This window comes from Panthera leo, chromosome B4, assembly GCF_018350215.1.
Source record: "Panthera leo isolate Ple1 chromosome B4, P.leo_Ple1_pat1.1, whole genome shotgun sequence".
Lineage (NCBI taxonomy): Eukaryota > Metazoa > Chordata > Mammalia > Carnivora > Felidae > Panthera > Panthera leo.
In genome coordinates, this window is record NC_056685.1 from 99,965,652 (window position 1) to 100,037,740 (window position 72,089).

Genomic DNA, 72,089 nt, shown 5'->3' on the forward strand with positions numbered 1-72,089 from the left:
AGGGCACCGCATGTGGGCTAACAGTAGATAGAAGCAGCCCTGGACTGTTCTAAATCCCGCCCACGAGCGCCTGTGGAACGGACTGCAGGAAAACCAGAGACTGCGGGAGAATAGCAGCTGCAGGAAAACGTACTGCCTGCTTTGCAGGAAGTTCAGGCAAATGTTCGCACGCTTTGACCTTGCCAGGGTTAGTAATCTAGGTAAGCACGTTGAGCAAGGGGAAATGCTCAGTAGAAACAAAGATCCACGCCTTCCTTGCTCATCTTGAGCCCCAGGTGCAGAAGTTTTAAATGTTCACCTGCATAAATTGAGACTGTCTTTGTAACTTAAAATGGCTGTAGAACTTCTGTTATTGACGGTAACCAGAGAAGTCACAGCACCTGACCTGATGTTCATAACAGGGGCAGATGGGTTACCCTGGTTGACCAGGCTTCAAAGGAGTGCGGGGAGACAAAACAAAATCGGCTTCAGGACTACCTCATGAGTCCTGATTGTTCACTGCACTTACCCCGTGAAAGACAAAAAGGGGAGGCTTGTAGGGAGAAGATATTGGTAGGTGCCTACAATACAGCACGATCCCATTATAACGTAATATACCGCTAAATATATGCTAGTAAAATCCTAACCAATCCTGGTGTATGTGAAGAAACATGTTTAATCCTGTGTTATACAGCTATGAATAACATGGGTTTGAACTGTGCAGGTCCATTTAAATGGATTTTCTTCTTTTCTCTAGCTTTATTGTAAGAATACAATGCACAGTACCTATACAAAATATGTGTTATGTTATTGGTAAAGCTTCTGGGCAACAATAGGCCGTTAATAGTTAAGTTTTTGGGGAGTCAAAAGTTATGCTGGTTTTTTTACTGCACGGGGGCAGGCACCCCTTAAACCTCGTGTTGTTCAAGAGTCAACTGTATGTATGTGCCTTGCGAGAAGGAAGGCTAGAGACTGGGACAGGAAGTGGTGTGTTGGAAGGAAGAGGCCACAGTAAAATAAGAGAGGCAGGAGCTGACTCTAACAGTGCTGGCAAAGGGGCCAGCTCTGTTGGGCGGGGTCCTGTGGTTCCTCCCTTCACCATTTCGGGCCTTCTGAGTACCAAGACTGGGCTTGATACTGGGGTTTCAATGCCGCTTTCCCCAGGACCCTACAATTTAGCAGGGGTGGGGGGACTGACAATAACATGACATAAATGACTGGAGAGCTAACAAAGTAGAGAAAATCAGATTAGGTCTGTTTGGAGGTTAATCTGAAAGTGAGGGTTAACAATGGAATTTGGCTTTGAACTCAAGGTAGGCATTTGCTGGAATGAGAGGCATTTAACCTTACAGATTTCATGAGAAGTTGGGGAAGTGGTCTGCTGTGCATTCACCTGAGCTTCTTTTAAGTGGATAGGCATCAGGATCATCTGGAAGCTCCAAACCTATGGAGATTCTGACTCTGTAGAAATCAGAGGCTCAAGGGCATAGTCCTATCCTCTCAAGCTCCTGTGTAATTCTGACATACTAAGATTTGGTGTTTGGGAACTACCGGGAAGTCTCAATCAAAAGATCCGATTTAGGGGTGCCTGGGTGGCCCAGTCGGTTAAGCATCCGACTTCGACTCAGGTCACGATCTCACGGTCTGTGAGTTCGAGCCCCGCGTCGGGCTCCGGGCTGATGGCTCGGAGCCTGGAGCCTGCTTCTGATTCTGTGTCTCCCTCTCTCTCTGCCCCTTCCCCATTCATGCTCTGTCTCTGTCTCAAAAATAAATAAACGTTAAAAAAAAATTTAAAAAAAAAAAAGATCCGATTTGGGTTTTATGAGGGCTTGGTTAGCTGAGCTGCGACAATGAACAGTTTTACTGAAATTGGTACACACAGCCCACGAGCAAATACAACCAACATCTCATTAAATGAATTGATTTTTATTGCTATTTTATCAAGTTTAATATTTTTCTAAAAGAAAAACAAATCAGTTTACATGTAGGAAAGTTCCAAGCAGACAGCTATAGATAATATAGCCGTTAGAAAAAAGAGCAGAGCTAAATAGGATGAAAACAAAAGCAGTAAGCAGCAATAAAATTAATACCTACACAAAACTAGCAGTGCAATAAGATTAGCTGAAAGCAGCTTTACGTTGAAAAAAAAAAAAAGTTACTTAAATACAGAAATAGCACCTTACCAAAAAGAATTGAGCAATGTAAACTTGGTAGGTAGATTCAAGTATAAAAGTTCTCCCAACTCTTGTACCAGAATGAAAGGGTTTCACAAACCCTGGACAGTGTAGGGCACACACACCTTCCCTCAGTGCCTACTCACAGCTGCGTGTCCTTAGCAGGGTCCCCAACAATTATTTCTTTTACTAAGTAATACAACGATAGACTCAAGATTGCCATTGCTTTTCCGCTTCTCCAAATATCCAAGTCTAGCTTAGCAGTCCATTTTCATCAGTTGCTCTGTAAGGAACATACGTTCTCCTGACAGACACAACCACCGCATCATTTTATTTTTTTATGTATCACGAAGCCACATGAAAAAGTGTGTCCCGGATACAAAAGGGATTAGTTCGTAGTTTTCTATTGCTGAATATGGTCACAGAGTCTTAATATTCTCATTTAGGGGGTTGGTTGCTCCTTAACACCCCTCAAGAACCGTGAACTCTCTGAGGTTTTTATGGTCATCGTGTGAACAGAATAATAATTAAAAAAAAGGGATAGCAAAGAAGTTTAATAAGTGGCGAACATCCAAAAACAGTGAGGGGAAAATCAGATTGGGATGTCTTCCAAATGTAGACCTCTCAAGTGAAAATATTTTTGTGGACGTTCTTAAGTATGGTATATTTAAAAATGCATGTACCCTGTGCAGATATAGATGCTGTGTGTCCTGAAAAGGGCATATTTTTATTTGTTTCAATAAAAGTATAAAACAAATATTAGCTCATATTAGCTCAGGGTAATCATTACCAGGAGATTGTGGATGATTAGAACCATAATTTTATCCATTTAATGCTAGGAAAGATTGTAAAAAAGAAAAAAATGCCATGTTGTAAACTTTATAAGTTTAGTGTTGATAAAAATTTTATATAATAACAAATTTATTTAATCTGGCTATCTACCTCAAGTTTTCAAAAATCTCATGGGGTAATAAGGCTAATATTATCCTGTAGTTAATATAAAGCTACTTTGCTCAGACTCCCAGAGTCTCTTAAATTAATATTTTTATTTCATAGAACATTTTATTGGGTCCAAAAATAATAAAATAGAACCCTACACCAAGATTCTAAATCTAAGACAGAAGCTTAAAAAAGAAAGGGAAAAAGGAAGGAAGGGAGGGAGGAAGCCACTTACTGGAAGAGACAAGAATGAGGTACATGTCAAAAAATCTAGGAATAAAAGAGCTAGTTTGGCTACTTGATGAAATCCTAAAGCAATATGGTTTAACAAACGAGTATTGCATAATTGTTTCCAGAAAAGTATTCATGTTAGCACAATGAAATCCCTGCACTCACCACTTGTATTTTTCAGCAAAACTCTGAAAAATAACTGGTTTGCATACTCTTGGATGCTCAACGTAATGTGTCCATTTTCCCTCTTACCCTTCCAATAATAAAGAAAAAAAGCAAAAGAAAAAATAAAACGATCACCTATCTTCCTATATCAAGTTCCACATCATTAGCTCTTTAGAATTCTACCACCAGGTCCCATCCAGGTTCCAATTTTCCATATAATCACTTGCTACCATCCTGATTTATTCAATAAACAGCTATTCTTTGAAGGCCTCCAAACCTGATACTCTACGGTTAACATTTAAATAAAACACCCACGGGGCACAGAGTGAAGGGAACTGCACATGGTAGGATTTTTACAAATGAACAGTAAACACCTCACGGTTCACACGGGTCAGCTCTCAGGCTGCTGGCGTCCCTCTTGGTTCTCGCGCCCAGACAGGGTTAGCACAGTTCAGTATAGCAAGGCGTGCCATTCACAGTTATTTTGGTCTTGACATTCTGTCATGCATATACATTTATCCACATTATTAGCAGGTTGTGAAGTAAGTGCAGGGCAAATCATAGGAAAAAAGTATAAACATTCAAGTCGTCATACCCTGAAAAAACATGTGTTTTGCTGTAGTTGTAAACTTTTTGCACTAAATCCCATTTCAGGAACAAAATAAATAATACCATAGGATTCACAACTGGAGTTGGCTTCCTGATGAAGCCTAAGGAAGCAGTAGCTTTTTGAAACTGCAGAAAGGAAGTTTCTCTCACCACAGATCTATAGTCAGGGTGAGGGGAAATACATGCCCAGAACGCTCACCCTGGTTAAGTGCTAGACAGCTCCCCCTTCCCCCAGCAGAAAAACCACAAGGCTCCAGTAGCCTGTTCAGATCTACTTCCAGCAATAAGAGGATTCTTGAATCAAAACCACAGAAGTCAGTCGGTGCTTTCACTGTGACACCACGCGCAGAGTCTGGACTCTAACTGGTATTGAATGCACAATTAGTAACAATTACTTTCCGGAAAACAGAGGATCCGTGATGACGGGCAGGTAACCAGAACCAGTGGGTGAAAGACAGAGGAAGGACCTGTGCCGAAGACCGGATGGCTTGCGTTCCGTTTTGCATCCAACGTCAGGGCATCACCTGCGACAGGGAAGTTCAGGTGGTTTGATCCCGCCCCTGCCTGGTGAGGCGTGGGGTTAGTCAGCCCCGCTGCTGGGGATTTCGAGTCTCCTCTGTGCCGAGCTGGTGTTTCGTGACGGATTCCTCTCTCTTCTCCTAAGGACCGGGTCTCCTAGGCTGCCAGGCGTCTTGAAAAATGTCTCACGATGTGTGTGTCGGATGCTCTTGGGGGTCACTGGAACCGGTGACTGAAAGAGCAAATAAAAACAGCGGTGAGGTCCAAATTGTCCTCGATCTCTGAACTAAGTAAGCCCTGTCCTGGCCTGCGTCATTGTGATTTTCGTGTAAGCGTTCTCTCCTTTGCACTTTTCTGTCACACTCATCTGGGTTGACCTTCCCAGCACTTACCCCAACTGAAATTAACTTTGGTATTTCATGTGCAGAAAGGCAGCCTAGCAAACAGGTTAGAAGGGTGCCACTGGCACAACCAGCTGTGTGACCTTGGGCAAATTACTTAACCCATGTGTCCCTTAATGTTTTCATCCATACAATGGGGATGACAAAAGTGACGACTTCACAGAGCTGCACGAATTAAATTTTTTTTTTTTTTTTTAACATTTATTTATTTTTGAGACAGAGAGAGACAGAGCATGAACGGGGGAGGGGCAGAGAGAGGGAGACACAGAATCTGAAACAGGCTCCAGGCTCTGAGCCATCAGCCCAGAGCCCGGCGCGGGGCTCGAACTCACAGACCGCGAGATCATGACCTGAGCTGAAGTCGGATGCTTAACCGACTGAGCCACCCAGGCGCCCCGAGCTGCACGAATTAAACAAGATCATATTTATCAAGCACCTTTTAGACCACACTGGGCAAATAGCAAGTATCTGCATCTGTCTCGCCGCTTTTTATTTACTTGCTAATATGTATCCTCTTGTGTTAAACGTTGATCTCCTTAATGTTCCCTCAAAGGACAGGGGCCTTTATCCTGTTTACTGGCATATCTTTACTGCCTGGATCAGTGCCTGGCACATAACTGGTGATCAGAAAGCATGTTATTACATTATAATCACCTTTAGAAACTGTTTATTCCAATGTCTAGCAAACTTGTCAGCCTCTGACAGACTTGTCTAAAATATTTTTGGCCACAGCATAACTCTTCCTCTGTGAGAGAAAAGTAACCACTCTGAACAATGCCTAAGGCATAAGAGGAAATCAACACATGCTTACTGACTGCTACAAATGGGAGTTTAGGGGGAAATAGGGTATTGATGAATTTATATCGATTATAATAGTCTTATGTGTACATTTGTATACATTATATGTATCTCCTGTCTCCTAAACACTGCATTTTAAGAAATGACAGATGCTAAGAATCTTTGTGTTAGTATCTAGACTTCTGTTTCTCTCGATTATTTCTATAGCTGTACAACGAAAATTCAGGGCGGTCTCCTTTATTGATCTACTGAAATGAAAGCCTGGAGAAATCATCTGACTATTCAGCATTCCTCACAAATCCCCCCTGAACCATCACTCAAATAAGTCCCTCTAATTTTAAGGAACAGATTGACAACTAAAAAATATTTCTGTCTTTAAGGCACAGCATTTCCTGCCTTAATATCTCCATGCCTTATAAAATAAGCAGATAACTCTGGGTCTACAGTGGAAGCTAGGAAGACCCTGACCTAGAGCCTCCGTCCTACAGTCATGTGACTTAAAGCTAATTAAAGGCAGGCAGACCCCATCACAGAGTGATGACCTTCCTGGGCTCACTTTAGGACTCACCTGCTGTAATTTTACTACAGAGACTGGATGCCCCCCATACATGGGGGATTCAGGCTGGATGGTGTTGTGTGATCTTGACATCACAGGGCTCAGGTTGAGTGAGCCTGGACACTGAAGCTGAGGGTCTGCGGAGGAGAGTGTCGATGATTTTGGATTAACCATGTTTGCAGGACCGATGAGAAGATGAGCCGTTGATCCGAGGCCAGGCAAGCCAAAATTCACAGGTCCCACATTTGGGATAGCACCAGGGGCAGAGGAAACTGGCCTGGGCATCGTGGGAGAATAGAGAACAGGAAAAGTGCCCAGCGTCGGGGATGGTAAGACCATGCAAGGAATGCTGAGTGATGGCAGCTGACCTGAAGGTGGCCCCACAGGATGGGGGGTCTGACTGCCAGATAAGAGCACGTTGAAACCATTTAATCCTGAAACAGAAGCAGAACAAGGTAAGTCAACACAACAGGAAGATACCATTCCAGCTCACATCCCGCACGGCGCTTCCAAATGAGAAAGAACCCACGATGAATGGATTCTGCCTGACCAGCCAACCCCCTTCCCGTGTTCTCCCCACCCTGCACTGCGTCTCCTCAGCAATGGCCACGAATGAGATCCCACAACCATCTGTGTGACAATGTGGTAGATGCCCATGGCTACTGAGAGGGTCAGTTAATGTGAGTTCCACGTCGAGGAGGAAAATGAACTTGGATGGAAAAATTGTTATCTTTATTCTTACAAACTTCTAGCAAATTTATATTTTCCTCAACTTGGATCCTAGGCAACAAATCTGACAGTATTAATAGCACCTTGACCTTGTCACTAGTAAAAATTATTTTTCGTTTGGTACAATTGGCTTCCCCTTATAATCGTATGTATTTAATAATTTTAAGCATTTGTAAACATTGTGAGGAGGAATCCACAGGCTTTACCAAAGTGTCAGTGGGTCCTTGGCCTAGAAAAAGCTAATAATCCCTGTGCTGGGCTGTCATTTTCATTCGGCAGGAACCAAGTCTGTTTCTTGTTCATCAATGTATCTGCACCACTGAGTATCATGCTTACGTCAGACCCTCAAAAAATATTTGCTAGTGGAATAAAGAACATTTTCTAGGTAAGAGAACAATAAAAAAACACCTGCCTAACCTGTGAAGTGAATGGAAAGCTGAGGAAAATCAGTTGAAGTCTCTTTGCATTGAGAGCAGCTTTACGTACATGGTGCATACCTTAAAAATTAGGTATCTATTATATTTCAGCTTTGTTTTGAAATACTAACAGCACTTGAGTCTTTCTGTCAGGTCCTATTATTGAAGTGCTTCAGATGTATTATCTTATAAAATTTAGTTCAATTTTGAGAGCACCCCCATGGCATAGCAGTCATGGTTAGTGCTGCTTTACTGGTGAGGATGGCTGAATACTTCATGAAGACTGTAAATGGCTTTGATGTCCAGCCCTCTGTCTCCAGACCTGGCCCTCGACCACAGTGAATGCTCAGTACCTCCAGATATGCGAGACATCGGCAGGCTAGCTGCACATAGTGGCCATGAGGTTCATGTTGTTCAGTAAACTGAACCAATGCCAGATTCAGCCGAATTATAAAAACAGAATGATCTTTTGAATTGTGCTTTTTTAGCAAATGAAGTTCAACGCATTAACAAAAAAACTCACTTGCCCTAATTATTTTCTTAGTATCCTTCCAGTTGGTGAAAACGAAGACAGCCTTCGCCTTCGGTTCACAGAGGGAGGAAACAAGGAGTTTAGAGTAAAATGGCTCAGAGGCTGTACACAGCATCACTAATGGGCTACTTCGGTCAGGTGACATGGACGAAAATTTAAAAATCTAATTCATGATCTGACTACCCCAAGGGGCCCTAAGACAGGGTGACATTCCTTACCGGCTGGCGACTGTACATAAAGATACTGCAGCAAAGAGGGCTCTTTGGTGCTTTCATTTTCTTTTGAAGACTTTTCAACCTCTGCATCTCTTGAAGAATTTCCCCACTCGGAAGAAACGCAGCAGTTTGCTGAAGCCTTTCCCGAAGCCTGTTCTGCAGCAGAGAGTTGACTCTCCATGTGAATGTCTTCGAGGGGCGCAGATCCCCCGGGACCCAGGGTCTTGGGAGAAGCGATGTCTGTGGAATCTGAGGGTTTCTAAGCACAACCAAGCAGGAACCAGAAAGGCACGTAAAAATCCCAGTAGTACATCTCAAGAACAGCCTTCTCAAAATAGCTAAGACATAAGCAGAAAGGTCAGAGATCGCCATGTGCCACACTGCATCGTGTATGTGAGTTGTTTCGGTCACACTTCTAGGAATGGTCTGAAAATCAAGGACATGTCATGTGCTCCTGGAGGTTTAGGATTCTGAAGCACAGAAATGATGGAGTTTTAATAATGAAAAACTGGCCACGGTATTTACACTATGAAATAAATTTCTGAGCTGCTAACGCATCCAGAGTGTGGATGCATCTTTTAGTGGCCCAGTATGAACAGCAGGATGGGCCCAAACCCGGTCTTGGTTACCTAAGACATACCCCGGTCAGTCTTCCCTGCTGTTATGCAACCCCAGGCTATATACACAATTAGAACAATTCACTCTGGCGAGAGGGAGGAATAAAAGAGAAGGGGTCGTAACTAAGGTACTGATCTCTATGAGTCTGGCTGACCCACCACGGACTGCTGTCATGACCGTGCTTCTGCTCTCACAGTGTTTTACTGGTCATATCTCATTAACCTTCGAGGGCTACTTTGTGGGAGATACCAACAGCTCACATTTTTGCTCCCTTCACTTTGTAGCTGGGGATGAACAGGGATGAGAACAGACACAGACACTAAAAGCCAAATAGCACCCGTATTCCTGACTCTGAGACTCTGGTGCCTCCTGGATTACGGTGGCTATTTCAGTGATCTCAACTTGTTTGAAAAAAACAAAAAAAAAAAACCCAAAAACAAACCCAGAAAGTATAGAAAAAGGGAGGAGATCTACAAACATGTTAATGGTGATTGCCTCTATGTGGTGGGATTATGGGTCTTTCTTTTCTATTTTTCATATATCGTTTAGCATTTTATGCAAAGCAGGAGCTTTATAGAAATCACTTTTGTTTTTTTAAATTTTTTGAGTGAGTCTGTGTGCATGCATGCATGCGCTGGGGGGAGGAGCGAGGCAGAGAGAGAGGGAGAGAATTTAAGCAGGATCCATGTTCAGCACAGAGCCTGACGTGGGGCTTGATCCCACGAACACTGAGATCATGACCTGAGCCAAAGTCAAGAGTTGGATGCTTAACTGACTGAGCCACCCAGGCACCCCCAAAATCGCTTTTCTTATGGTACTACTTTATGGCAAGACTATGGGAGAGCCAGTCCCAGGCTTAGTTATACAAGTGATACACAAAATACCTTCCATTCCAGACTCAGTAGCTTATTAGTATCTGTGTGTCTTTACTGGGAAGGAATTCTGGGTTAACGGGATGTCACTAAACATGTCCCTCCCTCCCCAAACTCCCTTACCTTGGGCATGACAAGGGCTAGAGGGCTGTCATCATAGTCCCTGCTCTGTCTTTTAGTGGCTGGTTCCTCCTCTTGAGGCTTCCTCTCCTCACCCAGGCGCTTCTGAACTGAGGGTGTGGGTGACTGCTCTGATGCCGTGACCTCCAAGCTTCCACCGTCCCTCTCCGACCCTGAGCCTGACCCTGGGGACGGTCCCTCCTGTACGTTCCCATACAGCATGAACAGTGAGGTGGAGGGCACGTACACCAAGGGCTGACCGGTCAGCAGGGCTGGCTTTGGCGTTTCCCCATCTGAGGTGGCAGAAGACGGTGAGACACCTGCTTGTGCATTCAGACCATTCTGCATGGAGAAGGACTGCAGGTCCGTTTGGGTCACAGAAAATACTTGGTGCGCTAAAGGATTAACACGATATTCTGAGTCAGCTGACAGGGTAGGGGAAGGAGCAACAGGGTCCAGGCTGCTTGACGGAGGCATCACTCTCTTACCGGCAAAGGCCTTTCCCCTGAAATGAAAAGAAACATAATGGGTCTCAACAAGTTATTGTGTTCCACCAGCTCCTGATTCTTTGCCTTCCTCCAGAGAGATGTACCAAAGCAGAAATGAGATAATGCTGCTCACGCTGCTACTGAAGTGTGCCCCCTGAGCACCTATTAGCTAATCCCAGAGGCAGGGGCCCATGTAACGTGGATAGATGGTTAGGGATTGGGAGGGCCGCCCTTGAGGGATCTCAGGTTAGAGATCAGACTGGCTCCTCCCCTGCCTCTTCTACATCTAATAGTTATCAGTTAGCATAATATTATAATTGTTTTACATAATTATGATAATGATAGCTCTCTGCCACCAGTTTACGAGACTGAAGCTCAGAGGCTCATCAGCCTACTGAGGGTCACCCAGCTCTAATGTGATGAAGCTGGGCCTCACACTAGGCACTGTATGACATTCTGGGTAGATAGCAAAGACTGGACCAGAGTTTATTCATTTATTTATTATTTTTTATTTATTTTCACTTATTTTTTTAAAGTTTGTTTATTTTGAGAGGGGGGGAGAGAGAGAGAGAGAGAAAGAGAGAGAGAGAGAAGGAGAGGGGCAGAGAGAATCCCAAGCAGGCTCTGTACTGACAGAACAGAGCCCAATGCAGGGCTTGATGTCACAAACTGCGAGATGGTGACCTGAGCTGATATCAAAAGTCAGACGCCTGACTTTAGCCACCTAGGTGCCCCCGGATCAGAGTTTCATTTAAAGGATGCATCTGGTTTGTTTCAAATCCACTGTGACATAAATGAAGTGGACAGTGAGGAAATAAAGTTACCTACTAAATTATTTTCTGCCATTCTTGTCCCATTCTGTTCAGTATCACAATTTTTAGTCAGAACACATGAAAAATTAACCCCCATTTAACATATGAGATTATAAACAATGGGTGTTTTCTATGGAAAAAATGTCTAAATATTGAAAAACATTTATATTTCTAATGTATTTTTGGAAACAGATGAAGAAAATCCTTTTAAGACTCCTCTAAGAACTAATCAGTAGGACCTATTTTGCCCAGTCTTGTTGTCCGTGTGCTGAAGTTAAAATGGAGGGCACCGGGCCGCAGAGGTGAGCGTATCTGTCTGACCACAGCCTGAGAGAGTGATCAGTACTACTCGGCTGTGAGAAGCTCAACATGGCCATGCTGAGTCTATCACCCACCGTCCTCCCTCTGGTCGTCCATCCTCAACCTGTCTACCTCCACCAACAACAGCACCACTGTCTGAGATCCAGGTGTCCTTTGTGATGTCTCTCTACTTCGGTGAGTCTTGCTCACTCACCGTCTTACACTGACTTCTACTCTTCCGTCTGCAGCTGACACAGCTCAGATCTGCACCATGACAGAGCAGAAAGGCTGCAGGCGCTGAATCCCACCTGCTTAATAAAAGCGGACAGAGTGCTGTTCTCCACGGAGTCTACATAGTTCATTATTGTCTGTCTCATAAACCCAAACTCTTCCACCTGGCTTTCAAAGCTCTTTGCCAGCCTGACCTATTCGCCTCCAACACCCCAAGTTATTTTTATGAATGATGTTTCCCTTTACTATCCTACTTGGACAAATCATTACAGCTAAACTAATCGGCTTAATGTCCTGGTACTCCCTGGCCCCACATCATAATCTGTTTCTTCCCAAATTTGTCCTTAAAAACCACTCTCGTTCCCTCATTAGCACTTCCTCTGCTTCTTCTGATAATACGTGATTTTCTTCAAAATCAGACCCAAAATTTGAATCAAAGAGCCTGGGTTTGAATCCTGGCTCTGTCACTTATCAGCACTGTGACTTTGGGCAAGTTAATTAACCTCTTTGGGTTTCCATTTCCTTTCTGTAAAATCAAGAAAAAACAGTACCCACCTCAAACGTTTGTTATGGTTAGATGAGTTAATATATATAAAACTTTTGGAACAAGATCTGGTGGTTCATAAACAAAGTTATCTATGGTAATGACAAAAATGACTCCTGGAGCTCCAATCTTCAGTCCTCAGTGCCATGTTAGTAGTGGATTGTCTTTTTTCAGTGTATTTGTTTTTATTTTTTTCCCCATAAGCTTTCGTTAGCATAGGGGATCCATTCTTCCTACTTTTGTGTCCTTGATGCTATATCCAGAACAGCGTTAGGCACAAAGGGGAAACAGAAAATTCTTTTTTTTTTTTAAGTATTTATTTTTCAGAGAGAGAAAGAGAGAGAGACAGAGAGAGAGAGAGAGAGAGAGTGTGTGTGTGTGTGTGAGTAGAGGAGAGGCAGAGTGAGAGGGGACACAGGATTGAAAGTGGGCTCTGTGCTGACAGCAGAGAACATGCTATGGGGCTTGAACTCACAAACTGTGGGATCATGACCTGAGCCAAAGTCAGACGCACAACCAACTGAGCCACCCAGGCACCCCAGAAAATTCTTAATAAACAAATGGCTGACTTCTGAGGAAGACTGCTAAATTTACCTTTTGATGGGTTGCATTTCAATGTGTTCAAAGTTAACACCAGAAAATAGAAAAGAATACACTCAGTTTTTAAAAACTACTTACTGTGAACTGTCTTCTATTTTCTGTCGGTAAACAGCTGCCAGACTTCCAATTTCTAAGGAGTAGCCACCTGATCCTAAAAAGGAAAATAAAACTCTAACAAAATATGGCAAGAGACTTACACACACCAATTATATATAGTAGGATTCATTATTCACAGCTCGGGGATTATAAGATTATCTCAATCCGTTCTGGTTTTGATTCAAACAGAGAAATTTCCAGAAGCTAGCTATTAGTGGGGAGTTCAGGTCTCATCAATAATTAGAAACAAAACAAAGAAAACAAGTGTTGCTTTGTAAACCTGATGAATGTCTGAGATGCATCAAACAGACCCAGTTGGCAAACCAGTGGATCTTCATGGCTGACTAGGATGAATTTCAGGCACGGAGCCATGTTCATTCCCTGTGAAGTCAGCAACTCTTTTGCCCTCAACCATCCTTTTACTTCAGGTAAGTGAAAAAAAGGGCATGGCCTAGAGTCAGCTCATTTTAAAATGCCTGGGTAGGGTGACTGTTACATGACAGCTGACGGAGTCCACGGAATAAGAAAAGGCATATACCTTGTTCTTCTCTATAAGGACTGCTGGGCTCTGAGTTCACTTTCCTCTGGATCCTCTCAGAAGCCTGAACTGTGTTAAAAGAACCATGTCGAGCCAGCCTCTGTTTTGCACAGACTTGAATCTGGCCATATGTTTCTCTTTTCAATTCTGGTAAGACAGATGCAGAAACATCCACTAGTTCTTCATCTAAATAAATGAGAGAATTGGTAGTGTTGTTATATAGCTATAATTCAGGATAATTTTAGCCTTTTTAGAATATAGCTTTGGGAGCCTGTAATTGTAATGGAGCTATCCTATAAATTAAAAACTAAGACAATCAAAGGAATTTTATGAGCCTTGTCTCAAACCCCAATTTCTTTAGATGTACTAATTTTTTTAAGAGTTAGTAAAAGACTATAAAGTGAGACCGAATTCATATATATTCTAAAATTATCCCAACTGCAACAAAAGTAGAGCAAAATGTTCTCCAACCCAAATTAGAATGGACCTGACATTTCAGATGCTTTCTTTGGGCAGAGATATCAAAGGAAAACCCAACCATGCTCAGCCCAACACACATATTTAGAGATTTTAACATTAATTGGGATCAGCCGCTTCTGCCACAGCTCTAGGGCAATGAGTATACGAATCTCTATTTTCTATTATGCTCTATTATGTCTTTCTTAGGCGGTAGGAGGCTCAGTTACTAAGTGACCAAGGGAATAAGGTCAGCAAAAACGTCATGGTTGAAGTGCTGCAGAACAGTGAGAATAGAAGGGCCTTGGAGGCCTATTTTTTTGCTTAAAGAGGCTGTGTAAAATCAGGACAAAATTTCCTGTATAGAGCCAGGCCTATGTTTCTACATAGAAATAGTCCCTGTTGTTTAGTCATTCCTACCCTGTTCATCTGTGTGATTTTTCTTTCCAGGTTCAAAGCATGCACATTTGTTTGTTTATTCATTTATTTTGAAAGAGAGACAGAGGGAATGAGTAGGGGAGGGGCAGACAGAGAATCCCAAGCAGGCTCTGTGCTGTCAGTGCAGAGACCAAAAAACATGCATAATTTTAAGAAATATTTATTTATTTTGAGAGAGTAGGTGCCAGTGGGGGTAGCAAGCAGAGAGAGAGGGAGACAGAGAATCCCAAGCAGGCTCCACACTGTCATTACGGAGCCCGATGTGGGGCTGGAACTCATGAAGCGTGAGATCATGACCTGAGCTGAAATCAAGTCAGACACTTAACTGACTGAGCCACCCAGGCACCCCAAAGCATGCCCATTTTAATGAAAAGATTAATAAACTGAAGGGCCCTGCTAGACTTACATTTTCGAAAACACATAAAAACTGAAAAACAAAATCACCTTTACAAAAACCCCCAAAATGGTCTTTAGAAAGTTAAAAATTACAAAATCAAAAAGAAAATGGGTCCAGACAGTAACAGGGAACAAATTTACCCTCCTTCCTGAAACAAAGTATCAGACAAAGTATATCAAAACAATGGCTCTCAAGACACTGGACAGCAGGGTCCTTAGAGACAGGAATCAATGGAATGAGATTGAGGATTGCCCCCCCACTTACTGTCTGGAGAATGTTTCCAAGTTGGAGTATAGGGAAGGGAACCTGGACAGAAATTGGAAGTCTCTCCACATTGAGGTTGGAGCTGGGAGTCAAGGAAAGCCAGGATGGCTAGAATTTGCAGGGCAAAATACCAGAAAGGAGAACCACACAAAAAGAATGGTGGAGATCTGCAGAAGGTACTCCCACTCTTAAGTATTCCGTGGAATACCCACGCATGTGAGAAACCTACCCAATGTTACGGAAAGAACCACTCAAAAGGAGAAGAAGGAATAGTGTCTTGCATCTCACCCAGGGCTGGGAATAGTGCCTGTTGCCAATAGCTAGCATGGAAAAATCTTATAATTCATGGGTCACTGCTTAGAATGCTGAAAAGGGTATTATTGCCTCAGTAGTGGGGATAATGCACTAAAGACTAACTGCTGATGGTCCTGCCTACCAAAGCTTAAAAACAAGGCCTGAAAGGTTCACTGTTCCCAAGTAACTTCACTGCATCCCAGAACAAAGCTGAAGAACATTTTTAGAAAAACTGAAATATCTAGCACCCCACATCTTAGTGTCTGGCATATAATTAAAAATTACCAGGTACACAAAGTTGAGCGAAATATAACCTGCAGTGAAGAGACAAATCAATGGAAATGGATTCAAAAGTGACACACGATAGAATTAGTAGACGGGCACATGAAAACAGGTATTATAATTCCATGAACTCAGGGAACTAGAGGAAAGACTGAACATGTTGAGTAGAGACATCGAAAATCTAAAGGCTCAAGTCAAACTTCCAGTGATAAAAACTGTAATGCTGCAGAAAAAAAATAGTGAATTTGAAAATATACCAATAGAAACTCTCCCAAATGAAACCCAGAAAAGAGAATGAAAGAAACAAAACATCAGTGAACTGTGGGGCAACTTCAAGCAGCCAAATTTAGGCATAACTGGAGTCCCCAAAGAACAGAAGAGGGGACAGAAAAAAAAATCCAAAAAAATAATGGCTGAAAATTTGTCAAAGTTGATAAACACCTTCAACCCATAGATCTAAGAAGCCCAACAAACCGAAGTACAAGAGACATGAAGAAATACCAAAGCACACATAATCAAATCATTTAAAACAAGGCAGAAAGAAAATCTTAAAAGCAACTAGAGACAAAGGACACATTATATCTGGAAGAACAAGATGATGATAGATTTCTAACAAGAAACAATCCAACCTAGAAGACAGTAGAGCAACTTCTTTAAAGTACTGAGAGGAAAAACCTTCAATCCTGAAACCTTTACCCATCGAAAATACCTTTTTAAAAATTTATTTTATTTTGAGAGAGAGAGAGAGAGCGCACATGGGGGAGAGGGGCAGAGGGAGAGAGAGCGTAAATCTTAAGCAGGTTCCGCACTGCCCAGAGCCCAATGCAGGGATCAATCCCATGACCCTGGGATCATGATCTGAGTCAAAATCAAAGAGTCAGACACTCAATTGACTGAGCCACCCAGGAGTCCCAGCAAAAATATCTTTTAAAAACAATGGAGCAAGGTGGTAAAAAACATACAGATTTCCTGTTACATGATAAGTAGTCAGGATGTAATGTCTGCCATGATGGCTATAGCTAACACTGCTGTATGTTATATACAATAGTTGTTAACAGAGTTAACGGTTGTTAACAGAACTCCTAAGAGTTCTCATCACAAGGAAAAAAATTCATTTCCCTTTTTTTTCCTCTTTTTATTGTATTAATATGATGTATGCTAACCAAACTTACTGCAGTGATGAATTCACAATATATGTAAGTCAAATCATTATGCTCTACACCTTAAACTTATACAGTGATGTACATTGAGTATATCTCAATAAAGCTGGAAAATGGGGAAAATAAAGACATCTTTAGACATAGGAGAGCTGGAAGAATTCATTAGTGGCAAACCTGCACTACAAGAAATGTTAAAGAAAGTCCATCAAGCCAAGAAAAATGATACCAAATGGAAACCCGCACCTACAAAAAAGGGATGACAAGCACCAGAAGTGGTGATTACATGGGTAGATATAAAGTTTTCCCCTTATTAAAGTCTTTTAAAAGACAATAGACTGTTTAAACCAAAAATAATAACAATGCATTGTGGAGTTTATAACACACAGAGCAGTAAAATTTTTGGTAATAATAGTACAAAGGCCAGGCAGGGAGAAGTGAAAGTACGCCATTATAAGATCCTTATATAAGTAGTACATCATTTGAAGGTAGCCTGTGATAAGTTAAAAGTGCATACTATAAATCCTAAGGCAGCCATTAAAATAACACAACAAAGAGTTACCACTAATAAGCCAATAAAGCCAGTAAAAAAAAATTTTTTATGGAAGCATAAAAAATAATAAATCCAAAAGAAGTAAAAAAAAAAAAGTAAAAAGGGAAACAATGAACAGATGGGACAAATTGAAAACAAATAGCAAGACAGACTAAAGTCAAATATCAATAATCACCTTAAATGCAAATGGTCTAAACAACTCAATTAAAAAGCAGAAATTGTCAGATGAGATGAAAAAACTCTCAACCATATACTACCTACTAGAAACTCACTTTATTTTTTTTTTAACGTTTTTATTTATTTTGGAGACAGAGACAGAGCATGAACGGGGGAGGGTCAGAGAGAGGGAGACACAGAATCTGAAACAGGCTCCAGGCTCTGAGCTGTCAGCACAGAGCCTGACGCGGGGCTCGAACCCACGGACCGCGAAATCATGACCTGAGCCGAAGTCAGCCGCTTAACCGACTGAGCCACCCAGGCACCCCTAGAAACTCACTTTAAATATAGGTACCAATAGTTAAAAGAATGAACAATATACACTATGCTAACTAATCGAAAGAAAGCTGAAATGATTATATTACCATTAGATAAAGTAGATTTCAGAACAAAGAATATCATCAGGCATAAAGAAGGGTCATTCATAATGAGAAAAGGGTCAATTCACCAAGAAGACGTAGGGATTGGTCTTAAATGTTTATGTACATAATGACAGCTTCAAATACACATAGCAAAACCTGATAGAGCTGAAAGATGAAATAGACAAATCTGCAACTATAATCAGACATTTCAACATTCCTCTACCAGCAATTGAGAGAAGAAATAAACATAAAGTCAGTAAGGATATAGAAGAATGACAACACAATCAACCAACCTGATTTAGTTGTCATTTGTAAAACATTCCACTCAACAAAGTAGAATATACATTCTTTTTAAATGCATATGGGTAGACCATATCTGTACCATAAAACAAACCTCAATAAATTTGAAAGGATTCAAGTTACATAAAGTATATTCTCTGCCCACATGGAATGAAGTTAGAAATCCATAAGAAAAAGATCTGGAAAAATCTCAGAAAAATTGGAAATGAGCACACATCCAAATAAAAGGAAAACATAAAGGGAAATTGCAAAATATTTTGAATTGAAAGACAGAGAAAACACACATATCAACATTTGTGGGATAGAGCTAAAGCAGCACTTACAGTAAAAATTGACAGCATTAAATACCTACTAGAAAAAAGAACGATCTAGAATCACCTCCACTTCTACCTTAAGAAACTAGAAAAAGAGAAAACTGAACACAAAGTAGAAGGATAGATCTACTAGAGATAAACTGAATAGCCCAATAGCTGAAAAAATTGAATCTGTTATTAAAAACCTCTCATGTAGGAAACTGCTTGCCCACATGCTTCACTGGTGAATTCTACCATATGAACAGATGTACACGACTATTCACTGTAGCTTTATTTGTAAATAAATAAATTTATAAGTAAATTTCTAGCCAAACACTGGAAATAATCCACATGTCCACCAACAAGTAAATGAATAAAGAATGATATATCCATATAATGGGATACTCAGCAATGTAAAGGAATAAACTATTGATACATGATACAATACTATTAATCTGAAAGTAATTATGCTGAGTGAAAGAAGCTTGAGAAAAAGAGTATACACATTACAGTCAATTCTTGTTATTCACGGTAGTTATGTTCTGTGAAGTTACCATGAACACTGAATTAGCAAATACTGAACTACTGCTCTTAGAGGAAATACAGGGTTAGGTTCCTGCCAGCCTCCGGTTACAACATTTTCATCAACTGATCAACACATAACCCTGTTTTATATGTGTGTCTGTTTAAAGACACCTTATTTAATATACATTGTTGATTCATTAGTGTTCAACTCTTAGCCAAAAGCACTAGAACGCATGCCTGAAGGAAGCTTTTCTAACATATGTATTTCCACTGTAAGGCACTTCACAGCCTTCTTGTACTTAGAATCATTAGCACTTCAGTAGGACACTTGTGAGCCATTTTAACGGCACAATCCCCAACACAAAGCACAAAAAATGTGAATACATGGCCTTAAAAAGACCACAGAAAGGACACTTGTTTATAGCATGAGAGCCAAGTAGGAACAAGTACGAGAAACATAGAAGGCTGTGTTGCCTTGTTCGACCTCAGCTGGGAACAAGGGTGTTACCAACCGAAATTTTTTGCCACTCTTTGCATGTCTGTGAATGAATGAGAAAATTCTGCGAGTGTTGATTTTGGAGTTATCAAAAAATTTTAGTGAGCATGTAAATTTGCAAATATGCACTCTGAATAATGAGCATCGACTGTATATAATTTGCTTATAAAAAATTTTAGAAAATATGTACAAAATCTAGAGTGAAAGAAAGCAGATCAGTGGTTGCCCTGGGGACGGGATGGGGGTAAGGAGGGAGGAATTACAAAGACACAGGAGACTTTGGAGGGTGATGGGTTCATTATATTGACTGTGGTCATTCTTTCACAGGTGTACACAATGCAAAACCTACCAAACTGTAATTTTAACCATGTGCCATTTATCCTGTGTCATAATAACTCAAAAAAGCTGTGAAGAGGATGAAAAGGCCACAATGGTGGGAAGGAGAAGAGGAAAGAGACATTTATTAAGTTTACCCATGAGGAATTGCTACACAAGGAGTGAAGGAGAGTGAATTCAAGAAATCAAAGGTAATGTGAAGTTCCAGATTGCTGGGTTGTTGATGACGATGGTGATGTCAGTAATGAAACTAGACATACAGAAAGAAGATCAGGTTTCTGTCAGATAGAGAAAGTGGGTTCACAATGAGGTTCCTGACCTGGTCTCAAGTCCTGGTCCCCTCATCAGATCGGAGCCCTTCTAGCTGGGTACACAAATCCCTTCGTGAGACTTCTCAACACCACCTCAGTTCCCTGACTACCCTATTTTCTGCAATGACACTACTACCCTTGAGTCCCTCTTCTTTTTTAATCTATCTAAAGATCTCTTGTCACTTCTGCCTATTACATCTAGGACAGATTTCTTGGTTTATTTCGAAGGCTTCCAAAACGTCCCAACCAATCACATTTTATGTCTCGTTATCCTCTAGCCCATGCCTTACACCTAAATCAGGGTGGCTGATCTCTAAACATGCACCAGATCTGTTCTTAGGTATCTTCTCCCTGAACTCAACAGCTCTCCTTCCCTCCAAAACCTAACGGTTCCATCCATCAGAACGTCACCCATATCCTCTCTGAGTTCCCCCAGAGCCAGGACCACTGTGTGTAGTGCTTAATCGTTCTCTAATTTTCAAATGCAGGCTAATTACACCTTCGATAGAAGCTCATTAATCAACTAAAGCAAGTAAAGGCACTAATCTGGGTACTATAGGGTAATCATGGATGAATACAGGCTGAGTCTGCTTTTAACTCATCGGGAATCTGCCTCTTTAGAAAACAGTTTGACCATTTCTTAAAATGTTAAGCATAGTGCTACCATATGAGCCATCACGTCCACCCCTAGATATACCCATGAGAAATGCAAACAGACGTTCGTATCAAAACTTCTCTGTGAATGTTCAAAGTGGTATTATTCATAATTGCCAAAAAATGGAAAAAATCCAAATTTCTGTCAACCGATAAAAGAATAAATGAAATGTGGCACATCTATACAATGGGATAGTATTCCACAACAGAAGGCAAGGAAGTACTGATACATGCTATGAGGCTGGAGGACCTAACAACATTGTGCTAAGTGAATGAAGTTGGTCACAAAAGACCAGATATTGTGTGATTCCATTTATAGGGAATCTCCAGAATAGGCAAATCTATAGAGATGGAAATATATTAATTTTCTCCTGGTGCTGGAAGGGAGAGGTTGGGAAGAAGTGGGAAGGAAGTGCTAATGTGGACAGGGTTTCTTTTGGGGATGGACTGTGTTTTCCAAGTAATTGTGGTGATGGTTGCACAACCCTGTACTAAAAGCCACCGAACTGTACAATTTAAATGGATGAGTTATGTGAGTTACATCTTATGTGAGTTATATCTTAATATGGTTGTTAAAAATTAAAACAAAAACGACCACGTCGGGCTTCCAATGAATGCAGAGAGCTGGGGCAATGGCATGGCATCAACATCACCGAGTACAGTAGCACAATACTACATCGCAACAGCTCAGATGTGACAGTCTTTGCTCCGGGTGATCAGGGAAAACTTCACGGGGGAGTTGACATTCAAGCCAGATCTTGAAAGCCGAGTAGAATATATTCGGGTTGAAAAGAAGAGGGCTTCACAAGTGAAAAGGCTAGAAGCTAAAGGCAGAGGTGTGCAAAATGGCAAAGGTGTGTAATTCATGCAGGCAGGGATGGCGTCACACGCGCCTTTCAATCTCTCGTGGCATTTAGTACAGTAACTTCATGTGCACAATGCACATGCAGTAAGTGCCGGCTGGCCTGAATTAGTTATACTTGATTTTAAGTGGTTTCATCTAGATCCTAAGTGAATAATGTGTTGTAAGTGAGGTAGAGAGCTGTATCTTTTATAAGCCTGGGTTAAGTGGCAGGAATTTATGCCACTAATACCAAAATTGGAAGGGTAATTTAAAAATAACTTTAATGGCTTCTTTTTTCCAGGCAGCATAGCTATATGTAAAGTAGCTGGTCTAGTAGGATCCAGTCCCCAATTGCTCAGATATTACCTGTCAAATTAGAAGATAATACCCTTTTTTGCTCTAGTTTAGTAAAATTATAACACTTGTAACCTGTTAAATAAATTACCAAAAAGGTGTTCATGACATCCATACTATATTTAAAAGCCATCTCACCACGTATTAGTTTTGTGATAGTAATCGATATAATTTTAACACTATCTGGGATTTCGAAGAAAAATAATGCTTTATTTTGCTGATGCAGAAACAACCAGAGTTCATAAGAAGTGTTATTTTTAATCCTTAATCCCAAACTTCCAGGAACTTTGGAATAAAATAAAACATGCTAATGAGTTATAATTTAATAGTTACAGAAACTCCCACATTATAAGCTCTCAGGATCTCCCTTCCTACCATACGGGAGCTGGCCCCACACACCATTTAAAGACTAACGTTCCTTGTTCCAAGAGTGATACCTCTAGTCTAATTTTGAATGTGACACAGGTTATGGGAAATGAAGATCAGTCTCATTGAGTAGTAGATGCATGATTTGGAAAAGGAACTGGGGATTGAAAATAAAATAGGTCCCTAGCAAAACCATGCCACCTTACCGCTGGAACTGAAGTCCACAGGCCCGATCCATTTGAAGGCTGGTTTCCGGCCTCGCTCCTCAGTTACATGCACCTTCTTTATTAGAGCCAAGCTGGTCAGAACATTGGCTATGTCATAGAGGCGTCGTACCTTTGCTTGAAGATATAAAACACAATTATGGTCACACCGTCTGTAACACCATTACATTTTAGTTTATGTGACAGGTCACTTTTCTGGGCGGCCATATAAACCTCAAGCAGAAAGCAGTGGGGTGCAGCAGAGGCCAACGGCTCTGTCATGCAATGGCCTGAGATTTATGGATCTGATGTATCTGAAGACACATACTACAGGAAGGTCAGTGTGTCTTTCCTTTTCCACAACTTCACACCCCTTGTGAGAGGCACCTGGTAATGAGCAGGGAGCACCGAGATTTGCAGGGAGCGCCGAGATTTCAAGAACGCCAAGGGAGGGAAAGGGGCTATAATTAAAGGCTTAGTAAATGTAATTCTGATGTGTGGCATGTCAAAAGCTCGCTCTGAGTTTCTCCCAGCAGGAGGTGGTGGCACCAGCTCCAGCAGGCAGCTGGCCTGTGAAAATGACAGGGATTCCCCAGAGCTTCCTGTGAGGCTGCGCTCTTGGGCACACAAGACCGTTGGGGCTCAAGGTCACGAGGTTCAGCTGTGCTGAAGACAGGCATCTGGCCACCTAGTGGGGGAGGGGCGGGGTGGTCCTTCCCTTAGTCTTATGAGGGCTGGGGGAGAGACATTTGAAAATGCAGGTACTAGAGGAGACATTCAGAAGAGGTGGTAAGACATCTGACAGGCAGGGCAATACCCACAAAGTAATGTCCATTCAAGAAATCAATTTACAGGTAGGAAACCCACTTGACTTTGTATCTAAAATCAATCAGAGGAGCTCTGATTATGGTCCAGGAACCTCAAACATTCACCCCAGATGCAATCTTCTTCCCAATTCTGACAGAGCTGCATTTTACCTACTCATTTCTCCCACAGGGTGCCTATACCTCCAATGGAAACAGAAAAAGCAGAAAGCTGAGATCATGGCTTCCCAGGGCTTGAAAGGGCTATTGGCAGCCAAGGGCATTTGGCTCGACCCAGGCTTGACAGAAAAGGAAGATGCACTGGGTACGAATCTCGGAAACTATTCTTGCCCAGCGGCCTCGTCCCACCACCCCTACCCTACCCTGGTCATTCCTCTGTTTCTTACCTGCAGACAACTTTCATCTCCACCCATCAGGAGAGTAGGCAGGGGGTGAGGAAAAAAGGGGAAAGAAAACTCAGACATTCTGTCTTGGAAGCAGCAATACTAAAGAGAAACGCAAAGCATCTTACACCCTCCCTGACCTGCATTTGTGGGATGGATGGCATTCTGCTTCCACCATCCATCCTAACTGCCGAGGAAAAGGCATCGGACAGAACTTTAATGGGAATTATAGTATTTACTAACTTACCTCTCACAGCCCCAAGAATCTTTATGAGTGCAGGAAGGACTGCACTTCTCAAAAACAATTTCTTCTTCAATCTCACAGGCAGAAAATATCAGTATATGATATGACACCCTTTTTGTACTTATAAGTGGATTTAGGTGAAGATGCTTACTTTTAAATTTACTATGGTCTGGGGTATCCTGGCTTTCTTCTATCAGTATTTTGGCAGCCACATCAAGAGTAACAATCTTGGTTTTGGAGACGAGGAATAGCATGACAAACTTCTGGCTCATAATTCTCAGAGACTTGTCTTTTCTACTGTTTGCAGATGCTACAAAGGGAATGAAATGAAAGCATCAAAACATATAATTTACCACATGAAAGACGGTACTTAGAGTTTGCCAGAACTACTAACTCTACCAGCAGATGGAAAGATCAGTCTTGTTACAGGCAGAAGCCTACTGGACACACAGCACAAAAAGATGGCTTGTAAACAAATGAGATGGATTTTTGTCTTTTTTTTTTTTTTTTAAAGTAACCTCTACACCCTCGAACTCATGACCCTGAGATCAAGAGTTGCATGTTCTACTGACTGAGCCAGCCAGGCGCCTCAAGAAATGAGATGGGTTTTCTTATGGCTTGGAAAATGACTCTACAGGAGGCATAAACTCTGAAATGCATATTTGAAACCACTCTGAATGCTTTACACTCCTACTTCATAGAATAAATCCATGAGGTAGTTTTCCTGGTGCAACTTTTTGAAAAGATGAATGCAGAAGGATAAAAGGAAGGGTAGACTTCACAGACTGTTTTCAGAACATCAGCTGTTCCCTCAAAGGCAAGAACTCTGTTTTTCTTTCTCTGTGCCCACAATATCTAGACTATATCTTAAACACAGTAGGCGCTCGCCTCTTCCATTGCTTTTCAGAAATAAGTGAAGAACTAAGCTGTAAATGAATAAGAGACACTGATTAGATGTCTGTTGCTGTATATGGCAGGCAAACCATCCCTGACAGATGGCTGTCTCCTCTGGTTACTAGTATAAGAACTGGCTCATGGGGTGGAGCTAAAAGGCACGGGGCAGTAAATCTAATGAAAACCAGGCCCACATTTCCATCCCTATTATGTATGCAAGGGAAATGTTGAGTGATACTTGTACTTTATCATCTTAGCAATGGGATTTAGGGTAAGAATGATGAAGATCAGTGGTCAAAACAGGAAGAGGCTCAAAAGGAGCTGGGAGGGGAAGAATAATGTAGATATAAATAAAAAAAAAATTCTGTATCAAATGACAGCAGGGGTTATCTATCTTTCTTACCAACGTGTTTTCCTAACGGGGTTTGTTCCTAAGTAATCTACCCTAAATAGAATTTAAAAAACTGAATTCTGTGAAAAGATAACTTCTTTCCAAGTGAAATTTCCTTAAAGGCTCACAAACAGAAATCAGCATGGGGCTGTCAATCAGAAACGGGAGCGCCGTTAGCGATCTGTGGTCCAAACACACGAAGTACCAAGTGAACTGCCACCAGACAGGCTTGAAGTGAGGTCGGGTGGGAAGCCCAGTGGGGGAGCCATCTGTCCCCCTTTCTTCAGTAGGTAGAACAGGAGGACATCTCCCTCCAGGGCTGTCGATCTGGCACTTCCCGCCTTAGCAGTGAATCTCTGTGGAAGGAACCATCACTCGTGTGGTTTTATGGTGCACTCACAAGAGGGGTAGTCGGGTTCAGAGAAATCCAGTAACTGTTGATCTTGAGAATCTGGGCAGCCATCTTTTTTACGTTCTCCAAGTTTATAATCCATCAGCTCTAGCTCTTTCTGTTGGAGATGTGCCATCTGCTCCTCATATTTCTGCTCCTCTCCCAGTCTCTGGAGGCTCCTCAGGGTTTTTGGCAGGCTGTGCCGTCCATGCCAGCCATACTGATTCTTGGCCACCCGGCTGACCAGATGCAGTGATTCCAGCACATTTACAATGTCATAGATACGTCTCCTTTCAACGCCTGTTTGGAAAACAGAAGTCGACAATCATGCAGGCAAACATTTTTGAGTAAAAATTCCTTGAGGGCCTGGACCATGTCTGTAAGCTACTCTACATGCTGCCCAGGGCAATGCGCAGCAAGGGTGGATGCTCCACAAACCGAACCTGTAAGGATGTTCTTGGGATCCAACCCTTAAAAGAGCGAGGGTAAAAAACATCCACCCAGAGATGGAGGATGGTCGCGTCTCTATTACGTCAACACTAGTATGTCTCTTCTTTAGACCTGTTAGGTAAACCACGTGAACACCTCAGCACGTTAAAACAGGTGGGATCGAGCAACACGTGTACCAGTATGTCTAATGGACACCTGATGAATGCTGTTTGGTTGATTTTGACTTCTACTCCTAATTATGCAGACTGTAAAATAAACTGTGTCCAACGCGTGACACCTCATTTGGACAACTGTATCCTTTCCTGGAGTTTGAATGATGTGGAATAATTATCTTTGTTAACTTTCTTAATGGCCCAGGAAGGAAAACAGATGGCAAATATTTTGTTTCCTATTTTGCGTTGGAAACTTAGGAGTCTAGAGCTTGGGCACCCTTCTCAAGCTGCTGGAGGAAGCTACAGCCAGGGCTGAACAACATACGAACGAGGCTCCTTTTGCTCATAGCTTGGCCGCTGGTAACTGTCTCCGTGCTCCCATTCACAGCCGTTTGGGCTAAACAGCCCAGGGGTAAAGCACAGACACTCTTTATGCACAATACCGGCTGACCATGAAGTTCTTCAAGTCTCTACCCACTTTCCCAACACTCTCAAAATAGCTGGAGTTATAGGGCCGTCTACCACATTTACCAAAAATATTTACAGGAGTTAAGTGTGGGGGCTTTGAGGTCAGACTGCCTGGATTTGAATCCCTGCTCAATCCCTTACTACCTGGGTAATCTTTCTATGCCTTAGTATTTATCTCATTAGATGATGAGGATTAAATGTGACCATAAATGTAACGGGTCTCCAATAGGGTATCAATTTTTATCTACTGTTATGTATTATTTTGTAAATACTTTCTGCACAGCATTGGAAATACCTAAAATCCCTGCTAGCATGAGAAGTCACAGTATAAACAGATTTTAAAACTTTCCTGTGACTCATCCTGCTGAGCAACAGGCCCTTAGGCCTTTGGAACCCACTGGTTCCTTTGCTCTCATCCGAGAACCCATAATAAAAGCCTCCGGGCATCTCCCAGAAAACTGGTCCAGCTACAAAGATGTCCTCTTTCTGCTCACTTGCCAGGAGCCGTTATATAATCAGAGCAGGCTTAGTGAATGTAGCTTCTGGCCCTTCAAAGATTTAACACAAGAAATTGATCAAATTCTGATGAAAACTTTGGAGGTGAAACGAAGTTCTATTATCTGCAGGAAGAGGCATTTCACAGTTCATCAGAACATTTCGGCTCATGACCCTGAAAGGCTCTTCATCCTCAGAAGCTCAGACTTCGGTGCCAGATACCTGCTGGAAGGTGCTGGCAGGGGCAGTCAACAAGCCCCTTGTCCAGATCTGCCTGTTTTTTTTATTCCAGTCTGTTTTCATATATTAACACATCTTGTTTAGAGTGTAACATTCCATAAACCTTCCCATTAGAAATGTCATGTGAACGCAACTGAGACACCCCAGGGCCAGCCATATGCTGGGCTGTTTTGTGATTGTGTATTAGATACAAATTGTTAAATCTCCATCTAGTGGGTAGACATCCTAAGAAGGGAAAATAAAGGAAGATTCTGACCACTTGAAGGTAAGATGAGTGTTTAATATGCACAATGGGTGTTTAATAGGCGGTGTTGGTAAAAGCCACTGTGGCAGCTGCCTTTCAATCTGGACTGGGTTTATCTGTCTACTGGCTCGTGCACTAAAAAGTTCCATTTCACAGGTCTCGAGACCTTCAGGTTACTCTGGGGCTTGCTCCATCAGGAAGGTTTTTCCTAGCATCCAGCCTTTTCCTTTTGTATCAGCGTAATCCTGTTAATCCTAGCCATGGCATTACGTACGCCCCCACGGATTTATCAGTTATTACCATGCTTCCCTTAGTCCGCGATGGAGCTTGTCTGATGTTTTTGTCTAATCTTTTGATCTAATCTTTTGTCTTCTGCACTGACATTAGTGCAAGGTCCATGGATGGAAGTTGGGTATATGGAGGAAGCTGGTTTCATGAACCTCAGTAAGGACACTGTGTGCTACTGTTTTACCCTCATCCTCTGTAAGATTAGTTTCTAGGCCTGTGCCTCAAATGGGTGTACCCTAAGTCTTCATCCGCTGGGTCACTTTCCCTTTCTTGTTTCATTGGCACTGACTCCAAATACTGTATTTTACTTCTGGGCTCTCCAATCAGGCACTGTACTTCCTTTCCCAGAGGGTGACAGGATAGCTTGGGGAGGGCAGAGAGAGATCTAGTAAGAGCTGAGTAGAAAGTGTTCCACGTAACAGTAGGAGTTACCCATGCCCAGCCCTGAGTTAGGCATGTTGCTGACATTCTCCCCAAACTTTGCTAAGTTTCTGCAAGGTAGGTGCTATGATCCTTGTGTTTCAGACAGGAATAGGTTAAGTAACTTTTTAAAAACTCTCACAGCCTATAAACTGGAGAGCTCCATCTGATCCAAAGCCCAGCCCATGGTCCTTCCATCACATTCACTGCCTCATTATCTCAGTTTCTAGCAACTTAAACAGTTTTAGCCATCAGTTTGAATAATTCAGATGGCCAATCATCTACTGGGGCACATTTCTCAGGGCTAGGGGAAGAAAGAGCATAAACAAATTAAAAATATAATCTATCATAAAGCCTGTTTAGTTGATTTTTTTTCTTTTCTTCTGTGTGTAAAACCTTATTTTTTAAGGGGACACCCTATACCTTCAAATCACTGTGATTTCTGCTTAGTTAAGACTGTCAACATGTTTATCCTGGGACCAACTGCAACCCATGCCCACTAGGGGTCTCTACTCTGAGGCAGCTGTCTTCATATTTACAGCCCATACCCCACTGCACATTACACACACCCATGCCATGTGAACACATGTACTCCTCTTTGTTAGAAGGTTAGCTGTTTGAGTTATGTCCGGATGTGCTTCCTCCAGCTTGACAGGCTCGCTGTATCACACTGTATGGCTTCAAACATAACACTCTTGCTTTCAAATCCTATTTGATAACAGAAGTAATACCAGGTCTGAAATCTTAGAAGCATTTTTAAAAATAAACAGCAAGCTATTTTAAAATGTGTTTTGTCTGTCTGCAATAATATGAAATTACAAGTGATATGTTTTTAACATGAGTCTTTTATACAAATATTTTACGAGGTTAAAAAAGACACAAATTTTTGTTTGACCCTCAGGCCTAGAAGACTCCCTGAAATCCTCTGCATGAGGATGAGAAATTCAATGACAGAAGGAAGCGCTACCTGCTCCTCTGTCCTCATCCTTCGGGAGCCCACTCTTTACTTAATGAGAAGCTATCTGAAGACTTTGGCCTGCCCGAGGAAACCAGTTTCCCACTGTGACTGGAGACGGGCCCCCAGGTAATCTGACGATACATACCAAGACTGACAGCAACTTCATCCAGGGAGATGGTTGTTTTCTCGGTTGACAAGGGGTAACTTGGATAGCGAGCTAGAAACTTCTGGCACAGGAGTCCTAGACTTTTCTGTTTTCTGCTTGGCCTCTGCTTTTCAAATTCATCCACAGCACTGTCCCCAACAACATCAAGCTGCAAAGGGCAGACAAAAGGGAGAGGAGAGATGTCACCGAAATTGCATGTGGAGAAATTGCATGAAAAATGCAGAAGAAATGCATGGACTAATGAGTTACTGGCAAACCTGGGGGGACATCCCAGTCCACAGCATTCTAGATTCTGGTTAAAATATATTCATTACCTAATCCAATTTTCTTAACATTTTATTGGTTGTTTTCTTTGGACTGATTTTTTCCTCCTTTGAAACTTGAGGGTGAGTCTATTGGTTAAAAGCTTAAAAAATGAAAAATAGTCATTTACAGCTTGCTACACCCTTGCTATGAATGTGCTCACTAGACCTATAGATCGGCATCACCGGGAGCTTGCCCCATCCCAGACCTGATGTATCAGAATTTAGGTCCTAGGGGCGCCTGGGTGGCGCAGTCGGTTAAGCGTCCGACTTCAGCCAGGTCACGATCTCACGGTCCGTGAGTTCGAGCCCCGCGTCAGGCTCTGGGCTGATGGCTCGGAGCCTGGAGCCTGTTTCCGATTCTGTGTCTCCCTCTCTCTCTGTCCCTCCCCCGTTCATGCTCTGTCTCTCTCTGTCCCAAAAATAAATAAACGTTGAAAAAAAAAAAATTTAAAAAAAAAAAAAAAAGAATTTAGGTCCTGGGTAATTCCTATTGACATAAAATTCTGAGATTCATTGGCCTGCATTGTGTCACCAATGTGTTTTATTTTTTACAACTGACCAAGGTTCAAGGAACTGAACAAGGGCAGCTAAGTCTTACTCCTCTTTATTCTTTTTGTAAGGATACTAACGTGGTGTCCTTGTCTCAGCAACCCACATTTGAGAAAGGCTCAGTTCAAGCCGCAAAAGTAAAAGGCTTTTCTTTTTAATTATTTTTTTAATGTTTTTATTTTTTTTTGAGACAGAGAGAGACAGAGCATGAGCAGGGGAGGGGCAGAGAGAGAGGGAGACACAGAATCTGAAACAGGCTTCAGGCCCTGAGCTGTCAGCACAGAGCCCAACAAGGGGCTCGAACTCATGGACCATGAGATCATGACCCTAGCTGAAGTCGGACGCTCAACTGACTGAGCCACCCAGGCGCCCCAGTAAAAAAGGCTTTTCAACGAACTGATTCAAGGAAGAAAGTGGTATGATTATCTCAATGGGCTTCAGAAAAAAGCATTTGATAAATTTAACACCCATTCATTATTTTTAAAAATGCTCTTAGAAAACCAGAAATGGAGAATTTCTTTAATAAAGCGTACCCATAAAAACCCAACTGCAAACACGTCTTAATGGAAAAATCTTGGAAGTATTCCCTTAAAATCTGGAAAATGATAAGGATGCCCATTATTACTGTTCCTCTTTTATATCATATTGAAGATCCTAGCCAGTGCCTGAGGACAAGAAAAAGAAACTGAGGCACAGGGATTAGAAAAGAAGCAGCAAAACTTTCACTTTGCAGAAGATGATTGTTTATATAAAAAAACTCAAAAGTATCTCAAATTATTTAAAATAATAAGTGAATTTAACAAAGTAGCTATAAAGGCAGATTTAAAAAGAGATTTAAAAAATCAGCTGTGGGGCGCCTGGGTGGCTCAGTCGGTTAAGGGTCCGACTTCAGCTCAGGTCATGATCTCATGGTTTGTGAGATCGAGCCCTGCATTGGGCTCCATGCTGAGCATGGAGTCTGCGTAGGATTCTCTCTCTCTCCCTCTCTCTCTGCCTGCCCCTCCTCCACTCGTGTATGTGCACGCACACCCACTCTCTCTTTCAAAAAAAACATTAAAAAAATCCAATCTAAAGTATATATGGAGGAACAAAAGGCAAAGAATAGCCTACACACTCTGAAGCAAAATAAGATGAGAGTCTTGCTTTACCTGATATCAAGGCTTATTACCATATGGTATTGGTGTAGGTATGCATAAATTGGCCAATCGAACAGAAGAGAGTCAAGAAACAGATACATACATGAAAAGAACTTTGACATAGGACAGAGATAGCAATGACCACTTGGGAGAGCAGGAGGGACTGAATAAATAGTGCAGGGACAATTGATTACAATATACAACATGAAAAAAACACAAGCAGTAAATTGAAATGTAACACACAGAACTGATAAAGGTATTTCAAGAATATACAATAAACTCCTACAAATCAATATGGAAAAATGAATAATAAACATCAGCAAAGAACATGCACAAACACTTCACAGAAAAGGGAAAAAACAACATGGTGGCCAGTAAACATGTCGAAAGAGGCTGAGCCTCATGAGTAACCAAGGAAAAGCAAGTGAATATCACAATAATACACAATTGTACACCCATTAGATTGGCAGAAATTAATAAATTTCACAGTGTCAAGTGTCAGAGAAGTGGATCAATAAATGTTCGTACATTATTGGTGGATGAGAATAGCACTTGGGAAAGCAATTACTTTGTGCATATTTGCATATCCAATGACCTAATCATTTCACTACTAGATGTGTACCCTAGAACAGTTGTTCTCAAATTTTTTGGTCATAGAATCCTTTCATATTCCTAAAAATTACTGAGGAATATCTTCTTTAAATTGATTTTTTACTACCTTTTGATAGAATATTTGGTCATATAAAATATACTTACCATGTACATAATATCTTTAATGCCCCAAACCAGAACAATACTATTAATTTACATCTGCCTACCCCACAGAGTAACCTTTCTCCTAAATTTGCATGTATCATTTCATGGCCATTTTCAAATAATCCTATCACATATGGATATATTCCTATATAAAATATTGCTTAGGTTTTGTTTGGTTTGGATTTTCAACGTTTGTAAAATTGAAACTAGTAGATAGTCTTCTGAAACTTGCTCTTTTCAATCAACATACGTCTTTATGATTCATCCACATTCTTGCATGTAGCTATGATTTTCTCTCATTGTCACTGCTGTTTGATATTCCACTGTATGAATATACCACAATTTAGTTATCCATTCTCCTACTCATAGCCATGTGTGTTGTTTCCAGTGTGCACTAACAGGAACTGTGCTATGATATTCTTGTTCGTGTCTCTTGGCGTATACACACAGGAGTTTCTCTGGAGCGGTGGTTCTCAAAGTATGGTCTGATTTGTATTTAGTTACATGGAAAAATCTATTAGTTAGCTCTGTCGCTGCAATGAAGTATACCAGATTCACTTCATTTTGTTCTATTAATTTCATGTGGTAATTCAGGATATCTTTTTCTCTTCTTTTTCAATTTCTTCATTTTGGTAATTTTTATAGCATAAAAAGTCTACCAAAAGGAGGAAAAATAGAAGAGAAATAACATTCAAATCTGTAACTTTTCTTAGCAAGCCTGGGAAAAGGTTTAATGGGAGAGTGAAAATTATTGACCATTGATTTTTTTTTCTTTAAAGTATAGATATGCTGCTTATTCAATAGCCCTGGTTCTCCATGGGACAGATAATTTAAAGATGATTTACCTTTAAGGCCCCAAACCAAAGACTTCAACATATATAAAAATAATGAAATTTCCAAAGTCTAAAATAAACTGCTACCCTCAAAATCAGAGAAAAATTATAATTCACAGCAGCATTAAAAAAAGTCCAAACTTTTTCATTAAATCAAAATTATGAAACAGTTCTGCCTTAAAAATTATCATTTTTAAATGTGTACTGGGAGTAGTCAAGGGAGTAGCATATAGAAGAGAAAAAAAAAACATTCATTATGAAAAAAATAAGACACAGAGTGAGAATTCCATTTCAGCTAGAAGTAAGATATTAAGTTTTGGCATATTTTGATATCTGTAAATAGCAGGGATTTGTGGATGAAAGATACCGCCTGCCTAAAAGTATTTTACCATTACAGACATCTGACATGCCATTAAAAAAAAAAAAAAAAAAAGAGAGGAAGACATTAAGTTTAATACCGCTTTTGGCTCAATGGTAACTGAAAAACTGAGAATCCTATGACTTTTAAGTTGTTAAGTAAAGATTTTAAAATTCTATAAAGCCTGGGGTGCCTGGGTTGCTCCATCGGCTAAGACTCTGACTCTTGGTTTCAGCTCAGGTCATGGTCTTGTGGTTTCACGGGTTTGAGCCCCACATCGGCCCCATGTTGACAGCACAGAACCTGCTTGGGATTCTCTCTCTCCCTTTTTCTCTGCCCCTCCCCACTCACACTGTCTCTGTCTCCCTCAAAATGAATAAACTTAAAAAAAAATTTCTATAAAGCCTGAGACGCACAGCCTGTTTACCTGCAGAGAGTCTGTAAAGGCATCATCCTTGTTTTCAATGGGTCTGAACAGTCCCTTTTTCTTCTCCCGGTCTCTTATGTCAGGGCTGGCAGCACTAATGAGCATCTTCAGGTTAGCTGTGGGCGTCCATGGTTCTGCCTGCTGTCTGTCAACAAGCTTAACTGGAGTAATGGGGTTTCTTTCTGGAGTGAAAATTTTTTGCTTTGATAAATCAATTGGTTCATTTTTTATTGGAGTCTTCGGGGCCATCCTTGAGAGATCAACAAATATATTTTCCTATTTAAAAAAAAGAGACCTTTTAGTAAGAAAGCGAAAGGGCAGGTATAAGCTAAGAGCATTCTGTTCCCATGATTCACCGAGACATGAAAATACAAAGAGACCATATATTCACCGCTGAAAAATACCAGGCTAGGACTAGTGAAAATAGACTGAAGGATTCATGGAATCCAACAGTGGTTCAGTGAGAACATGATTATCATCTACTGCTTTTAAATATACTTCTCATGGCAGCTCTGGGAAAGAAGTTGAGTGTATGTGCTCCTGGTAGATGCTTGTAATTGTTGGGGATGATAATAAGGGCAATTGTGGGCTGAGTCCATACTGCTTCTCCATTTACGAGTTTGCACTAACTAGTGCAGTACAGTTATGCTTTTGTAGTTCAGTGTTCACTGGTGCTAATTTAGAAATTTGTAGCAGGACCAACCAATGGAAAAGTATCCAACAAAATGCCACATTTCAAACCAACCTGGAAGGGCTGTTATTCCCTTAGAGCAGTACTTCTCAAACTATCCATGGTGAAGGGCCAGGGTTTTTTATTTCCAAACTCCCACGTACTGATATGTAGTTTCACTTCACAGGACTTATATGCATTTTCCACCACCTGTAACTCTCCATGTGAGTTTGTCACTCAAACAACCTACAGCCTGTTCACTAGGAAGAGACCACTGATCATGGGCTTAGATGCCACAGGGGGGCAAGATCAAATTGTTACAGAGCTTTCTAAGTGCCTGCCTTTCAAATTCTGGTCTTAATTTTTTACGGTTTAGCAATAGTTTGTGGGCTAGCACCTGTCCCCAGATCACACTTTGAGTAGACCGCCTTAATTATAAGAAAAGAGCAGTGATGGGTCCATTATGTCCCTTAGTCCACTTTGAAAAAGGACTAAGTGAATGGAAGCCACATTTGGAAATACTAAGTAATGAAAACAAGTTTCTTTCCCCTAAAATAAGGACTCATCATTCAAAAACGGAAAGATTCTGTTCTTTCTGTAGCAGAATTCACCTCCAAGCAATTGCATTTTACATAATGATGAAGGTGGATGAGCTAAAGGTTTGTCCCTGCTTTTCCTATATATGTAGCATTCTGTAGCTACTGTGTGCTTGGATTTCCGCTAAGCAGTCCTTTAAGAAAGGTACTTTCCCACCAATGAGCAACATATGAAGAGAGGAAAAGAAGATTGGGAGCCCCTGGAGTCTGTGTTGGGGGGCGGGGGCAGCATCTCTTGTTCCTTGGATCAGCAAAAGCTGCTGGCTGGCCATGGTGAGGTTTTGCCTCGGTGTCACTGGGGTGGGGGGAGAGGAGGGAATGGGATGGTTTCCCACCACGCAGCAGAAACAGCCAGCCTGGAGCACTGCATCTACCCATATCTCTTAACACATCCGTACTAATGTGCAGTTCTGATGAAGTCTTCTACAAGGGAATTCTAAGTGTTTACTATGGACCACACCCCGTTTTATGTACTTTACATATATTAACACCTCATCCAATCCTGTGACCTAGGTACTATTATTTTTCCAGTCTACAGATGAAGAAACTGAGGCACAGAGAAGTTAAATAACTTGCCTGGGGTCACATACAACCTTCATTCAGTATAAAAGTTACTGGTATGCAAGAAACAGCTGACAGCAGAAGTTTCTGAAATCTTTCATCTAGAAGTGAGCTTATCGTGGGTGCAAACTTTTGTTGGATCAACAAAAGGTACCGAGCAGACCACTGATCCCCACTGGCACTATGGAGAGGCAGTATGGGGAAGTAGTTATGCACGCAGGCTCTTGGGCCAGCTTACCTGTCTCTGCTGCTTATCAGCGTGGGCAAGCTGCTTGTCTCACTATATTCTAATTCTCTCAACTGAAAATGAAGTCCATAAAAATACCAACCTCAAGGGTTATTAGAGTAGTTCCTGGCATATAGTGAGCCCTCAGTAAAACCTAGCTGTTACCTGTTCCCCTCTTTCCCATTCTTTGTTACTGTCCATTCTGGCACTCAGAGCTAATACAACACAATGTGTCATATTGCTATTTAACTTCCTAGGTGCGTGTCTTGACTCATTAATGTGACTGTGCACTTCTGGAGGTCAGGAATCAAGTTCCATATGGCTCATTCCTCATAGTTTTTTTGGCACAGTGCCTTGCCCCTTATGGGTGCTGACAGAACACTGTGCCTTGATTATCTCATTTTCCAAAAAGTATCCCTGATAGAGGGCGTGGGCCAGCCTCACTGAGGTGGACAGAGATGCACACTCCTTCTGTGCTCCCTCTAGCGGACCTACCTATTCTCAAAGGAGCAATGAGCTCCTACTTTTGCCCTATGGAGGAACTATGTAGATGGATTATTTCCTTCAACACTTTGATATATTTTTACTACAGTTTAATACGTAAAGTTGGAGGGGAATTAGGTTACCTGCGAGGTTATGATTGTACACACCTCTACATCAAGAGAAAAAAGAATGCCAAGCAAATTTTTACACTGAGATCTCAGATGGGCAGAAAGTCAACTGTAATCTAAAGTCAATTGCTTCATCTGTCTGTCTAGCCTGTAGTCCTAACACTGTATAAGTGGAAAGGAAGTTAGAATGAGACTGGAAACCTGGTTTTTGTCTCCGCTCTGTGTCTTTTTGATACTGGACAAATTGTTCTGTCTAGGCCCAAGTCTCTCCTTATCAATAAAATAAGGGGTTCCAACTAAAGAATCTATCTCTACAGCTTTCCAGCCAGGCTCCCCAGCTGTGTGATGGACACAGGGATGTGCTGAGATCTCTTCAGGAATGAATGACTCATTTCCCCTGATGCTAGAAGCCCTTCACCAGTCTGAGAGGGCGGAGTCCTCCAGAATCTAACTTCCCAGGGAGACCCGGACTGTCCTCGATGCCAATAGAGGTAGCACTGACATGTAAAAGCCTAGCCAGGCTTGCCCCCACTCAGGATGACTCTGAGGGGTCATTCTAGAACTCCTAGTTGGGTAAACTCCAGACTTCCCCTGAGACTGTCTCAGATCCGCTTCTCCTTCTGTCTAGTTCTGCTGCCTTCCCTTCCTACCCACAGACGTGGCTCCCCAGAGCACCCCTAACAAGCCTCCAGCATGTTACCTCCGTGTCCGATCTGCCTGTCGGTAAATCTAAGTGCAACACCCTGGAAGTAGCTTCTTCGATTAGAGAGGGCCTGGAGAAATGTAACCCTGAAACAGGCTCTCCAATTCTCATATGCAAATGGACACAACATAGCCTCGCTTACCTGCCATAGAGGTGCTGTGAGGATGGGATCAGATAATGAAGGTGAAGGCAGTTTGTCACCTGAGTGCTATACAAATATTTGTTATGAATTATACCAGAACTTCGACTCTGCTGTATGCTGCCATAGAAAAGCTGTGTAATTATAAGATCTTGGTTCCCGTCTTGCTTGGGTCTCAGATATAGCTTTGATCACGTTACCTCAAATAATATGTGCAGATATCAGCCTTGTTGGGGCCCTTGGTAATATTTTGCCAACTGCTTTTCCAGTTCTATCTCATGCATTATTCTACCTTGTGTCCAAACAGTGCACTTGCTTTTCTTCAAACCTGCCCTGCACCGTTCCTTTGTCTTTAATGCTATTGGTGAAGCTTTGCCCCTTGAAACTTGACCTATGGTTTAAGGCTCACTGCAAAGATGACATGTTAGGAAGCGTCTCTTTCTAGCTTTTGACTAACAAACTCTCCTTCTCTTCAGAGCACTTTCTAGAATGAGTAATCCACACCAAGGGCTTTCCTCTGCCCGTCTCCCAGGGGTTCCCACTGGTCTCATCTAGGTCGCCTCTCACTTGCCAAATCAACAGTAAAACACCTCATTTGACCTCACTGTACAGGTTGAGACTGTTGACTATTCTTTGCTCTATGAAACATGCAGCCCTTTGGAAACAGCACATTTTTTCTCTTGGTTCTCTCCCTACTTCTCAGTCTCCTTCGTTGGTTCCTCGTTTTCTACTCTTAGAACCTCAGCTCTCCACTCCTCTCTGTTCGCTCTCTCTGGGACAGTTCACTCATCCTCATGTACAGGGCTTTAAAACCAACCTGAATGTTGACAGTTCCCAAGTTTGTATCTGGCTAGGACCTTTCATGAATTCCAAAGTCAGGCAACCAGTGCCTCCTGCACACATTTATCTACCTGTAATCACACAGGTCCAGATACATAGTTCAAACTGACCTTCCCTTCTCTCTCAATCACTCCTAAAAATGATGAATGACCTTCAAAGAAAACTTGTGCCCACTAAGTCTGGGCACTGTCCCCAAATGTATCTGCTCATTGCTACTTCTTACCAGTTGCCTCCCTCTCCACTTGCCTAAGTCTTAGCATTCATCCCTTCAAGCCCTTGTTCAGGTTTATCTCCTTCACAAAGCACCCCGATAGCTCAATCCTTATTGCTCGCCCCTGCATGCCAAACCATCCATTTTCTTCTTTTGTCCTCCCCAAATGCTCTGTAAACAACTTAAGAGGAGAGTCTTGTTTATTACCTCACAACTGGGCTCAGGAAATGTGGGTAATGAAACTGAAAACTGTACACTTAAAAAAAAATTCCTCCGTAAGTAGCAAGAAGATGCATGCATCATACAGTACTTCTAGTTCTTGACCAATGTGTAGAAAGTCAAGAAAGAGAAATCCTCTAAATGCCAGCTGACCCACAAAACACTGTGCCAGGCATCTCTCAGAGGCTTTCAAGCAACAATTCAACACCATCAGCTTCTGGCCACTCTGAGTATCTTGAACATTTCTAGAACGCCTGCACCTCACATTATTTCCTCTGCTACAATGTCCGTTCTGCTCACTCCTGTTTTTCTGTAGGCTGAACGTCCTCAGGCCTGGAGGCGTGGTTAGCCCAGATGTTACCTGCTCTGTGAAGCTTCCCAAATCTCCCGGGATTCCCTGTGAATGTATTTCCTCCTCTGTTATTTTGCCAAACATTTTGTTCCCACTTCTGTGATGGCGCTTGGCAAATGATAGTACAGTTGGGTAGTTTTGCATCTGAGTCCCAGAAAGTCTCTTATGGCCTCTATGTTTATCTTTGCGTTGTCAATGAGTACAGTGTGAACAGTATGTGTTGCTGGGTACTTTACAAACACCTAAAGAGGGAGGTGCTATTTATTAGCTCCAGTTTATGGAAGAAAAAAATAAGCTTAGAGAGGTTAGGAAACTTAAACCACTGTATCTCAGCACCTGGAATATAAATATTTATTGAGTGACTGCATAAATATATTAGTTCGAGGTTATGGAGCTAATAAATGGCAGAGCAGGAAATCAAACCCAGATCTCTGTTACTGCAAATCCCACATTCTCGCCATCCCTAGAAATCCTCCTTCGTTTACTACACAGCAATGTGAAAAGGAGATGAAAGCTCCACCTAGGCTCTGGGCAGAAGCACTATTCTCATTCCTTGCCTTCTCTTTGAGAGGTGAAATAATCCCTGCTCATACAATCCATTTCAAACATTTTAACCACTTTTCCGACCTCTTTGTGGAGTCATTTGAGTTATTCTCCACACCTATTAAAATGGGAAAGTTCAACTGCAAACAGCACTCACTGATACCAACCAGAGTAGAATGCCCTTGTGGAAGGCACTTGATAAAAAAAATCACTGACCCAGAAGGAAAGAAGTAGACGCTAACTCAGGCTTTATATAAATGCATGCATATTCCTTCAAAGCTATTCCATCCAAATTATAAAGGAAAACAAAAAGTTTTGCTCTGAAAATCCCAAAGCCAAAACTCTCAATATACATTTTAAAGTCTGGGCACTTCCATCCTCATATGGCTTAGGTTCATTTTTAGAAAGTCCTCTTGAAAACAACAATGTTTTGGTATCCTTCTTTTCCTAACAAAAAAATTTTGAAGGCTAGGAAAAAAAAAAAAAAACACTACAAAACATACAGTTGCACACCTATCCAAAATTAATGGTTGTCAAGTATTTTTCAAAGGTCCACATAAGAGGTGCTTTGCAACCAGACAGTTTCATTGTTGATGGCAAGTCTAAAAATAAAGACAAGGAACCTAGAGAAGTGCAATGCCCAAGTAAGTTGCTATGCTCAGATTTGTATTCAAAGTTTCTGTTATATATTTGGCTTCTGCCTAAAAATGCTTAGACATTCACTAACAAGCTATTACACCTTTTCCGTAGGGCACTAGCTGGTGAGTGCAGCTGTGCCGACGTGGGGATGGTGACAGTTTAGACATTACAATGGCCACTTCGTTATGGGTCTTGAAGACACAACCATGGTCTTAAAAGTCACAAGGGGTGCAGAAAGAGAGAGAAAGGCTCAGTACAGAACCAGGAGCAGCACTGTAAAATATTCAGAGTATGCTAGTGGGCTAAGTCATTTTATCTCCCTATATATGGGTGGCACAGGTCTTAATTTTGGGTGAATGGAATAGTCGCTAGGAGAGGGTTCATTGGTATGAAGAACACTTCACAGCACTTTAAATATCCAGTATTTACAATGTACAGTCTATATTCCAGGACCCAAGGGGTAACATTCCTGCACAGCATGAGCTAATCCACTCTTGACAACTGTAAGTACAAATTTTTGGTTGCAGTGTCCAGCACATTTTCGATTCATATAAATTGGTTTCAACATTACATCTAACAGCCTCTTTCTACTGCACAGTGAGTGAGAAACTCAACAATAATGGTTTGGATGCCTCCATTTTTAAAAAAGTATATTTCTATAATGATCGTCAACATTAATTATTATGTTTATAAGACAAATACAAGTGCCATGTCGAAATACTTCATTGAATTAGAAATGACCATCTTAAATATGTTAGAGCATAAGGTATTTAAGCGCACTTACCTTTTGTGCATTTTCCCCATCTTCAATTGCAAAATCTAGTCTGGGCTGCCTGGGGTTGATCAGGTCTTTTAATGTTAAACAATTTACCTCCATCTGTAATACACAATTACATTGGAAAGTGATTTTACAATTGGATGTTTTCTCCTCCAACAAAAATATTTATTACTTGCTCGTGAACATGAACTTCCCCTCTCTAAACTCATCCTGGGAATTTCCAGGAGTGCAGCCACCCTCAACTCTAAAACGCACATGAATAACACGAACACTTAAAGTGTGTTTGAGAATTACTAAAAACCTGAGAAGGCAAAAAATCGACAAAACTGGTAATCGTTTATGCAAAGCAACAGCACAAAACAAAGTTACCAAGTCAGAAGAGTGTAGGGCAAATCTGTCAGAAAGCACAGGGTCTCCTAGGTCAGTTAATTTTGGCGCAAAGAACTGGGAGGAATTCGGCTTTGAGGGGGTTTTGAATCAGGGGGGAGGGAAACCTGATCGCTAGACCAAACCCACTCAGCTCTTAACGCAGCCCCTTCCCAGGCCTCCAAGCAGACCCCAAGGATAAACCCTTCCAATGAACCCCCCAGATCGTGAGGAACAAGTCCCCTCTACTGCCTCACGGGAGGGAGAGCTGGAGCCAGGACACCCCACACGCTCCTGGTCCGGTGGCAGAAATGACTCGATCCCCACCAGCCAGGGAGGCTGGCAGCCTGGGCGGGAGGGGGGGGGTCCCCTTTTACCCCAATTCCCGCCTCCACGCAGCGCTTAGGGCCGCACGCTACTTACTCCCACTTTGAGAAGGAGGTTTCCTGCCTCTGTGGGGACCTTCACGATCCCACACCGGCGAGGGACCAGCGGGGAGAGGAGATCAGCAGGCGGGCGGCGACATCGGGCGGGGAAAGCGAGGCGCGCAGATCCCCGCTCCGAGCGCCCTGAGCTGGCGGGGACCCCGCGGTGTCAGGGCAGCGCCAGCGCTCCAGTCCCGGATCGCAGTCCCCGCTAAAACACCTCCTCTGGCGCCTTGAGACCGAATTTGAGAATCAACCAATCAGCGGCGGCCGGCGGGATGGCCCCGGCCAATCGCTCGGCGGCACGGCCCGGGCCCGCCGCCCCTCGGAGTCTTGGCGCTCCCGGCCGCGCGTTTCGCCCTCACCCGCCCAATTGTTACCGCCTCGGCCCCCTCCCCCTTCCGGGTACCTGGAAACCTCGGGCCCGGGAGCCAATTCCTGCCGGGGACTTGGGCCCGGGCGGCCGCGGGAAAGCCAAGGTGGGGGGGGGGGGGGGCGCGGGGGCGGCGGGAGGAGGAGGGGAGCTCTTTTGTTATGCATAAAAGGCCCGCTCCTGTCCCCTCGGCTTGCCGCGCTGGGGGACCGCGGGCACAGCCAGGGGAGGGGAAAGCAGATGGAGTTTGGAAAAACGATATACACACTCTGGACGCTGCCGCCGCCACCCCCTCCCCGCAGCAACCTGCGCGGAAGCTAAGTTGTCCAGGCTTGTTGGGGCAAACTTCCTAACACCGCACGCTGGTGTGGCACGTGAACCATGGTTACCACTCTATGCTGCGAGCAGATGGCACGCCAGTTAGTCCTGGAAACTAGACTGCAAGCACAACCAGCTGTTTTTTTTGTTTTTGTTTTTTTTTTTTTTTTTCTTTTCCTTTTCTTTCTTTTCTTTTCTTGTTAAGTCTGGTGTTCCTTTTTAAGAACATCGCCGATAATTAAGGGGGAAAAGACTTACTAAATAATTCCTTGCAACATGCACTAGCATTCCGGGAAGTAGTCGAGAAAATTTCCTCGACTTGCTGATTTGTATTAAGTGTTTCACTTCCTTCAACTTTAGTTTCTTATTTGAAATATGGATATTGATAGAGACAGCTGTGTGTGTATGTATGTGGTGTGTTTTAATAGATTGGTGCTTAGAACAGTTTTACATTTACAGGAAAATTGAGAAGATAGGACACAGACTGCCCATATATCCTGCACTCAGTTTTACCTGTTTAACACCTTATATTTGTATAGTGTTTTTGTTGAAATTAATGAGCCAATAATGATAACTGAAGTCATTTCTTTATTCAGATTTCCTTAAATTACCTACTGTTTTTCTGTTCCAGGATACTGCATTATATTTACTGTTCATGTCTCCTTAGGCTCCTCTTGGCCATGATATTTCTCATACTTTCCCGGTTTTTGCTGGCCCCCATGGTTTTGAGGAATAATTGGTAAGTCATTTTGTAGGATGTCCTGCTGTTGGTATTTGAGACATCCTTTTAAAAGCGTGTCTACAGACACTTCCCAACAAATCATATACCTCCTTATCCTTTCCTGTCTAGTGCTCTGCTCTCCACTCCTCACCTCCCAAGCAGAATTTAGAATGCTCAATCAAGTCCTTCACTTTGTACTCTATTTAGATTACTGATAAATACAGCCTAAAAATCACTGTTAGATGGTATCAAAGAGACAAGCATGGAAACATTAAACATATAGGAAAATAACAACAGTAATAAAAATTTGACATTTTTATATGAGAAATGATATTTTGAACTGAAATCTATCTTATAGGTAGAAGCATAAGGAGACAAGTATAAAGAATAAAATTCCATTTATTAAATTTACACTTGTATAGAAGCAGAAAATTTTGATTAGGAAATATTTTTTTTTCCAACTGTATTAATTTGCTGTGGCTGCTGTGACAAATTACTACAAACTGGTTGATTTAGAAGAATAGAGATTCATTTTCTCACAGTTCTGGGGGCAGAAGTCTGAGATCAGGGTGTTGGCTGAGCCACATTCCCTCTGGGGCTCTAAAGGAGAATCTGTTTTTTGCCTCTTCCAGCTTCTGGTGACTATGAGCAATCTTTGATATTTGGCTGCCTCGGTTCTCTGCCTCCGTGGTTACATTGCCTGCTCCCCTTCTATCTGTTAAATCTCTATTATGTATCTCTCATAAGGACACTTGTTACTGAATGTAGGTCCCACCTATATTCAGGGTGGTTTCCCCTTTAGATCCTTAACTTAATTACATCTGCAAAGACCTTTTTTCCCATATAAGGTAACATTCATGGGTTCCAGAGATTAGGACGTAGATATTCCTTTTGGGGACCACCATCTCCACTTTCAAATGATTAAAGTCTATTCATTTCTCTGATATGTTAAAATAATAATGGTTGTCTCTTTGAGGTTAGGCAGTTTTATGTTACAGACCTTTTCCTAGCATTTTCAGTGTTTTTTCTATCTATGTTTCAAATGTAGCCACTATTCAGAACAAGAATAACTCAACATGTAGCTTCAGACTCTTGCATTGCTTGCTTAAAGAGTGATCTTAAATTTGGAGGGAAACTGGAAAATGAGTGTTCAATGGGCAAATTCGGAGACATTCCTCTAATACACTTACTTTGCTGCTTTCAGGTCCCAGAGTTTGTAAATGTTCTGTCAATCTCTCAGTTACTCAGTGGACACTGATGGTGGCTGGGAACTTGGGTGGGGCATCAAGAAGAGTCTTTGCATGTGGCTTCTCAGTGTAGCTTGATCTTCCTTACAGCATGGTGGCTAAGGCAATTAGACTTCTTTCAGGGGCTCAGGACTCCACCATGAGTACCCAAGTCCACAAAGTGGAAATTGTACTGCCTTTCATGGTGTAACCTTAGACCTAAGGTAGCATCAATTCTGCTATATCTTTTGGATGAAGCAGTCAAAGATCCACCCATATTTGATAGGAAAGGACATATACCCTACCCTTCCTTTTTTTTTTTTTTTTTTTTTTTTTTGGTTTCAAGTTTTTATTTAAGTTCTAGTTAGTTAACTTATAGTATAATATTGGTTTCAGGGACAGATTCATCACTTACGTATAACACCCAGTGCTCATCACAAGTATCCTCCTTAATGCCCATTACCCATTTAGCCCATCCCTTGCCCACCTCCCCTCCAGCAATCCTCAGTTTGTTCTCTATAGTTAATAGTCTCTTATGGTTTGCCTCCCTCTCTCTTTTTTTCTTTCCTTTTCCTATGTTCATCTGTTTTGTTTCTTTAAAAAATTTTTATTTAAATGTTTATTTATTTTTGAGAGACAAAAACAGAGTGTGAGTGGGCAAGGGGCAGAAAGAGAGGAAGACAGAATCGGGCTTCAGGCTCTGAGCTGTCAGCACAGAGCCCAATGCAGAGCTTGAACCCACGAACCACGAGATCATGATCTGAGCCGAAGTCGGATGCTTAACCAACTGAGCCATCCAGGCACCCCATCTGTTTTTTTTCTTAAATTCCACATATGAGTGAAATCATATGATATTTATCTTTCTCTGACTAACTTATTTCACTTAGCATAATTTACTCTAGCTCCATCCATGTTGTTGCAAATGGCAAGATATCATTCTTTTTTTTTTTTTTTAATGTTTATTTATTTTTGAGAGAGACAGAGACAGAATGTGAGTGGGTTAGGGGCAGAGAGAGAGAGGGAGACACAGAATCTGAAGCAGGCTCAGGCTCCGAGCTATCAGCACAGAGCCTGACAGGGCTCAAACTCACGAGCTGTGAGATCATGACCTGAGCCAAAGTCGGATGCTCAACCAACTGAGCCACCCGGGTGCCCCAAGATATCATTGTTTTTGGTGGCTAATATTCCATTGCATATGTATTACCACGTCTTCTTTATCAGTTCATCAGTTAGTGGACATTTGGGCTTTTTCCATAATTTGGCTATTGTTGATAATGCTGCTATAAACATCAGGGTGCATGCCCCTTCAAATCAGTATTTTTGTATCCTTTGGGCAAATACCTAGTGGTGTAATTGCTGGATCATAGGGTAGTTCTATTTTTAACTTTTTGAGGAAGCTCCATACTGTTCTGCAGAGTGGCTGCACCAGTTTTCATTCCCACCAACAGTTTAAGAGGGTTCCCCTCTGCATCCTCGCCAACATCTGTTATTTCCTGTGTTGTTAATTTTGGCCATTCTGACAGGTGTGAGGTGGTATCTTATTTTGGTTTGGATTTGTATTTCTCTGAAGATGAGTGATGTTGAGCATCTTTTCTTTTTCTTTTTTTTTTTTTTTATTTTTTTTTAACGTGTATTTATTTTTGAGACAGAGAGAGACAGAGCATGAACGGGGGAGGGGCAGAGAGAGGGAGACACAGAATCGGAAGCAGGCTCCAGGCTCCGAGCCATCAGCCCAGAGCCTGACGCGGGGCTCGAACTCACGGACCGCAAGATCGTGACCTGAGCCGAAGTCGGACGCTTAACCGACTGAGCCACCCAGGCGCCCCGTTGAGCATCTTTTCATGTGTTTGTTAGCCACAGATGTCTTTTTTTGAATGATGTCTGTCTTCTGCCCATTTCTTAACTGGATTATTTGTTTTTGGGGGGGTGGTATTGAGTTTGATAAGTTCTTTGTAGATTTCGGATACTAACCCTTTGTCAGATATGTCATTTGCAATTATCTTCTTCCATTCCATAGGTTGCCTTTTAGTTTTGTTGATTGTTTCCTTAGCTCTGCAGAAGCTTTTTGTCTTTAAATTTTTTTTTTTCAACGTTTTTATTTATTTTTGGGACAGAGAGAGACAGAGCATGAACGGGGGAGGGGCAGAGAGAGAGGGAGACACAGAATCGGAAACAGGCTCCAGGCTCCGAGCCATCAGCCCAGAGCCCGACGCGGGGCTCGAACTCACGGACCGCGAGATCGTGACCTGGCTGAAGTCGGACGCTTAACCGACTGCGCCACCCAGGTGCCCCCAGAAGCTTTTTGTCTTGATGAGGTCCCAATAGTTCATTTTCATTTTTGCTTTTGTTTCCCTTGTCCAGAGACATGTCTAAAAAGATGATGCTATGGCCGATGTCACAAAGATTGCTGCCTGTGTTCTTCTCTAGGTAATGGTCTTTAAACACATTTAGGTCTTTCATCCATTTGAATTTTTTTTGATACACCCTATGTTTCAATGGAAGAAGTGTCAAATGATTTGGGGCTATATATTAAAACTGGCACACCAGGTTTCATGCTGATTGAATTATTTTGCAATTCTACCTCTATAAACTCTGCCTGAAAGGTCCCTGACTTTGGAACAGTATTGTACTGCCCACATAGCAACAGTCACCAGGGCTCTGTATTGTGCTAGGGCTGTGGTTCTCAACGCTGTCTATGCTTTAGAATCCCACGGGGGGAGATTTTTTTTTAAAATACCAGTACCTGAATCCCACACCCAGAGATTTCTAGTTTACCTGATCTGGAATTGTGCTCGGGTGTTTTTTTCCAATGCCTAGTTTCTTGTGCCTTAGCATCATGCTGGTTGTATGCTTATTCATTGATTTTGGGGGATGCTTCCGACTCAGTGATTTCAGAAATGGACCCTCTTGTGCCATCAATGAAGAGAGGAAGATTTGGGCAGGTGGGTCACCCTCTGGCATAGATGCAGAATTCAGAGGGTTGGGTCTTACTGGTTCATGGCTAAGTCACTGATTTTTGAAAGGAGTTGAGGTTGTAAATGAGAACTCATGGGTGAGGTAGAGAATGAGCAGCAAGGGTTGTGACCAAGAGAAAATACATTGATGACATGTGACATTCCTGTGTGCAAAGGAGGAAATCAAGCTTATCAAACTTGCAAATAGTCTTTTATCCCTTTAGGGTTGCAAATCCCAAGAGTTTTTACACTTTACAGTAAAAATACTTGGTAGTGAAATATTAATTCATGTCAGACAGGTTGAGTTGTCTAGTTAATATTTAAGCTTCCTCAGATATTTTCCTTTTCCTTCTTTAAAAAAAATTTTTAATGTTTATTTAATTTTCAGAGAGAGACAGAGTGTGAGCAGGGGAGGGGCAGAGAGAGGGAGACACAGAATCCGAAGCAGGCTCCGGGCTCTGAGTTGTCAGCATGGAGCCTGAAGCCGGGCTCGTACCCACAAACCTTGAGATTGTGACCTGAGCCGAAGAAGTCTGATGCTTAACTGACTGAGCCACCCAGGTGCCCCAATATTTTCCTTTTCTTCCACTCCCTCAAACTCAGTCATCTGGGTGTAGCATCATCTGTTCTCAAAAGTGCAGTTACAGAGGGAATTAGAGGTTGACGTTTTCTCCACAAGGAGCAACAGAGGGACCTTGGCTTCACATCCTGGCAATTCTCAAGTCTCTTTTGAGTGTATCAATTTAGCAGTTCATAAACTGAGGGCTGTTCTTTTTTTTTTTTTTTAATATAATTTATTGTCAAATTAGTTTCCATACAAAACCCAGTGCTCATCCCAACAAGTGCCCTCCTTCATGCCCATCACCCACTTTCCCCTCTCCCCCACCTCCCATCAACCCTCAGTTTGTTCTCAGTCCTTAAGAGTCTCTTATGGTTTGCCTCCCTCTCTCTCTGTAACTTTTTTCCCCTTCCCCTCCCCCCTGGTCTTCTGTTAAGTTTCTCAGGATCCACATATGAGTGAAAACATATGGTATCTGTCTTTCTCTGCCTGACTTATTTCACTTAGCATAATACATACCCTCCAGTTCCATCCACATTGCTGCAAGTGGCCAGATTTCATTCTTTCTCATTGCCAAGTAGTATTCCATTGTATATATAAACCACATCTTCTTTATCCGTTCGTCAGTTGATAGACATTTGGGCTCTTTCCATAATTTGACTATTGTTGAAAGTGCTGCTATAAACATTGGGGTACAAGTGCCCCTATGCATCAGCACTCCTGTATCCCTTGGGTAAATTCCTAGCAGTGCTATTGCTGGGTCATAGGGTAGATCTATTTTTAATTTTTTGAGGAACCTCCACACTGTTTTTAAAAATGGCCTTTGTCTGCAGCCATTCATGGGCCTAATACATTTGTTTCTCTAACTGCTAGAAAGTTCAAAGAAGGCAGAAGATTTATTCTTGGCTGACCATAAGCGATGTCAGGAGAGTAAGTCTATGATTGGCTCCTGCTCATAGCCTTAGCAACAACAACAACAAAAAGATCATATTAATACCAAAGGGCAGTTATGGCTCCCATCTCAAATTGCATCCAGATGTCCAGCTGTTCTAAGAGAGGTACCTAAGCTGTGATCACATGTCTCATAGGGAACAGAGGAATACATTCTTTATAGATTCGTTGTCATCTTGAGCACTGTGGAGCAAGGTCATTTTCCTTAGTGATCATGTAATTTGTGTTCTCACTAAAGGAAAAGATAGTGTGTTTGGTGTGCATGCATGTGTATGTGTGTACCCATATGTGCATGTTGAAGGCCAGGATGTGGAGAGGGTTTTGTGCTGTAACAGACGTTCCAAACCACAACAGATAGGATGAATTCCGAGCTGGGTTAGGTGTTTCTGGAAATGTGATAGTGGGGGGTGTATAATGGGGCACCCTTTACGTGGCACCACATCTATGCTGCCACTCTGGAGGGGTCATGGTGGACGGGACAGTAAAAATGGGAATTGACCACTGCCCTGGAATTGAGATTCTGGAGAAAATGGGGGACAAGCTTCACCTTAATTTCCAGAGCCTTATAGAAGGGAAGGAATTCACACTGAGTAGTAGAGAAACAGGTTCTAGCCCAGGCTTGGCCGGAACTTGCTGGGTAACCTGGAACAGAAAAGTATTGCCTACCTGGGGCTCAGGTCTCTCTTTAAAGTGGTAGGGTTAGGGTGCCACCTAACGTGGGTGGCCCAGTGGGTTGAACACCTGACTTCGGCTCGGGTCATGATCTCACGGTTCGTGAGTTTGAGCCTCACATCGGACTACCTGCTGTCAGCATGGAGCCTGCTTCGTATCCTCTGTTTCTGTCTCTCTCTGCCCCTCTCTGGTGTGCTCACAGGCACAAACTCTTTAAAAAATAAATGCACGTTAAAAAATATTAAGTGGCAGGAATGATTTGGAAAACCTCTGAACCTGCCAATTCGGTTATTCTAAATACTTACTGGACACTTAGGTTATCATCTTAAAACTACTCACTACTGAGTCCTTATCACTTAGTATGGATATATAAGAATATTACTGAAATAAATTTTTATTTCCATATTTAGTGAAACTGAACACCTCTTTCCTTATTACATTACATAGTGCACCTACATTAGTAAGGAGAATGTTAAAAAATATCAGGCCAAAGACTGACCTTTGTGACCTTTATTCTTCTAGGCTTAGAATTAAATGGCTAAATGTATTTATATACCTACCTAATAGCATTATATTAATAACATTTATTCATTGTGATCCTTGGTAGGACGGCATGAAGATGTTTCCATTGTGCAGTGGAAAGAGGAGGTTGGGGTCGGAAGTGGTGGAAAGAAGGCTTGGGGTTAGCAGCTCGGGAACTAGAAACTTGTGCTTAAATACTACAGGTATTACCTTTCCTAACCCAGAACCACCTTATCATATGCAGGGCCTTTCACCTTGAAAAAACTAGACAATTAGAATATTGAGCCCAAATGGAGATGTATTAGCCCAGGTCTTCTCTAAACAATCAGGGGGAAATGTTCGTGTACAAAGGTTAATGTATTGTCTACAAGAAGTCTCTGTTAAAATGCATACTGTTCCTGGAAAGAGTAATCATTTAACCAACATCGCCCACATAGCACATTAAGACGTCTTTCCTCAGTCTGTCCCTGGAGATGAAAATGGGGTTAATTTCTCTGTAATACTTCATGTAACACACTGGACCTTCTAGCTCCTTCAGAAACTCACCCCTGTCTCGCCAGTGAATTCCGAGAGTCCCTGGTCATACCTCCTCTCAAAACAGGTTCTTTAAATCTTCCCTGATACCCAAGGCCTCCCCTGCCATATGTTGGTTTCTTTCTGCCCTTATTAGTGATGCGTGACATCGGGTATCTCCAGGTAGCATGGTCACCTCTGGCAAGTAAAGCCGTTGGCACTCAGGTCAGGGATACTCTGTGATGACACTGTGCCCCCATCAAGGGTGCTGGCTGCAGCCGCTGCCATCTCATGAAACCAGAACTGGCTCTTCACTGCTTTTAGTACCGGTGTTGCTGCTGCTACTGCTTCTGTGAGGTGCTACTACCATGGAGTACGAATGGGAGACGGCCTGGTTCCCCCTCGCACTCTCCTCCTACCCAGCAAAGTCCTATCAGGCCACTGCTTCTCTGTGCTGAAATACGGAGTCAGAGAACAATCTCTGTTGGTAGTTGCTTTTTACTTCTTATCCTTTTTCTAAGCATGGGGCCTAGGCTGGTGGCCAAATCTGGGTTGTAGACACTGTGTTGTACTCATAATTCCTTCCCTCCTACAATAGCAGAGGCATTGTGATTGGACGAAAGTTTGGTCTCTTTCGATGAATATTTCCCAAAATGCTCCTCTCTACTATTTACTTACAAACCAACATGGCCACTTCTTGGGCATATTCAGTAATGGCCTCACTACTCTCAAATGGGTGTATCTGTGGCTTAGAGAATAGGACCGCGAAGGTATAGGCCCCAAGAAGAAAGGGCTCAGGGTAGGCTTATTTGAGTGGTACAGATGTGAGTGGAATCAGGTAAGATTGGGGCAAGAGTTGTTCCTTCCTCCAGGAGGAAGGCTTGAATGGGAGGGGACCCCACATTCCTAACAGAGTTGGAGGAGATGTTTCCTGATAAATGGAGAAATATTCAGAAAAGAGTGCAGAAAACAGCAGCCTGCATGACCAACTTAATAAAATCGCTTGGGATTCCTGGATTATTATTCTTGTTAAAGATTTAAAAGATATGAATAAAATCTTCCCTGGTTATCTAGAGCATGACTCTCAAATAAATTGGTGCTTCTGAGATGGTAGAATAGAAACTTCTGTGTTCTTATATTCAGCTGCACACACCTATGATACCATATCACACAGGGAGCTATAAGGCCCTACGAATTAAGACATATTCTTTTGATCTACATTTTATTTTTATTTTTATTTTTATTTTTTAATTTTTTTTAACGTTTATTTATTTTTGAGACAGAGAGAGACAGAGCATGAACGGGGGAGGGTCACAGAGAGAGGGAGACACAGAATCTGAAACAGGCTCCAGGCTCTGAGTGGTCAGCACAGAGCCTGACGCGGGGCTCGAACCCACGGACCATGAGATCATGACCTGAGCCGAAGTCGGACGCTTAACCGACCAAGCCACCCAGGCGCCCCTGATCTACATTTTAATGACATACTTTAATTAAGTTTTCTTTCTCTCTAATCCAGATGTTCTCTGTTATAAAAGTGCCATCAAGCGTGATCCTGTTTTGGCCAAGGAAGGCCAAAAAATTATGTTTCTTCTGTTTAATGTTACTTTTAACAGTTGTAGGTCCTTATCCATAAGAGAGGATAGTTTCTTTTACTTTATCTTATACTTTATGTAATTTAAGTAAGCAAAGTAACAATATTTTCCTATCCTTGTGTGTTTTGGTTTTTGCAAATAATATCTAAAGTTTTTTGCATTTATTTTTCCCCCTTAGACTTACGCCAGCATATAAAATGGTCTAATACCCTGTGTGTGCACGTGCACGTGTGTGTGTTTGTGTGTGTGTATGTAATTCCTCTTTATTTCAGTTATTCAACATTTTTTTTGGCTGATGAAGTTAAATTTTGCCTGTCCTTTTGACTCAAGGAGGATTTCTTCCTATTTTCATACCCAGTTTTACTGGGTTTCTTATTTAATTATGTTCCCAAGTGGCCACTTCTATTTTCTTAAGCTTGCTGAAATTTACTCTGGAAATATGTTTTCCCATTTTAATGATTTCTTTACTTGTCTCATGGTTGTTAAATATTTTATTGATGTTTGCAATCATCGTGACATGATGCTGGAGTATCCACTTAGGGTAATTTGTGTTTGCTCTTTTCCTAAACTTTTTGTAATCTTGCAATTTTTTTTTATAATGAAAAATTTTGAAAATATTTTACCTTTGTCAGTGTCAACATAAACTGAGCAAAGTTGCTAGTTGAGGAAAAATACAGTTATGTAAATGATTTACCTTTTTTCCAGTGACTCCTCTAAAGGCATAAAAAAATGACAAACTCAGCCGAAGCATAACTGGGACATATGAGAAGAGGAAAGCCCACCATATTGTTTGTGGGGGATTCCGCGTGTGGCAACTATAGGGCTAAAATTAAAAATGTAAAAGCAGGAGGTAAATTACAATTTGCGCAATAGTAAGAATAATCTTGCTGTCGCTATTTTCTAATGATTCTCTTGTTAAACATGTAAAGAGAAAGTAAGAAAAACCTCTATATAGCCTGTGAGGCAAGCTTCACTGAATTTCATGGCTGTAAAACTGACATCTTCATAGTTTTCCTATTTATTTATTTATTTATTTATTTTATTTAAAAAAAAAAAATTTTTTTTTAACGTTTATTTATTTTTGGGACAGAGAGAGACAGAGCATGAATGGGGGAGGGGCAGAGAGAGAGGGAGACACATAATCGGAAGCAGGCTCCAGGCTCTGAGCCATCAGCCCAGAGCCCGACGCGGGGCTCGAACTCACGAACCGCGAGATCATGACCTGAGCTGAAGTCAGATGCTTAACCGACTGAGCCACCCAGGCGCCCCAATAGTTTTCCTATTTAAAGTAGTAGCTGATTTTTGTTTGTTTGTTTGCTTGTTTTAGAAAATCACAGTTTGCTGTTTGAAGGAAACCAAAGTAACCTTGTCTCTCAGGCCAATGACCATCTCGTGGTTAATATTAAAGGTGGCACTGAAGATGCATGTACTTTAATAGCATTAAATCTCAGTGGGAAGTTCTTTATGGGGTGGGTAACTCAGAAAGCATCCGTAAGACTTTCAGTTAGTTTCATTTACTTTGTACAAGTTAATTATTAATACCTATACCGAAACAATAATACTATTCCTTTTTCACTACAGAGGACATTAAGCACTTTATGAGCTGCTGGGATCCAATTTCTGGTCTTGATGCATATGTAGTTCTCTGACTTGAGCCACCGAGAAGCATAAGCATCATTTATGCCTGAATTTCAGACAGGGAGCCTTTAGCACTACCTTAATGGTTTATCCAGAATCTGAATACTGATTACCACCAAGTTTACAACCTCCTGATTCCAAACCACCTCCATCTCTCCCCTGGATTGTTTTCATATTCTCAGAGCTCATTACCCTATTTGTTGTTCCCCTGTAATTTGTTCCTAAGCACCAGCTACAGTGATCCAAATTAAAATGTCAGATCATGTCCTCCTTCCTCTCCAAATACTATAGTGGCTTTCCAACTCATTTCAGAGTAAAAGCTAAAATCTTCCCAGTAGCCTACAAAGTTTTAAGGATCTGGCCTCTTTTTTACAATTCTGATCTTATCGCCTTCAATTTTCCCCCTTGTTTGCTTTGCTTCAGCCGTGCTCAGCTCCTTGCTAATCCTTGAACATGTTTGGTATTCTCCTGCCCAAGGGCCATGCGTTTACTGTTCTGTTCCTTCTGCCTGGAATGCTTTTCGTCTAGAGATATACAGCTCCCTCTTTCACCTCTTTCAGGGGCACATTAATTAGGTTCATGTGAACTTATATAGCAAAGGAACTTTACAGTTTCAGTGGTTTAATAAAACAGAAGTCAATCTCTCACTCATGTAAGAGTCTGATAACGGTGTTCCTGGATGTCAGGTAGATTTCCTGTATGTGGCAACTCTGGGACCCAGGCTCCTTCCATTTGTGTGCACTGTCTTTAGACAATCCCCGAGACCTCTGTTTCTCACTGGTGGAAGGAGAAACAGACAGTAGACAAGGCATGTATCACTTCTGCTCACATTCTCTTGAGACAATAGCTAGTTACTGGCTCTGCAGCACATTCCCAGTAAGAGCCTAACACTAGAGACAGAGAGTAACAACTCTTGAGGCAGCTAGCTATTTCTGCCATGGACCGCGTCCTGGCCACAAGTATCTGTGTGGCCTCCTTCCCAAAGGAGACAGCCCAAAGTTCCACCCCGGTGCTTCATCCAGAACACAGTCCAGGCACTCTGGGTAGTGTGTTCCTTTGGTTCAGAGACCTATGAATTCAAAGGCTAATTGTCTGCCCACCTCCCCCACAGCAAACCTCACATAAAAAATATGAATCAAGAACAGGATAGCAATAGAAGCTCTTCTTTGGAAAAGGGCAGCTGAGTGATCCATAGCAGTAACTGGTTCACAGCAGTGGCGAACCCAAGGGGACAGACATTACGAATCCTCCCTACCCTCATGGCATAGGAAGTTCCTTCATTAGACTGTGGTTCTGCTTGATGGGAGGAACTTGCTTGTTCACTGTTTTCTGTAGTTCTTGGCTCTGCCCTCTGGGGTGATTTTTCTTGCCCAGTATCCTTTCTGGCAATATCTGAGAGCAGCAGTAAAGAATCTGACTTCCTTGGAGCACGTACAGCTGTGTCCTGCCATTGGGCACTTGAGATCCCTAGGTGTCCAAGGGATCACAAGCCTGTTTAGTCACAGGCTTTTTAAGACAGATCACGGTTCTTCGGAAACATTATTCCCATGATTTCTAGCCAGCTCCATGTGCCAGTAACCACATCCAAAGTTCTTTCTTGAAAATTATTCTTGGGGCGCCTGGGTGGTTCAGTCAGTTAAGTGTCTGGCTCTCAGTTTCGGCTCAGGTCATGATCTCATGGTTCACAGGTTCAGGCGCAGCATCGGGCTCTGTGCTGACAGTGCGGAGCCTGCTTGGGATTCTCTCCTTCTCTCTCTCTGTCCCTCCCCTGCTCATGCTCGCTCTCTCTCTCTCTCTCTCTCTCTCAAAATAAACATTAAAAAAAATAAAAATAATTTATTCTTAGGCCTTCTCTATTTCTTTCCCTCCTTGCCTCTCTACTTATTTTTCTCTTAATTTCATGGGGTTAACTTGAGGCCCCCTTGAAGCGATAGGCTTGGTGGGAAGAGAATAAGTTACCCATGATCTCTGTTTTAGCCTTGAAAAGTTCTGCTTAACCAAAAACAACTTAATGGGCACTTTTACTCAAAGCATTTTTGATGTTATTCCCTACTGCTTGGTATCTAGAAGCAGTCAGCTTTCCATACCATCAAGGCCCCAAACTCACCTTGATTTCTAGATTCTCTTCATTCTCTTTTATTTCTGCTTGCAGACCAGCCAATTCTTCCCTGAACACATTTTTAAAACAATTTTTGCACATTAAGCACTTTATGAGCTGCTGGGATCCAGTTTCTGGTCTCGATGCATATGTAGTTCTCTGACTTGAGCCACCCAGAAGCATAAGCATCATTTATGCCTGAATTTCAGACAGGGAGCCTTTAGCACTACCTTAAAGGTTTATCCAGAATCCAAATAGAAGATGCTGAATGCTCCTCTCTGTACTTTTACTCTGTTCAGTACAGAGAGGAGCATTCAGCATCTTTTATGAACTGAATGGTGTCCCTCCAAATTCATAGGTAGAAGCCCTAACCCTCAATGTGCCTGGATTTGGAGATGGGGACTTTAAGGAGGTAATTAAGGTAAAATGAGATAATAATGGTGGGAACCTAATCCAATAGGACCAGAAGTGGAAGAGACACCAGGAGTATGCATGCACAGACAAAAGACCATGCAAGGACACAAAGAAGGCAGCTATCTGAAAGCCAAGGAGCGAGGTCTTTCCAGAAACCAGTCCTGGTGGGGCTGATCTTGGATTTCCGGTCTCCAGAACTGTGAGAAAATAATCTTCTGTTGTGTAAGCTACCCTGCCTGTGGTATTTTGTTATGGCAGCCTGAGCAGATGACTACAGCATCTGTTGGCATTCTTGTTTTTGTTTTTTTTTTAATTACTGAAATGTTACAGGGTCACTACTTGTACCTGTTCTGTCTCACAAGTGTGCGCAGTTAAGAGTTCTATCAGCACATAACATGAGTCTCTGATTTCCAGCTCCTAATGTCTCTTTTGTGTTGCCTGTTACCTTATTCCTAAGCCAATTCTCTATATTTTAGTTTTTTATTTTCTACACCACTTCAAGGAATCAGTTTCTGCAAGATGAATCTCAAACCTTTGGAAGATTAACACAAAGGAAGTTTATTTTTCAGGTAATGATAACATGTGGGTGTTCCTGGTTGATGGGAGGCTGTCCTCCATACGGAGAATAGGGACGCACCTTCTTTCATCATCTATGCTCCACCATATTCTGGGCTTGCACTGTCCAACATGGTGCCACGTGTGCTACTGATACTTGAAAAAGGGCTAGCAGCACTTGAAATGTGCAATAAGAGTAAAACACATACTGGATTTTGAAAAAAAGAAGAGTATCTCATTGATATTTTTTGTATCTTAGATACATGTTGCAATAATTTTTGGAAATACTGGGTTCAAAGATGCATTATTAAAATGAATTTCACCCGTTTTTTCCCAAAACACATAGTAATGTTGCTGTTGGATAATTAAATATAACGTGGTTCACATTATATTTCTCTTGGACAACCGCTCTGAAGCCTCCGGGTCTTCTGCTTCAGTTGGCAGAAGAGGGAAGAACCAGTGGAGGAGACACACTAGATCCCTAACACCTCTGGCTTAGAAGTAAAGAACGTACATCTGCCCAAATTCCATTGGTTATGCGGCTATGTCAAGATGCAGGAGGGGCCGGGAAAGGTCCTGGCCCAGAAGCCACCGTAGTAACAATTCTACTCTAAGATGGGGAGGGCAGAGCTAGTCCTCTCTAGCACAAGGTCTTTGCTCAAGAATCACCTCCTTGGTAAAATCTTCCCTGACCACTGCAACCACCTCCAGCCTCTTTCCCCAGCATTCTCTGTCTTCTTGCCTTGTTTTGTTTTTCTCTAGAACATTCTCACCATTTGGCCTAGCATATGTTTTGTTTGTTCATTTCCTTTCTTTCTATGTGTAAATTCCCTCAAGGAATTTTTTTTTTCAAAAAAAATTGTTTTCTTTTTAATTGTATTTGAGAGAGACAGAGTCAGTGTGAGTGGGGGAAGGGCAGAGAGAGAGAGGGAGAGAGAATCCCAAGCAGGCTCCATGCTGCCAGTGCAGAGCCCAATGCAGGGCTCGACCCCACAAAACCGTGAGGTCCTGACCTGAGCCGAAACTAAGAGTCGGACGCCCAACTGACAGAGCCACTCAGGCACTCCTCAATTTTTTTTTTTATTGTGGTAAAAAGTACACATAAAATTTACTATCTTGACCATTTTTTTTTCTTAACCATTTTTAAGTGTACTGTTCAGTGGGGTTAAGAGCATTCATATTGTTGTGCAACCTTCACCACGACCATCCATCTCCAGAACTCGTCATCTTGTAAAATTGAAACACTATACTCATTAAACATTAACCCCCATTCTGCCCTTTCTCCTAGTCCCTGGCAACCATCAGGCTTTCTGTCTCTATGATTCTGACTACTTTAAGTACCTCATATGAATAGAGTCATATAGTATTTGTTTCTTTTTTGTGACTGGCTTATTTCGCTTAGTATAATGTCCTTAAGTTTCATCTATGTTGTAGCATGTGTCAGAATTTCCTTCCATTTTAAGGTTGAATAATATTCTAATGTATGTATATATCACAGTTTGCTTATCCCCTCGTCTATCTAGGGACACTTGCGTTGCTTCCACAGTTTACCTCATTTAAATAATGCTGCTGTGAGACTCTGATTTCACTTCTTTTGAGTGTGTACCCAAAAGTAGAACTGGTGGATCATATGGTGGTTCTATTTTGTAGTGGTGGTTCTATTTTTAATTTTTGAGGAACCACCATACTGTATTCCACAGTGGCTGCACAATTTTACATTCCTACCTATGATACACAAGGCTTCCAGTTTCTCTACATCCTCATCAACACGTATTATTTTCTGTTGTTGTTGTTTTTTTGATAGCCATCCTGATGAATGGGAGGGGGTATCTCATAGTTTTGATTTGCATTTCCCTAATGATTAGTGATATTGAGCATTTTTTCATGTGCTCATGGGCTATTTGTACGTCTTCTTTGGAGATGTCTGTCCAAATATAAAGGCATTCATTTTTGTCAATATATTCAATGCTGTGTCCTTAATGACTGAAACTGGGCTGCCATGTCCTAGGCACTTGAGGACTGTATGCTGACCAATGAAGCAGCGGAGTGATACTGGTCTGCCAAGCCACAAGTAAAGCATAGAGAAAAAACTTTAGGGTACTTGATGACATAGTTCCAAAATTGATTTTTATAGTCAGGGTAAATGAAATATCATATTTTATCCATATGCAGGTATGAGCAAACCACTGTTAGACATAATGGCAATGTCAAGTTACATCATAGATTTCCAACTTGAGCTGAAATTTGTCATCCTGGGGTTTTGTTTGCTCTGCACAATATTGAAAGTCTTTTTTTCCTTGAGAGTTTAAAATTTTTATTTATTTTTACTTAGGGGCTGACTTAAAAAATCAGAATATTTTTACATTGAAAGATTACATCAATATTTCACTTTTTAAATTTCTAGTTATTTAAGTTATATGCTTTATTTCTACTTTTTTAGTGATTGCTATTTAATTTGTATCATATCAGCATACCAGCAATAATAATTGTAATAATGATAATAAATGCTTTGTGGGGTTAACAAAGGACACAGAACCTAATTCTGGACAATAAATCTATGTAAGTTAAGAAGGAGGGGATCAGAGTTAAGTTTCTAAATTCCTTGTGTTATTTGGAGGAGGTGAAAGTATTGACCGTAGACTTGGTTAGTTATTATGCATGCAAACTATTACTTAAAAGTTAACCATTAAAGAGTAGATACGGAGTCTGTAATCTTCAATCAGTAGAAGGAAACAATCAAATAAGAAAGCAAACTGCAATTCCATTCCTATATATATACCCAAAATAATTGAAAGCAGGGACTCCAACAGTTATTTGTACACCTGTGTTCATTGCAGCATTATTCAGAATAGCCAGATGGTGGCAACAACCCAAATGTCCATAAACCAATGAATGGATTAATAAAGTATAGTATATACGTACATTGGAATATTATGAAACCACACAAAAGAATGTAGTTCTGATCATGCTACAACATAGATGAACCTGGAGACTTTATGCTAAGTGAAATGAGCCAGACACAAAAGGATAAAGATTGTATGATTCCACTTATGTAACATATCAAAAATAGGCAAATTCATAAACACAAAAAATAGATTAAGGTCATCAGGGGCTATAAAGGAATAAAGGAATTATTGCTTAACAGTTAACAGAGTCTCTGTTTCAAGTGATGAAGAGGTTTTGGAAATAGATAGTGGTGATGGTTGCACAACATTGGGAATGTAATTAATGCCACTGAATTGTACATGTTAAAATGATTTAAGAGGCAAATTTATGATATATATTTTTTGCCCTAAATTTTTAAAAAATTGAACCAAACCAATAATTTTCCTGAAGAAAGAATAAACATACAAAAATACAACAAAGGAAAAAGCACAAGAAGGATGATAGAAACTAGTCCAGGTAACAATATCTATAAGGCAGCTGGACTCATCAGCTAAAAGACAGAGACTGATAGACTGTTATAAACATGGATTTTGCATGTTTATAAGAGACACATCTAAAACATAAGGACTAAGAAAGGTTGAACATGAAAAAATAAAAATATTTTTGAAAAGTATACCAGGAAAATACTAGCCAAAAGATGTTGGGGTTTCTTTAATAATATTAATGAAAATAGAATACAAGACAAAAAAGTATTGTCAAAGATAAGGAGACTCACAACGTAATGATAAAAAGCTCGTTTCAACAGGAAATTCTAATTCTAACCTTACAGAACTCAATAAAAGATATAAAATACAGTATAAAAATGATAAAGTCTCAAAATTTAGAGAACAAAACTGATGTAATAGTACAAAAAGTGGACAAATACAATATGTGAATTGTAGGCCAAAAGTTTTCATGAATATATGGAAGACCTGAATCATGTACTGAGCAGCTTGATTAATGGATACATATAGAACCATTGGTATATAGAACCAATGATTAAAGAATGTACATTCTTCTTGAGAACATAAGGAACAGATGAACCAACCTAATCATGTGGTAGGGCCATAAAGCCAGCCTCCAGCCTCAACAATTTTCTTTCTTTCTTTCTTTTTTTTTTTAATGTTTATTTTATTTTTGAGACAGAGAGAGAGCATGAACGGGGGAGGGGCAGAGAGAGAGGGAGACACAGAATCTGAAGCAGGCTCCAGGCTCTGAGCTGTCATCACAGAGCCCGACGTGGGGCTCGAACTCACGGACCGTGAGATCATGACCTGAGCCAAAGTTGGACGCTCAACCGACTGAGCCACCCAGGCGCCCTGACAATTTTCAAAGGGTATGTATCATACAGCTCATATTTTCTGTCAACAATGCAATCTAGTGTAAAATCAATAACAAAAGTGTAAAAAAAGCAAACATAATACATTTGAGCATTTGCAAATATGTATTTCTAAGTAACTCTACGTCAAAAAGAAATAACGATGATTAAAATATACTTAGAACTCAATGGTAAAGAAAATACTAAAGATAAAACTTCAGAGATGGGCAAAAGATATTTAAAAATAAATTTATAGTAATAAATTCTTTAAAAGAGAAAGAATGTAGGTTGAAAATCAAGAAGCAAAGTATGCAGTTAGGGAAAAAATGGAATAAAACTAAAGAAACCAAAGAAAATAAAATATAAAAATATAATAAAAGCAGAGATTAGTGAAAAAGAAAATAGAAGCATTAAGATAAACAAAGCCTCAGGTTTCATGCCTAAGTATATATCCCTACAGAAATTCTTACATAGTTTCTCTAGGTGAAATAGACCTAAATGACAGAAATGCATTGCTAAGATAGAAACAAAAATGGACATATAGTGAAAGTCACAAATACTCAAAAAAATTAACCTAAAATCTGAGTAGCCTTATATCTTTTAAATAATTTGAATTTATAATTAAATGCCTTCCCATAAAGAAAACTCTAGTCTTGGATGGACTTACTAGTGAGTTCTACCAAAAATTTAAGGAAGAATGATAACAGTCCTGCATAAAAGCTTCTGGAAAACAGAAGAGGAAGGAACCCTTCCCAAGTTGTTTTATGAGGCTAGAATTCTCCTGAAAACAAAGATATTAAAAGATAATGAAATTAAAGACCCAAATCCTTCAGAAACACAGAAAAATTCTTTTTTTTAAATACTTATTTATTTTTTTTACAATTTTTATTTGAGAGACAGAGATAAACAGCAAACAGGGGGCGGGGGACAGAGAGGGAGACAGAATCCTACGCAGGCTCCACACTGCCAGCACAGAGACCGATATGGGGCTCGAACTGAGAAGTCAAGAGTCAGACGCTTAACCAACTGAGCCACGTAGGCACCCCAAAACACAGAACAATGCTTAAAATATTAGCAAACTGGGGTGCCTGGGTGACTCAAACAGTTAAGTGTCCAAGTTCAGCTCAGGTCATGATCTCATAGTCTGTGGGTTCGAGCCCTGCATTGGGCTCTGTGCTGACAGCTAGAGTCTGCTTTGGATTCTGTGTCTCCCTCTCTCTTTCTGCCCTTCCCCTGCTGGTGCTCTCTCTCTTTCTCAAAAATAAATAAAAACATTAAAAAAAATTAGCAAATCAAACCCAGCAATATATAAATATGATAACACCTCATGACCAAAGGAGATTGATCCCAGACGTGCAAGATTGGTTTGACCTTAGACTTCAACAATCAATTAAGGTAATCCACCTCATTAAAAGAATAGTAAAGGGGTGAAAATCAGATTAGCCATAGGTACAGTAAAAGTACTTAGAAAATTCAACACACGATAACGATTAATAAAAATCCTGGGGAAACTAAAAATAAAAGAACACTTCACCCTGATAAAGAGAGTCTGAAGAACCTGCAACTAACATCATGTTTACTAGTGAAAGACTGGATGCCTTCCCTTTGGAGTGATCCAGGGTATATGATTTTACCACCTTTATTAACCATTTTCCTGGAGGTCCTAGCTGTTGTAACAGGCAAGAAAAACAAACAACAGGTATATAGATTGGAGAGAAAGAAGCAGAACTTTCTATTTGCAGAATATGGGATAGAAGATGTAGAAAATCCTAATGAATCTGCAAAAAAACTACTAGAATAAGTACATTTAGCCAGATGGCATGATACAACTTCAATATACAAAACTCTGTTGAATTTTTTATACGACCAATGAACAATTGGAAAATTAAAAGAAATAAATATTATGTACATAGCACAAAAATAAAGTACCTAAAATAAATTTAACAAAATATATTTAATATTTGCACCTAGAATATTACTGCACATTGCTAAGGAAACTTAAAGAAGAGCCAAACAAATGGATGTGTATCAGGTTCATGGCTTGGAGAAATCAGTGGTGTTAAAATTTCAAAATTCCCCAAATTGTTCTATTGATTCAGCATAATCCTAATCAAATTTCCTGTAGCCTTTCTGTTGTAGATATTGGCAAATTTATTATCAAATTTCTAAGGAAGTGCAGAAAATCTAGCATATTGAATACAATCTTGAAAGATAAGAATCAAGTTAAAAATTTAACACTATCTAATTTCAGGATGCCATAAAGTTACAGAACTTAAGATAGTGAATATTAGTGTAAGAATAGATGCATAGGTCCGTGGAACAGAATAGAGAATCCAGAAATATGTACACAAATTGATTATAATCATAATTATATACAGAGCTAAATTATACACATAAATTGAATATGAATTGGTTTTTGATTAAGATTTTGAGGTAATTGAATGGGTCAAGTGGTAATATTTTCAATAAGTGGTGCTGAAATAACTGGAAATCCACAGAAATAAAATGAATCACGTCATGTACTTCACATTATATACAAAGATTACCTTGAAAAGGATCACAGTTCTAAATGTAAGAGTCAAAACTATAAAACTTCCAGAAGAAAGTATAGGAGAAAATCTACATGACCTTGGAGTGGCAACAGTTTCTTTGATAGTACAAACCATACATTTTTTTTTTAAAGGACAAATTGTACTTCATCAGAATTAAAACCTTTCATTTTTTTTAAAGAAACCATTAAAGAAATGAAAGTCAAACCACAGACTGGGAGAGGTTATTTTCAATATTTATGAAGAAATTACTTGTATACAGAATATATAAAGAACTCCTACAAGTCAAAAGTAGGAAGACAAAGAATCCAATAATAAAATGAGCAAACGATCTGAACAGATAATTGGCAAACAGAGATATACAAATGGCCAAGAAAACACATAAAGAGATGCTCAGCATTATCAGTCATCAGTAAAATGAAAACTAAAACTATAGTGAAATACAATTACCCTCTAGAATGCCTAAGAAGGGAAGAAAGACAGACAGAAAGAAAGAAAGAAAGAAAAAGAAAAAGAAAAGAAAAAGAAAGAGAAAGAAAGAAAGAGAAAGAATGAATATCAAGTTTTGGCAAAGATGTGGAGCATCCGTAACTCATACATTGCTGGAAGGAGTGTAAAATATTACACACACGTGGAAAACAGTTTTGCAGTTTAAGCATACCATTGTCATATTATCTAATAATTCCACGCTTAGATATTTACCTAAGATAAAGAGAAATACATGTCCACACAAAGCCTTGCTCATGAAAGTCATAGCAAATTTATCCATAATAGCTCTAAACTGGAAACAGCTCAAAGGTCCATCAGCAAGTGAGTAAATAAACTGTGGCATAGCCATATAGTGGAATATTGCTCAGTAAGAAAGAGAAAAGAACACATGGCGTGGAAGAATCTCAGAAATATACGAAGCAAGGAAGCCAAAGAAGAACACGTACTGTGTGATTCTATTTACTTACCATTCTAGAAAATACAAAACTACCCCTCTGGGAGAGAGAGAAGTGGTTTCCAAGGTCCTGGACTGAGGTGGGATTGACTAAAAAGAGCCACTGAACACTTTTTGGTGAGGAAATTTTTTTTTGTTTTTATTTATTTATTTTGAGAGACAGAAGAGAGAGAGTGTGTGGGGGAGGGGCAGCACGGAGCCCAAAGTGGGGCTCGAGCCCATTAACCATGAGATCATGACCTGATCTGAAATCAAGAGCCAGGTGCTTAACCGACTGGGCCACCCAGGCACCCCAGGAAATGTTCTATATCTGGAGAGTGATGATGGTTACAAATTGTGGTAGTTACAAATTGTCAAAACTCTTTTAAATGGTATAGTTAAAATAAGTATAATTTGTCATATATAAATTATACTTTAATAAGGGTCATTAAAAAGATGGATGTCAAAATCAATGTCAGCTCTCAGCTTAGTCTAACACTGCTGTTCTGCACAACCAGTGGGGTGTCTTCCTGGAAATATGGCTACTAATTTGGGTGCTACAGTAAGGCAGTCTTTGGAATTACCGGTAGAGCTACTCCCTTTCAGAAATTTCACTGATTGTTCATTTTATTAACATCTGTTTTGGTTTCAGTGACTATAATATCTCCCAATTTATCCGAAGATACTAACTGGAATTTTATAATGGTTGTCTCCAATCTCTGATTTATCTCTATTTCGTCTATAGACATAAGGACAGGTAAGAGGAGGAAATTTCTAACAGGTCAGTTATTTTGTTATTCCCTTTCTCCATTCTCCTGCAATTTAAGACCTTGCATTGAAATTAAAGAGGAAGGATCCCCTAATAAGTAATATACTGACCTAGAATATAGTAATTGTTTCTAGGGTCAAATTATAAACCAGATTTCAAGTTCTAGAAAGAGTAGAGAAGATTAGAAAGCCAAAAAAGCAATTGATTTGTCACTCCATTATTATGTTTTAGAATTAATCATGATTTTTTACATTTTTATTTGAGCTGTTCCTGGTTCTCATTTTTCTATTATTCTCCACCATTGCTCTTATAATTCATTTATAATTAATTACATTCATAATTCATTTCTTTCTAAAAAGGTCTTGTGAAAATTAATTCTGAGAATATTTTCTTCCAAAGCAAACTTAAGAGTTTGCTTACATTTTCTTAAACAGGTAACATTTTGGTTTTCATATTTAATTTCAGTTGTGCCAAGAATTACCAAGTGTCTGCTATTTGCTGTGCACTGATCCTGGAATTGGTAGAGTAAATGTGCTAACTGGACCTGTCCTCAGAGTCAGAGAGACATATAAAGAAGTAAATTGATAAAATGCAGTCCCCCATCATAGAAGGACTTTTAAAAGGCTGTCAAAATCAGTTGAAAGAACAATTGATGCTGCCTTTTGAGAGAGAATTAGAGACAGCAAGTGGCTATCAAAGACTGAATTATCTAGAGGTGAAAGAGAAAGGAAGGGAAGTTTACATAGAGGGGAGTGGAGTAAGCAAAAAATCCGGGTATTTTTTTCTCCCATTGTCTGGGAAAGTTGAATCAAGGAACAAGTCATTGCAACAAACTTTCCATGACATTTTCAAGTTGCATTCTAGATTTTCACAAATATTCACAGAGTCAACACCTCCTAACTGGGCTGCACTAAAAAAGAACATTGCATAAAGAAGGCAAGTATATTGAATAGCTAGTGGAGTGGACTTCCAGAGCCCAGGAGATAAGCCCATGTGAGGTTTCACTCATGTAAACGCCAGTAGTCATGTACACCTTAATGGTAAAAATGTAGAACCTTGGATTTAGAACATCTATTAATTCAAAGCATGGTTGAAAATCCTAATTAAGGGAAGCATTTTATAATTTGGGGGAGAAAGTGCATACAAGGTGAATGTTAATAGACACAGTATAGTTAACAGCATTGGCACTGGGTTAACTTTTTTGCTTCAATACCCACACCTCTGTGCTCTTCCTTCTGAAAGAAAAAAACAGCTCATATGTCCTCTGTGAAGGATGGTTTAGTCAGGATGCTGCCCATTATTTCACTCACATTAGTATGAGGGCAGCCCAAGGCCAGGCAAGCAGTTCCAGACCAGACTACATACCTAATGGGATAGGCCACACCCAGAAGCAGTAGTTAAAGACATTATAATGTTTTTCAGTGTTGGTTTGAATTTGGTCAGGGCTCAACTGTACTTTTCCTCTGCTTCATGGGATTGTATCTAGGGTCACTTTCCATATCATTCAGTGTTTAGCTTGGACTTCCTTACACTACAGTGGCTGGACAATAGTTTGGTTCCTCTTTCATCCAACCTTGGTGTTGTCCCTTCACCCATTCCCTAAACCCTAGGGAAATATATTTCACAGACATGCTCATGAAGTTCTCTCTTGCTCCTCTGCTTTCCATCTGCCCATTAAAATCCCTCTCATCTCACCATGCCCATCTCCACCACCACTTTCTTCTTCTTCTTCTTTTTTTTTTTTTTAAAGTTTATTTATTTTTAGAGAGAGAGAGCAAGTGGGGGAAGGACAGAGAGAGGATCACAACCAGGCTCTGTGCTGACAGCACAGAGCCCAATGCAGGGCTTGATCTCATGAACCATGAGATCATGACCTGAGCCAATATGAAGAGTTGGGTGCTTACCCAACTGAGCCACCCATGTGCCCCTCCACTACCACTTTCTTGATGAAAAGAAAGATGATGAAAAGAAAAACTTTTCTTTTCCACCTGCTTTATCCATACCCTCTGATGGCAGCACAGTAGCTTCTCTCAGATCTTAAAGAATGTCATTCTGTCTTGTGTTTTGTTCAGCTGTTTTGTTCTCAGAAAAGCTTGGCCCTATCTATGAATTCTTATTCCATGGACCTGTTTTGTGTTTTCTCTTCAGAAATATATCCTATTTAGTTGTCTCAACTTTCATATGAGACTGTCAACTCTCTCCATTTTGACTGACCAATGAAACATATGAAATTGAGCACTGTAAAATAATTTGTGCTCCAAGTTCTTGTCAGAGGTTACAACCTAGAAATTTCTGCTGCCCAGTACCTATCAAAAACTCAATTGTGAAAAGTAATATATATGGAGAATTGCCTGAAGGATATGCAGTCCATCCATTCTCTAGACACTCAATTTTATTCCTGGATTAAGCCAAACCAGGAGAGAGCTGCAGCCTGAAATACTTTGGTTTTTGTCCCCCAGAGAATTGCTTTTACAGAGTTGCCCTTGGCATTATGCCATTGGCTTCCATTTTGATGGACATTATAAGGAAAAGCCTGTTCAACTTTTTGCCAATAAATTAGAAAATCTACATTTTCTAAACAATATATAAATTATCAAAGCTGACTCAAGTGCAGTTAGGAAAACCTAGGTAGACCAGTCATGGTGGAGGGAATTGAAAAAGGTTGCCAAAGATTTTATTCCCCTCCAGAGCTAAGCCCATATTTTTGGGAGCAGATATCTATGGTGCCTAACATTTATGTCTCTGTCCTCCCTTTTACCACTCCTTCTTTTGGGAATGGATCCTCCTCCACCTCAATTATGTGAGACTATGATAGCGGGAAGTCACAGTATACCAATTGCTGGACACAGAAATTAATCTATCTTGTTGAATCATCTTTGCAAATATCTTTGTATTTATTGGTTCAAAGTAGGGTATGTGGTTCCAACAGAGTTCATTGAAGTTCTTTCCTGTAATTTTGTATTTGTGTCTGTGGAAAAGTTCTCTTCTTCTGGGTTGCTAATGGGGATTGTGCGAACCTATAACTGAGAATGGTCACAGCTATCTCTTCCCATGCAAATTAAGCCCATCTGCAATGAAAGATGAGAGAGAGGAAGAGGAGGAAAATGGGATGTGGGCAGGGACACAGTGATGAGGGACAGACAGACATATGGTCAGAAACTCCCTGACTGAGAGATGGAGACTGAGTGAGGTGGCACACACACATACAGCACTCAGACACAGATATGGAAATCAAGGAAAAGAAAAAGAAGAGAAAGATCCCAACATCGTTTGAGTCCCTGGTGCTACTGTTGTCTTTCCTACATGTAGAGCAGTAAGTTTCTTTCCTCCTTCCTCTCTTTCTTTCTTTCTTTCTTTATTTCTTTCTTTCTTTCCTGCTTCTTTCTTTCTTTCTTTTTACTAAAGCTAGTTTAATTTAGGCATCTTTTATCTGTAAGTGAAATACTTCTGATCAAAATGCTTTTATAGGTTAACTTAAAAGAGTAATTAAGGGACAGGTAATTCCTTTGTTCCTTTCACTATTCCAAATCATAGGGGAAAAAACTCATAAAATTTGCCTACCCATGTTTTAAGGCTAGCATAACTGTAATATAAAAACTGAAAAATCATAGCATAAAAAGAAAACAGTGAATGTACATGAATACATCCTAAATGTAACCCAGAAGATATCTGTCTTCTTGTCCCCACAGGATGACTCCATTTGGTTCTGCCATTGAGTACAGAACTCACTTCCTTCCCTGGTTTACTCAGAAAACCCAGTCACATTATATCTGTCAGGATACACAAGTTTTTCTGTGGTAACAAATAATGCCAAATTCGTACTGGTTTAAAACAATGAAAGTTTATTTCTTGCTTACTCTTCCGAGGGTCAGCTGGGGACTTCCTTACATAGGGATGGATACAGGCTTTCAGAGAGTCAGACATTTGGAAAATTATTTAGTGACTGCTGGCAGAGGAAGGAAACATAGGAAATCATATTCTGGCTCTAGAGAAGTCCTTTCTGGTTGCCAATTATTTGGTTTACTCTCCTTTCTACATTTAAAACACAAATTTTTCCTATCCAAGGAAGACTACTCAAAATTTCAATAGTCTAACAAAACCAGTGTTAATGACTAGGATCTCTGGGCAATGTGTGAGTCTCTTCACCAAGAAGGAGGTAATGCCTAATAGTCTCTGTCAAGCCTGGATATAACTTCTGAAGACTTCTGAACTAAAATGTTACCTGCTTCTCAGACATTTAATATATACAAGAATTGGGTAACAGGAAAAGTGCCCCTTTTCTGGATGTGGGGATTTTTCCTTGAACTAGCCCTGAGTTGGCTCCCTTGACCATTCATTATTCTTCATTGTTCCTAGCTTCTACCTCTAAGAGATTCTTCCTTTTCTCTTATTCCCTTTGGTTATAGCTGAAGTGGGCATCAAGAACTATGTCCTTGATTGGAGCAAGAAGGTTTATGGACCCACTTTTCATTCCAGAGAAGATTGGGACCTGTGGTTGTCTTAAGTCTAGAAGAGTAACCACATGTTACTATGGTTATAACAGTATAACCACATGTTAACAGTATAACCACAATTCTTTTCTGGACATAATTCTCATATTTGCTATATGTCTTTGTTTTACTTACCTTGTGTCAAATGATTTCTCACTGCATAAAATGGATTTTCATCTTTTCATGCTCTAACAATGTTTTCTTCACCACCTATCTTCCATTCCTTAATCCAGTGCCAAATATTTTAGTGTTGTTTGTTTGTTTTATACAGTCACACTCCATTCCATACTATCAATTTCGATATTGGTTAGGGTAGACTGGGTTATTTTGCAGTAACAATCTAAAAATTGTAGTTGTCTAAGACAACAGAGATTTATTTCCCATTCAAACCACGTCCCATAGGTTGGCTGTGCGCTCTGCTGTATATAGTCCTCATTCAAGGTCATTTGTGTCAGATATTCCATTATCTGGAACATGACCAATAGCCATGGCAGGGAAAAGGGAATGTGGAAAACCATATGTAGGCACTAAAAGCTTCTGTCTAGAAATGACTCATGTTACTTCCACTCACATTTATTGGTCAATGCAAGCCACAAGTAATTTTAAGAGGTTGAGGAAATTAAATCCTATCACATGTCTAGAAAGACAGAGAGATAGAATATCTGTGGAGACATCTAATAAATAAAACACATCTATACATACATACATATGTACATATACATTAATGATCTTTATGGACTTTACTGAAAATTTGTGGAAACCAAATCAGGAATTATCACATAGTATATAGAATCTTGCAGAAAAATCTCCACCTGAAATTACTCTTCTTCCCAGTTCCTTTTCTATGGTGTCATTAATGTTTTATTTTTCTCTCTTTCTTCCATCATGCAGTATTCAGCCTCTCAGGCTCCACTCTGTCCCTCTCAGTTTTTCTGTTTGGGACTTAAAATTCCATACTCTTTCATTACAGAGAGCGAATTCTATTATGCTTGTTATTTGCACATTCCCTCAAGGTCTGTATACCACCCCAAGAGACTTATGAAGCATTTCTTCTGAACAAATATAGTGCTTTCCCTAGGAATTCTGGTGAATGCATTTTCTCCATGTTATTACATTAATAATATATTAGCAAGTCAAATCTAGCATTACCAAGTAGATTTTGTTCCAGAAATAAAAGATGGGTTCACATTACTATACCTCTTATTTCAATATCTTATGTTAATTAAAAGAGAAGATCTATACGATCATCTGGACTTGCTGTGTCCTCCATGGTAGGCATTAACCACATATAACTATTCTAATTGAAATTTGAATAACTAAATTATGTTATTTTAAATATTTGGTTCCTCATTCCCACTAGCCACATTTTAAGTATTCGGTAGCCACATATGGCTAGTGGCTATGGAATGAGCACAGAAAGGAACATCTCCATCATTGTGGAAAGTTCTGTTGAACAGTGCTAATCTAAATAAATGCTGGAGTTATTGGATAAAAGTAATAGTCATTTCTAATTTTAAATTTTCCATAATTAGAGTTACAAGGAAACTTCGTTAAATTGAGAAATGGTATACGTAAGAAGCCAATGGTAAATACCATACTAAATAGTGAAACACAAGTAGTATTTTCATTATTTTCAGGAAAAAGAGTGTTCATCACTATCACAGTTGTATCTGTTAGGATTAGATTTGGTTATATTTCTCTTGTTCAGGAAAACTGGAGAAAGGCAGTTAAGAGTGGTAAAGTGGGTCTACTCCATGGCCTCCTCAGGTACCCAGATTCATTCTATTATCCCTTGGGTGTGGTCTTCATTCTCATATTTTAAGTGACAGCTCATATCTGTATATCAATCATATCTGTACAGATATCAATCATATCTGTATTTAAGGCAGAGGATGGAGTAAATGACAATGAGTAAAGACTAAAGGAGACCAATGTGGTATTTGCTGATTTTAAAGAATGCTCATAGATGTTACCATGTGATAATGCTGCTGACTTGACTAATAATTGGTTACATGGCCACACATTGATGCAAAGAATGCTGGAAACTGTAGCCTTCATTCTGAGTAGTCATGTATTCATGTAAAAATTAGGGTTTCCTATGGATGAAGAAGAGACTGGGGTAGTGGGGCACAACTAATACTTTCTGCCTTACCACTTTGTTTAATATTGTTCTGAA

The 72,089-nt window shown here is 40.7% G+C and overlaps 1 protein-coding gene and 1 long non-coding RNA gene across 4 annotated transcripts; one reads left to right on the plus strand and one right to left on the minus strand.

Annotated features, from left to right (window-relative positions):
* Positions 1 to 4,450: 4,450 nt before the first annotated feature.
* On the minus strand, positions 4,451 to 41,897 carry E2F7 (E2F transcription factor 7). Of its 3 annotated transcripts, XM_042947236.1 has the most exons (14): positions 41,833 to 41,897; positions 41,050 to 41,142; positions 33,956 to 34,231; positions 29,571 to 29,739; positions 25,720 to 26,010; positions 24,186 to 24,344; positions 22,587 to 22,721; positions 13,483 to 13,668; positions 12,927 to 12,999; positions 10,362 to 10,378; positions 9,877 to 10,268; positions 8,267 to 8,522; positions 6,384 to 6,805; positions 4,451 to 4,848 (listed from the first exon to the last, which is right to left on the minus strand). In XM_042947236.1, exons 2-14 carry the CDS (start codon positions 41,140 to 41,142, stop codon positions 4,678 to 4,680), a joined length of 2,640 nt encoding a protein of 879 aa, XP_042803170.1. In that variant the 5' UTR covers positions 41,833 to 41,897; the 3' UTR covers positions 4,451 to 4,677. The 3 variants fall into 3 exon arrangements, with proteins under 3 accessions (XP_042803170.1, XP_042803169.1, XP_042803171.1); XM_042947235.1 differs by having other exon boundaries at positions 9,877 to 10,378; XM_042947237.1 differs by lacking the exon at positions 13,483 to 13,668 and having other exon boundaries at positions 9,877 to 10,378.
* Positions 22,784 to 24,536, plus strand: LOC122224856. The gene is made up of 3 exons (XR_006204962.1): positions 22,784 to 22,920; positions 23,580 to 23,711; positions 24,342 to 24,536. It is a non-coding gene; the product is annotated as an uncharacterized LOC122224856 (long non-coding RNA).
* Positions 41,898 to 72,089: the final 30,192 nt, after the last annotated feature.

Bases quoted from the DNA above. Each gene is read 5' to 3' on its own strand.
- E2F7 (XM_042947235.1), bottom strand. From the start codon at position 41,142: ATGGAGGTAAATTGTTTAACATTAAAAGACCTGATCAACCCCAGGCAG. The intron at 26,011-29,570 runs GTATGTATCGTC...TTTTCCAAACAG, and splicing joins TGAAGTTGCTGTCAGTCTTG to GCGTTGAAAGGAGACGTATC. The intron at 10,379-12,926 runs GTAAGTAGTTTT...TTTTCATTTCAG, and splicing joins AAAATAGAAGACAGTTCACA to GGGAAAGGCCTTTGCCGGTA.